The sequence below is a fragment of the Pyrgilauda ruficollis genome, unplaced genomic scaffold (genome assembly GCF_017590135.1).
Source record: "Pyrgilauda ruficollis isolate IOZ18807 unplaced genomic scaffold, ASM1759013v1 scaffold2, whole genome shotgun sequence".
NCBI classification, from domain to species: domain Eukaryota; kingdom Metazoa; phylum Chordata; class Aves; order Passeriformes; family Passeridae; genus Pyrgilauda; species Pyrgilauda ruficollis.
This window is the reverse complement of record NW_024519206.1, coordinates 6,566,363-6,638,451: the sequence shown is the minus strand read 5'-3', so window position 1 is coordinate 6,638,451 and position 72,089 is coordinate 6,566,363.

Sequence of the window (72,089 nt, the reverse complement as noted above, 5' to 3'; positions counted from 1 at the left end):
TTTCCTTTCCTTTCCTTTCCTTTCTTTTTTGCCTACACACTATTTGTTAAAAAATTGGAGATTATTATTAGCAGTAAATGAAAGAAAAAGAAAAAGAAAGGAAAGTATTTTGGAACTTAAGTGCTCTCTTCTTTGTGGACAGGTATTCAGTTAAGAGAAGTCAAGTATTCCACTGGCTTCAATGCAGTTATTATTTTACATTAGCTGAGGAAAAAACCCCGTAAAAGAGCACTATCTACAATAAGCCAGATTGGATTGTTAGCAGGAAATTATTATACATTAGAAAGGTTTCCTGGATCACTATTTTACCTGAGTATTGCTGTTTTGCTCCTATGTGAAAGCTCAGCCATTTCCAATTTTTTATCCATCTCATATGCTTGGTATTGCCAGTGTTCCTGACTTATGATGTGTGAGGCACCCCTTCTCTGGTCTGCAGAAAAGGTCACACCTGTGGCAAGATATGTGCCTAAGAAGGGTGTTGAGGTTTACTTTATCTGATGGGTAAGGCAAGCCCCATCAGAGAGGAAAAGATCTAAAGCACTGCAAGAAGCAGAGGGTAAGATGAAGGATCTTGCCTGGCTCTGCACTTCACTAGGAAGCACGCCTGGTTTTGTAAAACTCCACGTGCTCCTTTCTACTTCATGGGCAAGGGGTCAGCTCTGCTCTCTCTGCTGGTGTGGTCACTACTAGAACCTGGCACCTGGGACTGCCCTGAAATGTGTGAGGTGTAGGAACGACAGAAGCAGAAGGATTCTCTTAGAGGTCCAGCTCATAATGCCTGAGTCTTGGCAGGATGTACAAGTGAAATAATCTTCCTTTAAAGAAGTCAGTGTCCATGTTTCACACCCTTTATTTTTTTAGAGTAGGATTCTGAGGATGATTCTCCACTAATATAGGACTGAATTTTGTATGTTTATAATAGGATTAAACCTTCCTCAGTGAGCATATAATTATTCTAGATATTCCTATTGGAAGGGATAAGGGGCAGAAGATTTGCTGATTTTTCTCTCTGATGTCTAGCATGCTATTTCATTAAGGTATCATCTTTTAAATCAAACTCCTGAATTACTTGAAGAAGAGGAGTTCAGTGATTGCTTTTGACAAGTGGACATGAAATACTTGTTAAGAACTGTGTGTTGTTACCAAATGAGTATTGTGCTGTTTTCACTGAGATTTCCAGGGTCTCTTAGAAAGCCATAACTAATGCTTAAATAAAACATCGAATCATATGACTTCAGCAGAAGTCAGCTACTAATAACATAATTCTTACTGATCTGCTAACAACCTGGAGATCACTTCAATTGTTAGGAATTCTAGCAGTACCAAAATTATCACTGTGTTGAATTATTAATGGTTTGTATCAAAGAATGAGCTTAAATTGCTTTGGTCTTGTGTAAAAATTCCTCTGATCTTTGGCAATCATTATTTATTTACAGCTCCCATACGTTCTCCCTCTTTCACAAAGAAATAGGGTTTCTTAAGTACAGCCAGGAGGCACTGAATTTTCATATGTAGTACTGTCTCTCAGTTAGAAAGACAGGGAAGAACTGCTGGCTTGAAGGTTCAGCAGGCAGCTTTTCCGTGTGAAAGGCAGGTTATCTAAACATCTTTTTCCCCTGAGAGAGATATTCATAATATTTATTCTAAAATACAAATATTAGGGCTCTTTGCTACATGTGAATTATCCTTAGGTATAGTAAATACAGTTCAGGTTAAAACAATATCAGGGCATAGCAACAGCTAGTGTTTACATTTATAAAAAGTACATGTGGAGATTATTGAGGGAAGTGTTCCTGAATTTATTTAAAAGCCCCCTTTTTAGTTAGATAAAGAACATTTTAACATTTAGACTTGAACCCAATTTGGCTGTAACTGTAAATGTGGTTTCTATAGAGTATCTCCCTGTTTAATGTGGACATCTTCCCCTAAGTTGGTTCATTTTGCAGAAGGCAGATTAATACCAAATGTCCTGATTTATAAATTACACAGGACTGGATATTTAATTTTTTTTCTTTAAATTCAGCTTCGATCTATCAACTAACGTCTTGACAATCCTTTAGAGTCAAAGAGAGATAGGATCACCCATTTGTCACTATTACTTGTCTGTGTCAGACATATAATTACTTGAAGCATCTGGTCAGATACAATGAAAATGGAACAGAGAAATAAAGGACATATTTGAGATACCATTGCAGTTTGTATTTAAAACTTAAAACTGCAATACAATTTCAAATGGTGCATGACACTGCTTTAAAGAGAAAGTTATACAGAATAAATCCCTAAACTTTTGTTTATGAAAATAATTGATTGCCATTTGTTGCTTTGAACTGATGTTGTTGATAATCTGTTAACTTTCACAACATATACATAGAATTTATTTTCTTCAGAAACAGGATATAGCAAATGTTCTAAACAAAATGCCTTTCAAGTTTTCATACAGCAGTTTTCAATTCTATTAGCTTTTATTTAAAACTGCTTCTACATGAGCAAATTAAAGGAATATGGTTTTTAATTACTATTCCTTTTACTCTCTAGAAATGAAACTAGCTGTGAGTGGACCACAAATCCTCAAGTAGTTTTATAAGGTTTAACTGAAGATGCACTCAGATTGTTAACAAGGTTTGATAGGTCCAGCACCATGGAAGGGAGAAGCATTAGGAGACTCATCAGCTACTAAGTGTATACTACTATCAGAGCAGAGCAATATAAAACAGCACCAGACTCTAAAATGCTTATTCCTATATTAAAGTTCTACTTTCCCTCTATGGTAGATATTCCTACTGAATTCCACACTCATACAGGAGGGCTGCTCCTAATTACAACCTCTATAGCAATGTCCCTGGCCTGCTAATTCTTACTCTATAGAACTCTTTGGGAATAGACATCAAATATAAACAACTGTTTGCTCTCTCTCTGAAGCAATCTTGCCCATGATAAGTCAGCCCTGAAAGGGTTCACCTGCTTCTTGGAGCAGAAATCCACTTCTCCAAATATATGTTCCACTGAATCACCAAATCCTGGCACAGACATACAGGAAAGGCACATCATTAACAGCAAAAGGCACTGCCTACTGAAAAATCCAGATAACCCATAGCATGCATCTCTATAACCTACTCTAACAGTGAAGTTCTTTCCAAAATGCTCAGTGCTAACCCAGTGTTTTTACAACAGAAACAGCAGCAATTAAATTTCCATTGCAAAGAAAATATGAACAAAGCTGAACACTCTTGTAAAAAAACACACCGTTCAGATGGGGAAAACAGCTTTGAATAGCTGAGAACTCTGTGAAATCAACATCAGTTCTCATCAGACCACTCCAAGGTACTTCTCTTTGCAATAACATAATGCATTCCAATTTCTGTCACTATCAGTTTTCCATGCTTAGACAAACAATGCTACATGATTACTTTATATCTCTAAAGACTGACTTTTTTTTCCCTCAAACTGTCCCAAATAAAATCTAGCTACGCTAGATGTATACACTAAATGAACATAATAGCAAACACTAAATGTATATAATAGCAAAATTAAAACAAAATATTAAACAGAAAGTAAACAGCAAGGATGTAGGGAGATTACATCTAAAAACATCTCTAAGTTAAAGACTTCAGAATGTTAAGAGTGAAAAGTCAAGGTTAGAATGGAAGCACTTTTGAAATATTATCTGCAATGGTTATTGCACTGGTTCTACCATTCCCAATTACAAACTCTCTTATACAATTCCCTATATTCAAGTTGGCATATATATATATTTAAATTCTTTTATTCATATATGCAATAAGTAAAAAGGTGGGTTTTTTTTTTAATCTTTACAGGACTATAACCTTCATAAAGGCAGCTTCCTCAGATGCTGAAAGAAAATAGAACACCTCTATTTATTAAAATATGCAGATACGTTCAGAGATTTTTTCCTTTGTTCCCAAGAAATACAATTTTTAATATATGCTGTTATATGATTCCATGCAAAGAAGCATATTTTATTTTACAATATGCAAATATGCTGCATTTATCAAAAGCAATCCTCATCAAGTTTTCTTTCTTTTGGGAAAATTAAAACATATTTTGCAGCTAACTGTGCAATATTATTGCATCTAATATGATTTTAGCTAAGGGAAAATAATGAATCCAAGTTTAGGTGAAACACTTTGAAAAATGGCTCTTCTCATATTTAGTACAACACTTTGTTCAACAATCAAGGAAAATACTCCTTTTAACTGAGAATAAAATCAAATTTTCTCTGTCCCTTTGATTAGGATAACCCTGCTCACAGTTTTTATTAGAACAGCCCATACATTTGAGTTATTGGATCAATTTCATACATGATAAAATATTAGATGTCTGGAAATCACTAAAACACACAAAACCCGCTCTAACTGGCATTATGGGAAAAGTAATCGTGATGCAACTCTCCACGCACCCAAAAAAAAGTTATAATTTTTACAGTTTCTCAGACATCACTTGTACAATCTCTTGTAGGAAGTCTTGCACTTGGATGGTGGTGAATTGTAATGGACTGTCATTTCTAGCTGAAGTAAAAATTGTTATTATTTCTGAAACTCAGAGATAATTTGTTGTTGTTTTAGGTGCGTACACCAATATTTGACTATAAAATAACATATTCACATTGGCATACAAGAGACCATGTGAACTTAGTCAAGTATTCATGATGGCAAAGGAACTGGCATGCAGATTATGGTGAGGAAATACTTTTAATCTTAAATCTCAGTTCTGTGAGCCAGTCATCTTAATTTCTGCCAATCTGAGAACAAATATTTCAAAACTGGTTCATAATATGTGCTTTAGTCTGACCTCAATTATGACCAATTTATACCAGGCTAATTGTGGGAAAACTTTGCACTACATCTTTTTTAACCTTACCTTCTGAGGATATCCTTTAAGGTTATCTTTGCATCATGGTGCATTTGCCATCCCTATATTACTGTCATCCCATTTTGCTGAAACCAGATTAGTTATCTGACGAGGTATCAATAAGTACAGTCTTGTATTCATAGATTTTTCTCTGGAGTGTAGGAACTGAGAGTGGTTTTATTCTTTTTCCTTAAACTGGCCCAGGTAGAGTACAATCAGCATTAAAATCTTATCACTTAGGAAAATTAGCAAACAAAATTTGCAACTTTTTTATGAATTGATTAACAACACAGCAAGCAGAGTCCTGGAAACTCACCAAACACAAAGTCTAATTATACCCCCAAATGCTTTTCTCCAGTGCACAGGAGTGCACTTGGATGCCATCAAATACAGATTCAGTAGTCACTGGTTATTTCTGATATGTAATAATCTCAATACAGAATGAGAGTGTCAAATGGCTTCTGCATTAGAAGACTCACAACTGTCAGAATTTATCAAAGACCTGTTACAGGAATGGATGTTGTCAAAGTCTGCTGCACATGGTCTTACAAACTTTTCCTGCTATTGTAATTTCTGTGGAAAAGTTTTATTCATCCATTAAATTAAATAAGCAGGAAGGAAGTTCAAAAAACCAGTCTATAACAGGACTTGCAAAATTAATAAGAAATTCCAGGAACCAAAACAAAATGATAAAAACAACATAAGTAAAAAAAAAAAAAATTATCCAAGCTTTTGATCATTCTTCAGCCGTCCCTCTTGGGACTTGGTGTTACCAACACATCTCTCCAGAAGTTATACTGCAAGGCAATATAGAATTACATTTATGATGACAAAGTAAATTATTCAATAAAGAAATTCAGGTTCCAGTAATGCCTTTTTTCCTCCTAAATTTATGTAGCAGCATATATTTGCACATTGCTATTTATCAGTCTAGTGAGGGTTTTTTTTTTCAGTATATGAGTGCCTCCTAATGAATAAATAACCAAAATCACACTAAGATGATGGTATATATTTCCTTCTACTTAACAGTTGATTTTAACCTTCTCTTCCCTCATTCTGCATCTACCCAACAATTCTTTTTTCCACTCTCTTTCTAAATAAATTCACTTCTGCATTCTTCTTATCCCCTTATTCTTAATCTTAGTTACTTTCCAGAGAACTGTAAAAAAGAAACCAGAAATAGCATTTTTCTTTCATTTTAAAAACAATCATTTTCATGACGGTAAAAATTTCATATACCAATAGGTTTCTTGGACTGTTGCTTCCCTTCTCACAAGGTAGACTTTGCATTTTACTGAAATAGATGAATATTCAGCTGTTCCAATGGAAACCAGAATCTAGTGATCACAGCACCCAAAAATGGAGAAGAATCAGTCTAAAACTAATGACTTGTCTCTTTTTTTGGCAAGGTTTAAAACAATAATGCAAATATCTGTAAATTTAATTGAGAAAAATAACAATATGTATTTTTTAAAATTTTGTTATTTTTTTATTTCAAAAAAAACCAATTCTTTCTTTTACCTCTCCTTAGATTCCAAGATTCTGGTCCTTTTTTCTAATTTAACCTCCCAGGAGAAAGGGAGTGATGGAATCTCCTTTTTCTTGCCTGTTTCTCATTAGTAAATAGAGATACCTAAAACAAAAAACTGTAAAGGAAATAAAATTTCTTTTAATTGGAAATGTCTTACTTAAAATATGGCATAAATTTTATTTGGAAATCAAACAATGACTAATCTTATTTCTTGTGATTTATTTTTAATAAAAGTTCCGCTTTTTTTCCCAGTTTATCTACTGAATAAAGAAACATTACATTGCGGGAAAGTTTCTTAAAAGTCTTCTGGGTTCAGAAATGGCTTATTGCTAAGACTTATAGTGTAAGATAATAAATTTTTTTTTTTATATTTCAGCTTTTACCAGGTGGTAAAGCAGACAGATATATTCATATTGAGACTAAACTAAAAACATATTGGTTTCTTGACTCAGTATATAAGCTGAAGTCACAAAAACATTATTTTAAAAATCACTTCTTGTTTTTCAGTGGTGGTGTCATTGGAGATAGAATGGTGGTAATCCAGGTTGAAGTTCATCCCCCAAAAAAGTGATTAGTTGAAGTAATGAGTCCAAAAGTTATGTAATTTCATTTGCTATAATTACCATGCAGAATTGTAACTCACCCTTGTTTTTTGCAGAAGACATGAAAGAATGTTTTGCCTTTTTGGGTGTCAAGGGATATAAGTAATCTATACATTCAATTACTCAGTTTTTTTTCTAATCATCCCTTGTTTCCCAAGATCAGATGTTACTTTTATGACCTTAAGATCTTGAGGAAATATTCATAAGAAAGCAACTCCTTTCTTTCTCTTGTTTTTCTGTTTCAATATTTTAGAGAAAAAATCAAAACACAGTCATGCTGTTACTGTTAAGTAATTTCTTAGCCTGCAAAGAGACAAGAGATCCACTGTCTGAAAATAGTCAGAGATTCTACAAAAAACAGCTGGAACCATTAGAAGACACAACCACTTGAGAAGCTCAGGCAGCAGAACTTGCAAGAAAATCTTTGTATATTAATTATTTGTTCTGTATTATATATTATCTTTAAAAAATTAATTCCATCTATCACATTATTTTAAACAATGAAATCAAAAGGTTTACAGCCCAATAAACACACCTTTATTTCTGAAACTTCTATTGTTTTCATTTTCCATTTTGCATGAATTCACATCCCAAAATGCATTATTGTCTTAAAAGGAATACTCACAATGTTAAATGGCAGATAAGACAAAAATGAATGCGAGAGTGTGGAGAGATGGGAGATATTTATTTGTGTTTGTAGTGCTATGTGTAAATGCTCAGTTCTGTCTTGCTTCCACTCAAAAAGCAAAAGGAACATTTACAGTGTGAAAAACATTAATGACAATAGCACTAAATAATCATACATGTGCTTTTGGATACTTTTTACACCAGCACCATACTACATTCTTATCAGGGAATTAATTAATTTTTTTAAATTTCCTGAGACTTATTTTTCTAGCCTTAATTTTATTCTGATATGAGCTTTTGAACATCACCTTAGTTTAAAATTCAAGTATATGCTGTTAAGTGACAAAGAAATAAGACATAAATGCATAAGTCCCAGTGCAAAATAGTTTTTCAGCTTATCCAAAAGACTTCCTCACTGACATGTTCCCTGCACTGTGGGGAAGCAGATACCTGACAGAATTTGGGCTTTTTAAACATTTTATTATGATGTTGCCATTAATTTAGACACTTTCCTTATTGATTGGCAGCATTGCTTGTGATGGAGAGTGTAATTCCTGCACTGTTAGATTCTGGGAAACTTCCATTTACCTCAGCAGAGCAGTCCGGAACATTGATGCAGCTACATGGTACCTGGCAGAGTTCATCTAGGAGGTCTGGAGGAAAATCACCACTTGGAATCATATTTTCTTATCTACCAATATGTAGCAAAAGACCAGCATTTCAAACATATGCTCGTGACATAGTTTAGGTAGATAAAAACAGGAAAACATTTTAGGTATGTTGTTTACTCAGAAAAGGTAATTTGCTTACAAAAATTAACTTTGCAAGTAAGAATTCAAGAGTTTCATTTTTTAATATAAATATTTGGCTAATAGATAGAAAAGGTATTTATTTTCTCTTCAGTTGGCTTTCTTTCCTAGGATTAGTATAGCATGACAGATGGCTGATGTCATCTTTACTTGGAAGAACTCAGCTGGCAATAATAGCATGGTACATTTCTGGGGATTTGCGGTACTGTATGTCATGAAGTCGTTTTCAACCAAAAAAGAGTCCAAAAGGGAATTCCCAGAAGTAAATATCTGCCTATGATATCCTACTGTGTCTTGTTGATGCATCACAAGCAGAAGGAATCATAGAGTCTTTATAAAACTCCATAAATATTTACAATATTGTTGAAAATACATTGGAAATGCCACAGATTGCAAATGGTATGGGCCCCCTTGGCACTGTAACTTTGATTTTGCTGTTGAGTGCGAATAACAAAAACTGGTGATTTATATATATCAAAATCTGTTATGTATATATTTGAAGTTCAGTGATTTTTGTCACATTTGACATTCATGTGTAATAGAGTGAAAGCATTCATATTAGTAGAATGTAGATACGCTGGTTGATTGTTTTTCATTTTGTTAATGATTGCTGTGATGAGTAGAATAATGTCAGGGTCGGAGGGTTAAAGTTAATGAGAGCTTTCCATTGCACCATTGATTAATGGTGGAAACCATAGAGAGAGATTTTCAGATTCCTTCCACATAAAAACAATAAAGGTAAAAATTATGCCAATTTAAACACTTTGATCACCTACCAAAATGTTTCTAAACCTATCAAAGTGACAGCTAGGCCTGACAAAAACTGTGAGAAAGTATATAAAAATATTTAAACTGTATCAGATGCTTGTAATTATATAAATCAAAGCTTGCTTTTTAAATCCACACTTTCTCTATCTGCACTAGGTTAAATCAGAAGAGATTTTAAATTCCTCTCCTAAATGCATGTTGAAGAATACACTTTCTAAACGCAGAATAATAAAATATATTGTAGCATAATATATGTTTTGATATTATAATATGATTCTTTCAATAGCTGACTTAATAATTAGAATTTAAATACGTTGAATCCAGTTGCTGTCTGTTCCCTCCTAATCCAAGAAAAGACTTTACTGAGTGGATTTTAAAGACAGAGGGCTACTTCCATAAAACTCCAACTCTTCTTGCAGAACAGAGATACAAATGAAAGACAGCAGATCAATGTCCATAAGAAATGGAGAAAATATTTTTGACAATTATTTTCCACTTCAATTATTTTTACTACTCTGTGTCACAATGAGAAAGAAAAGAGAGACTGCAAGGCAATGAAAAAAAGCATCTTAAAAACCAAAAAGACCAACCTACCCTCAGCCCCAAAATTTAACCTTACTTTCAAAAGTGTCATCTTGTCAAACAAAATACTTTTTTTTTAAATTCTGCTAAGAGTTTTCCAAAACATATACTTTTTTAGCAAAGAATATCAGAGGTAGTGTATGAGAGAATTTAATGACTTAAGACAAATGTCTCTGCTTGTCATATTAACCTATCCTTATATACTTAAGAAATGCACAAATAAAATATGACCATGACATTTATATGAGATTTTTTATTCCTTTCCCATTTTTTATTAGGAAATAAAATTAAATGGCTGCATGTACCACGGTTAAGAGAAGTTAAATCTTGATCCATCACCTGAACATTATGGACAATGAATGCTAATTGACCTATGGTACCTATTAGTACCAATGTAAGCTTACCCATTATAAGAACAAATTTTAAAAAGGCTGTAATAAAGCAGTATAAAGCTGTTATGTTCCACTGTAGCTATGCTGATGGTGCACTGAAGAGACCATCATATGCTGCAACACGGAAAATAGTAGGCTGGTAGGATTTTTAATGCTTTTCTTTTGTAGTACAGTGTACTTCTTTCCTAAGTATGATTAAATAATCATAAGAACTCCTCTAAGGGCTAATCTGCGTTATTTCCCAGATTTTCACCTTGGGGACATATTGTCCCTTGTCACTGAAACCTCGGGGACAGAAGGGTACGCTACAGGGTGGCACAGCAGGAAGCTGAGATACTGATGAAACAGTGTTCAGTTAATGAAGGCATGGCCCATGGCTTCTGCTGGTATGCCATATGTTTGAAGAAATGCTAATGACTACAATTCAAATACCTTTTTCATCTTAACTATATGTAAATGTGTTTATAAATGCTCTCTTATAAATATACTATCACATTTTTAAAAGCTAAGTGCTAATGTTGCTTTCAACATCTATAATACACAATAATTAAAACTTTAGCAATTCTGCTTAATTATACCTTATGGGAAACTGTACAGTAATTTATAGAAATTAAGCAGAAAAACAAAGATCAACAGAAATAAAACAGCAGTCTAAGAACTGAATTATAAATCATTTAGATCATTATTTTGCAAAAAAAAAGATCATTGTGAATACACAACTTAGGGCCCAGTTCTCAAACAGCTGAAATTTGCAAGGGAAAGATCAGTTTATAAACTCATGACATTCTATCAAAAAAACTCCTTCAGCAAGTTGAACCAATTGTGACTTTTTTGTGCAGTCAGATCATTTAACAAAACTCAAAAACTAGAACTACCGATTTAAGATCAAAAACCGGGGAGATCTTAATTGGGCCGTGGCTTTTTTCTCTTTGCTTTACCTTTGTGAAAACCCTGTAACACTGCGGGTGATCATTAGCCACAAATGGCATTTTGCAGTGAATCATCTTCTCCCCAAGTGGCCAAAACAACATCTCCATTGCAACAGCAGAAGTGGCATTCAGGAAGAGCAGTTGGTGACCAGGTTAGCCTACATGGGACACTACTATTTTTGCTGCAAGACAGGACACCCTGTTGCAGTCATAACTGTTCCAAAGAAACTCCCTCAAGATCCAGGTTAAAGCATGGTAGTATTGCTAAGATGGGAATGCAGTACTCACTTTTATTTTTTCCCCTCTTAACGTAAGTGACTCACTCATACACAAATTTTTCCTAATATCTACTACAGAATTTAATCAACTTAAGATGAAGAAGGGCTAAATATTTTTAAATCTCAGAGAAAGTCTACTGAAATTGCATCTCACACAGGCAAAGCCATGAAACAACCATCAGTTAATTCCATTTTCATTCAAAAATCCAGTCCAACCAAGAAGGAAACTAAAATATAAAATGTGACAGCTGCCTAAGCATATTTTAGGACACTATGAGTATTAAGGTAAAACACCTGTACCAAGCTGCTTTTACTGATTCATTTCTTTCATTTGATCCTTAGGAATTAGGACAGAAGAAATTATATGAATGAGCTTTACTTGTCCAGTTTCAGACAGAATTGTCCAACACAAGTGCTACACTTTCAGTGGAAGACTTTTTCTGTTTCACTTTCACCAAAAAGGGTCACAACTCTGACCTGAAGGAATGAAGAGGAGAGCTGAAAAACTGTTCTATTTTGTGATCTTCTTACTTAAAAATTAGGCAATTTTTTGAGAAAAACAATTTCTGACTAACCATATATTGTGGAGCACTCTGTGGGAGCCCAAACCAGGCTTGTGTGTGTAGTTTACATGATGAAACTTTGGAATCTATTTTATAGTCAGGGCAATCAATGTTTTAAATTCTATTAGAGAGAATGTGAAAGTATGCTGCACAGAGGAGGATACCTTGAAGGTAAAAAAAAAAAAAAAAAAGAAAAAAGAAAATCACAGCTCCTCAATATCTTAATGGAAGGTCCTCCAGGCTGGGTAGAAAACCTCTTTATCAACTCTGCCATCTCTTCAAGCAGAATTCATCTTTGCCTGCCTCAGCCAAAAGCAGCCTTCTGCCCTGTGTGCCCTCTTCAGACAGGCAAGGCTGACAGTCAGGGTCAAGAATTTTGCCCTACGTATTTGACACATAGGCTCTGAATGTCTCATTTTTTAACCATTAACACTGACTGGTCTGTTGAGGTGTCACTCTCTTCTGGAAAGCTGGTGAGGCATGGGCCTTTTGTTGGCCTTTCATACAGAAGAAAATTTCACACTCTGACTGTACATTATTTTTTATTGACAAAAATGTAAAATATGGAGGACTATGGAGGTAATGGGTAATGGACTAGAACGTGTGTCCTTCAGTTTAGCAAGTCAGTTCCAGCTTGGAAAGTAGAGAATTATTTTTGCACTTAGCACTTGCTTACTGACCTCTGTGAAGAATATGAGTAAAATGATTTTAGGTACCTTCAATTACAGCAGTTAACAAACTTCAGCTAAAAACACTGAAAGGGTGTCATTCCTATTTTACACATAAGGACATAAGGTGAAAAAAGTGAATTTGCATTTCTAAGAAGTAGAGGTGATCAGCCCAGTGATTTTGACAAGAATCAGGAAACTTTCAATAGCTGATACTCTCAGGTTCAGACCCAGTAGATGTTTAAATATCAAAAATGGGATTTATGTAGGGTTGTTCTGGTTGGGTTTTTTTATCAAATGAATATCTAATTTATCTAGGCTACAGAAATGCAGAAAGGGAATGGCAGTGACAGACAAAGACTTGTGGAATGCAGTTCTCATTAATGGTATTATCTCTCTCCTACAAAACATAGCAACTATTTTGAGGGAAAAGTCTTGACACCAGGTCTCTCACTTTATAAGCTGATATTCAGCTACAGAGTTAAAACTCATCTTTGTCTATTTCTTTCATGCTCAGACAATCTTCAATTGTTTTCTGCAAAACATTTGAGCTTTAATGAGTAATATTTGAGTAATATTTGAAAGTGCTCTGAAGAAGATCCTGGTTAAGAATACCAACCAAGGACCTGGGTAAGGTGAACTTGGAAGTCTCAGGCAGATCTTCTGTTCACAATCTAATTAACTCTTCACTTGAGAAGTACACATACATGGGGAAATGCTGCTCTTCCCTCTGGTTGTGTTTTTACAGGCATAAGTGAGCACATATCAGTTACCTTAAAATATGCTTTATATTATCAATATGAGGGAATTTGAAGCCTCAGAAGAAGTCATGAAGCTCTGTAGACTTTGGTGATTTGTCCTGTCTATTCATTAATTCCTCAGCTGCAGGCAGCCTCACACACCCTACACCCTATTTAAGTTTCTGGGGTGTCTCACCCCTGCTGTACCCTGTGGAAGGAATCTGACTTACCAACCAAGGATTCTTCCATGGGCATGCAGATTTGGCTTTGCACTTGCTTTATAGTTATTTATAGAGGGGTGGAAATTTTGAAAAGCTGTATTCCTTGCTACAACAGAGTGATCCTTGGAATGCCTGTAGGATCCTCAGTCAAGCATCTGGATATTAAATAATTCCTTTCTGTTTACTTGCTTTGGAAAAGTAGGTTATTCACCAGATTATGTCTCTCCAGGTAAGAAATTGGTTACATGTCCCTTCCGTCCTTCACTTACAGTCCATATTTTCAGTTCCTCTGATGGTATATCTCGAATTTTCAGTGCTTTTTGGACCTGTCTATATGTCTTCATTTTTTTGCTCACTAGACCTTCAGAAAGCTAACAAAGCTCCTTTTGAGCAATGGTGGCCAATAAAGCTAAAGATTGAATCAGATGGGCAATACAATCCCTGGAAAAGATAACTGCATAAAAATCCACCAGACTGGTGGGAGCGTCTCAATTTGATCAATATGGTTAAAGATATGTGCAGGCTTACAGCTTTGCACAATCAGTGTAGCTAGACCAACTGCTTATATTTCAGAAAAAGTATGAAGAGAATTTATTAAATCTAAAATTTCATTTAAAAATTGCCTTTCAGAAAAACATTTCACTACATAGAATCAAAGTAAAATTTGAAGGTTCTTACAAAACTTTTTTTGTGGGGGGAATGCATTCAAATTTCAATAGAAATAAGGTCAAAATGTTTAAAAAATACTTCAGTTCTTGAGTATAAATTACATCATAGTTACAAAATGAAAAATAATTTTGAAACAAACAGCAACGTTATATTCCAATAAATGTAGAGAAAGCTGTTAGCCTATTGAAATGTTTTGTTTCAAATTAGAAAACACCTTTCAAGCAAATTTAATCAAAATTGATACTTTCCTTTAACAAGTTCAATTTTGTCAAAATCCTGTTTCCTGACAGCTGCAGTTATGACTTATATTTAGAAGCTTCCAAAACATTTTAATTTTGAGGTTATTATACAGATACTTCCAGTGCTAAAAGAGAATATTGTAAACACTGAAGGCTTAGAATAGCCTTTTCAAAGCAGGATCAAAAGCTTTAAAATGTTGCACATGGATATGGCTGGGGAATTATTTCAAGAGACAAAAAACATTTGGAGAATGTTTGGAAAACATCGCTTTCCATAAATCTATACAAAGAATTGAAGTCTCAAGCTTTTGCTAAGGAAAAATATCATATCACATCCTCCTGATTATTCAATTGTGCTGTATTTTGTCTGTTTACTCACACCTAGCATATGAGACATGAACTCTGGGACAGAGGTGAGCAGGTTTCAGTAAGGCAGGTTGGTGCCTGCTGAACACCCTTTATTTACACCAGAAGAGCTGCCAGAAAAGGAAAGAACGTAAAAGATAGGGAGCAAAAGCAATCCTGATAGCTAGAAATGAATAAATTAGGAGTTATTTATCTCACTCTTTCATTTTACTTTATTTTTTAATGCAGAAGACACAACTTATTTTTTAAAGCATGTTGATGCCACCCTTCCTTGGAGTAGTAGAACACATAGTACCCACCATTGCTAAGGCAGAGTTCATTTCACTGAAGGTATCCAGAAAGCTAATTATCTCCTGAGAACTTGCTAGAGTTTTAAGGTTATGCAAAAGATGTTAACTAATCACACAGCTCCCAGATATTTGCAACATGCAGTGTGACTGTGAGGTTGCATTTAAATGAGAGACAGGCATGACTACTGATGTGTTGTTTGTTAGTGCTGCACAGCAAGCAAAATGCTACATTACACAGTGCCAAATTCACAATACTTCATCGGTTATGCTTCAGAGATAACAGAAAGCATACAACACTTAATCAGTGTTCAGTGTTCCACAGGCTATATTAAATAATGATAATAATAATAAACTGAGAAGTACTCCAGGAAAAAATAGACTACAAAATTAATTACAAATTGCAAATATGGTGCAATGCAAATTAATGCAAACAAGAAAAGCAAAATGTTCAATTTTTTACCAAACACTGCCCCAATTTGGAGAACTTGGGTTTCCTGATAAATTAAAAGTCACAGGTCAGGCCTTATATTACCTGTATTGGCTGCAAATTTGAGGATGTTCAAATATGAAGCATAGAACTCACAACATATTCTCAATTTATAAATATTACTTTTTAATATATACTGAAACCAAAACTGCTGCAGAAAAGTATCAGACATTCTTCATATTTTCAGAAGTGGGTGGACAAAAGAAAATAGAAGTTATGGAATCTGAAAACAATAGTGTTGACTTCTTTGGAAACAATGCTATTGAGTGGGTTTTCCCCCTTTGAATAGCTGTAAATGCAATCAGCTAGTTATTTTATAACAAAACTTCACTTTCAAAAGTTGTAATTTAGTACAATTAATCAATAGAAATCATGAAACTATATGTAATATGTATGTTTATGACTATTTTATATATGTGTACATTTATATCTATAACACATATAAAGACAAAAGAATATAATTAGAAAATAATATTATACCTCTCCTGCAAGAGTTAATATTTATGCCTTGCCATTGACAATTTGAACAAAATTATGGCAGATAAGAATGATGTATAACTGTTATCTCTAAACATCTGACATGTGAATTATTTAATTAATTGTTCCCACTTTATGCTACAACACTAAGCATATTGAAGTAGGCCCATACATATTTCAATAGGTGCATGTTTTAAATTTAGGGCTATGTCTTCATCAGACAAAAGAAGAGACTAGATAATTAATATTTAACTTCTATTAAAGCATCTTAAAATGTATTGTCTTAACCACCACTTTTCATTGAAGACAGCCACATGAATATCTATTTGTAAATTTCCTCTTAATTTTCAACCAAACGAAACACAAATACAACTTCAGAGGGTGCATAAATGGCAAAAATCAAAATAATCTAGGGTTTAGCAACACAGAGAAAGCATGTTGCAGAATTTATATCCTTCTGATCAGAGAGCTGAGGGGAAAAAGAGGAAACCTCAGATGAACCTCAGGAAAAAATCTACAGAGGTTTATATACAGGGCATATCTAAAAACTGATGTGGATTTCCAGTTTAAGCTTAGTGGAAAAAAAGGGGGAAAAAACAAAAGCAAAAACGTCCCTTGAAACTGTGGTATTTGCCATAGAAATTCAATCTTCCTTTGAAGCTAGAAGCAGCTGTTACTGAGAAATATGGAAATAATTTACCATAAGAGACAAAGATAGAAAATAGATTCTAATCTGGTTCATAATATTATTGAATTATTATTTTAAAAGTCAAAAAAACTAAATGAGCAAAACTGCAAGCTATCAGAGATAAATGCTGACACTATGGGAAATAAACATTAGAAGATGACTCAGTTAACTAGAAGGCCAGAGTGCAGAGTCTCAGGTGTTCAATGAAACCTGCCTTCCAGCTCAGAGGGAGTCTCTTTTAAAGCAGAGAAAAGAAAGCCACAGACATGAAGAATGAAAAAGTTGTTTACACTCAAATAATAAAACTACAGATCAGAAATGCTGAAGAGCCTAAAAAGTCTGGAACCAAAACCAGAATCCCATCATTAGCTATTCCTATTCAGGAATTGTGACTATTTAAGCCAGATTTCTAATCTGTCTTTGAAAAGTGAACTGGAGAAGCTCAGGTAGTCAAAATAAAAAGGATGAGCTTACGGCTTTTATTTCATTATGGACAAGAAGTGTATCCCATCCCAGGAAAAGGACGTTAACTTCCAATGTCTTAGACACTAGACCAAAAAAAAAAAAATATCCACAGAAATAAAGCCTTACTCAATGGCAATATTTTTTGCCAGCACTAGTACTCAGTTGGAAAAAGTCATTTGGGGGAATAATTAACTTTAAACCCGCCTCTCCCCAAAACAGAGATTTTCAGTATGTTATTTAAAGTCTACAGGCCAAATTGTCTATCAATTAACTCTGACTTCAGAGAATCAGCAAAAATGCAGCTGCAAACAGTAGAGCTTTGCTAGGATGAAAATGTCTTTCCAGCTATGTAGTTTTGAAAAAGCCTAGCCTTGCAAGGTCCCATTCTTGAGAAAAAGCAACAATTAACTGTATTTCCACCACTAACCTGTCTACTACTTTGATCCTTAAGTAATTGCTAAAACTAACCTACATCACTGAGATTTAACTACAGTTAAATAATTGCATGAATAAGGACCTATATATGTATACAATATATTTTTACACATTTTTATTCTAATGTCTTCATAATCCAGTTTCTTTTACATATGAGCATTCTTTCAGTTCAAGAGAAAAAAATACTAAACAAACCAAAAGAGCAATACTTGTTTAATATTGCTGTTTCTAAGTAACCCAGTAATTTTTTCACACAACTTTTTCCTGACCATTTTCAGAAATTTAATCTAGGTCATGACATCATAACTGAGCCTTCCTGAATCATACACAATTTGCCTGGAAACCTTTGGTTTATGACGTCTTCAGTTCCAGATTACATCCTTTTATTTCTGTGTTCTTATTGATATTTCATCTCAGCTCACTGTATGTATTAAAATCACAGCCAATGCACATATGAATTTGAATGCCATACTAAAGTGAGGATAGAAGATATAGCAAAACAGAGATTAAAAATGTATGTGCAAGAGATGAGACTGGAAAGGTTCAGTGGAACAGTTCAGTGCATGAAAGATGTTCAGAATTTTGGACGATTACCTAAATTTTATTCTGAAAACATTTAGATCTCATTTTCAGAAAGAGCTGAAGCTCAGCAAGACCCCTAATTGTATTATCACTTCCTAATTCCCTCAAAAAATTTAGAGCTGTGTTAAAATTAAACTGTGGGTGACTGTGAACTGTGGGTTCAAATACATAATTTTCATTTGGGATGTCTACAGAAATTTAATTAGATGATCACACTAGTGATCACTCAAAGGCTTAACTGGTATCTTATGAAGTAAAGCTCATGCCCACTAAGAAACTCTGTTATCGTAGTGTTGGGAGAGGAAATTTAAAATGGCAAAAAAACAGAGCAACTGACTGACAAAGGGTATCCACATTTGTTAGATTCCTGAAAAGACTAATAAGGAACATCAAGAAAAAAAATATGACAAGGTTGAGTGACATTCCACATTTGGGTGGCTAAAGAACAAAGCTGTAAGGAAAACAAAGTGATTGCCTGGAGTGCAAAGATCCTGTCAACACAAAAACAAGTTAAACAAACAATTTTATTCTTTTAATTCATATTGAAGACTGTGTCACTGTGATGTAACTGAACTCTTTAAAATCAAATCAATCAATCTCTGTAGCACTTTGTGGAAGAGCAAGAAGCAGAAAATAGAAACTTGACAGCCCAATGTACCTTTGCCCTGATATTAACTTGTCAACACTTATAACCCCAGAAGGAGAAATCAGACAACAGACAATATATAAAATATTCTTAACAGCAGTGACAGCTGCTGTCCTTTTCCTCTCAATACATGCAAAACTCACTGGCTTTGTTTCATTATTATTATTTGTTATTGCTACTATTATTATTATTATTATTACTACCACTACTATATCTACTTTTTTTCCGATTTTAACCTTTGAGAGATGGATAAAACTGCTGTAAATCCAAAACAAAAACAACTACTGTTTTGAATCTTGCATTCCACCACCAGCAGGTAAACAAAAATCTTTTCATTAGAAAAAATGGCTGGGAATGGAAGAAAAATCCCACTCTGCTGGGTCTCAGATCTTCTCAGAACTGTGATTACAGCTGCATAGAAATGATATCCAGTGCACTGAAATTACACCCCGAGCCTTCTGGACGATGGAACCTTCAGAAGAACCCCAAAAACAAAGACAAACCACTCTGTTATTCAAGGCAGGAGCAATGCTGCTTACAGCTCTGCTTCAGAAGTGATGTTCTTCCCAGGCACTGCTCATTGGAAGAGACATGAAACAAATCAAACTGTTCTTTGTTCCCTTTTGAGAACTCATCAAATACTGAACAACAAATGTAAAAAGTTCCCTCATTTTGATAAAACAAAATCTTTCTCTAACCCTTGTTGAATTCTGCTGTGTTGAGAAGCCAGGAGTTAACCAGAAAAGCGCACAAACACTGCTTGGCCCGCTGGAATATGAATGAAGGATGGAGCTGAGAGTCTTACTGTCCCACAGGTCTTCCAGCATTGTTGGATTAGTAGGCTGAAGCCTGAAAAGCAAGAAAGTTGAGCAATTCCAAAAGAGACTAGGGCCTTCCAAATCTTCCAGGACCTTACAAATTCTCTGGGAGCTCAGTAAAACCTGAAACATTTGCTTAATTTCTCTCCCTAAAAGATTGCAATCGTGGGTGTGAAGGTTTAGGGTACTTCACACTGCCTTGTGGATTTGTTTTCATTTTGGTGAGTGGCTGCTGTGAGCAAGAGATTTACAGTTTGGCCTATGGTATATGTAAAGGGATCTTTTTTTGAACATCAGAAAAAACATTATGAATTAGACCATTATAGCTTTATAGGTGAAAAGAGCTAAAGCAATTGAAGGAGAGGGAATCTAGGCACGTTAAAGAGCAGTATCACTTGGAAGCAGGACCAGCATTTACAATGTCTAAACAATTTGTTGAGGAGGTTGGTAAATACTGTGAAAAGAGACAAATTTGGAAAGATAATTAGAGAGGATCAAGATGAAATACTAGCTGTCAGGAAGCAGAAAGTATTTTAAACTAGTGCTAGCAGATGCCTCAAGTATTACTCTGCACAAACAAAAGGAAAATGTGTGTGGAGATAACCCCAATTTATGAGACTAAGAAAGGAATAGAGAGATAGGGAATATAAAATACACTTATTATTGATGCAGTTCTTTTCTTCTCTCTTTGCAGAAGACAGAAATGAAAGCTGTATTAGTCTTTGCAGGTAAAAGGTTATGTAATTATCCAAACATACCTGAATTCCTGGTCTAGGAAACGCACTGAATGTCTAATCTAGGAATTGTCATCTGGTGTTCAGTAGGAGGACAATGTATTTCCTTAGTGGTAGTTAGTTTCTTAGTGACTGTTTCCCCTTCTGCACCCTGTACCTTTCAATTAAATCCCAGGCAGTGTTAAGTAAATGGAGGTAAAATGAAACAGGAGTCATTCAATGGCTAGAAATAGTATGCTTGCCTTTATCGACACACACTGAATGGGCAAAAATATACGATAAAGGCTCTTGCATCCACATAGGCATCACATTGTTCTCATAGCATGGGGCAAACAGAAGGCAGCACAACCTATTGCACAGCAGAGATGGGCCAAACAAGGTGGATCTGAGGTCACACACAGCAGACAGCTTTGCTGTCTGGAGCTGCCACTATTTCAGTTTCCTACTCCAACTCACCATTTTCTGTGATGCACATGTAATGCTTCTGTCTCTTTCATTCTTTCAGAGGTAAGAGGTTATCTGAAAGATTATTTGGGGGAAAATAGCAAACATGAACATCTGCATTCCAAATGGTCACAATATTCTGAAGGGAAATATTGGTGAATTCCTTTTATTGCTTGCTTTCAAACAACAGGAAGCAGTCCAGTAGGAAATATTTGACAGAACAATGAAGAAAACAAATACACAAATATTCTTGATATAGGACAAGGCAAATGAAAATATGCAAATGCATGTGATTCATTTTCCAGGGCAAAACATTTCTGTATGATGTCTGATATAATTAAGACTGTGAAAACTTGAAGATCTTTCATATACTTTATACACTTTACCCATTTACAGCTGTTTCTTTATTGGCTATTTTATGTGAGTGCTGAATAGCAGTCCCTTTTTGTAGCTTTTTTCCCCTACAGCAACTACTGAAGTCTTCATTTACACTGCACAAATTATCCTTAGCAGCAGGTAGGAAGCAATCAGCAAGGTGTAGCTGGCAATAGGTCTATTTTCATTACAAGATGGAGAGAGCCAGGGGACATGACATTTGTCCAACATAGTCAGGGAGGACTCTATTAGGAAAATCAGCTCTGGAGAATTGTAGTCTTGCTGAGGAGAAATTGAAAGGGAGAATGTGGGAGTGTGGTTGTTTTGTTTGGTTTTTTCTTACTTTTTCTCATTAAGGTAAGAAATAGGCAGAAGTAAGAAATCATTGAAATCCTTTAAAAACTTCCTACAGTGCCATAAAATGCATATAATTCTCCTGCTCTTGAGTACACTGAGCATTTCAGAGTACGTCTGTGAAATGATTTCACAGTGACTCATTAGTGGGACTGTTAGCAACAAATTTGGAGGAGGAGAGCATGAGGATTTTGGAGATAAAAGAGAGTCACAGCTAATGCTGTTATATCACACTGGATAAATTTTTCAAACAATAGTAAAATAAAACAGAGTTGGGACAGAAATGGGCAAAATCATAATGGCTTAACTTTACATATCTAATTGAGATGGCCAAATTGAGAAACTGAATGTCCCAGAGTGTCCCTTGAAGGTGATTTCAGTCCCCCAAAGTTCTTAATTATCTTTTGAAGGTGACTATTTTCTCTTGAACTACAGTGGCAGAAATTTTCCCCATTATATGTTATTATTTCTGGTCTCAGTTCTCCTTTGAGTAATCACTCTGTTGCCTCCCTTCAGTAAGCAGGAATGTTGTATGCTTTAAAGTATTTACTGGATGTTTTACAAGGAAATATTTTTTCTAGAACTGTAAATACAAAGAACTCCTCTAAGCAAATGAATGCCCAGCAGGCTGTATTTTCTTTCCTTTTTAAATAATACATTTGCTTGCTACTGGCCTTGGAACTGAACTTCCTCATTTACCATAACATAGGAATAAATGTATCTTGCTAAGTTCCAGGGTAATATTTTTTTTCATACATAGTCCTAATATAGTGAAAACTGTAAACTCAGACTTGAATAAAGGCTACAGTCTTTAGTTAAAATTATTAAATATAGAGGCATCTTGATAAATTCTTAATAAGTATAGCTTAAATGTAATCTTCTTAAGAACAGTAATATTTGCATTCATTTACCTGACCAAAATCCCTAGAATACAGATGAAATGATGTCTTTGTCAGAGATGGTGAAATGAAATATCACACTGCTTGCTCCAGAAGTCTGTAACACAGCAGGACATTGAACCCTTCTCTTGTGAGTCCTAGGTTAGCACTTGAACCACAGGAGAAACCCACCTCCATCTTCAGGGGATTAGACCTGTAAATGAAAATGAAAATGAAAACATACTAGTCCTCATCTCTTCACTCATCTTTCACCTCTCAGAACCTGAGGAAAAGGACACTGTCAAACTTTCTCAAGGAAATTGTCTCTTGTGATTTTTTGGTGGGGTTTAGAATCCCAGGTCTTTCCCAAGTACCTAACAGTTAACTCAGGCATATGAAGCAAATGAACATAGGATGGGCAAGTTAAGTTGTAGCAAAAGAATTTTTCTAAGGATTTTAATCTAATTTTAAATTCTAAAGGTGAGGAAATGTAATGGCTAGATCTTAAACAAATGCATGAAATATTAGCATCCCTTCAGAAAACTCAAATGGAGTACTTCCCCCACAGAAGACACAGTATACCTACATTCTCTATGGTGTAAAGCTGGGTGGGGGCATAGGGAAGAAAACAGAGAATAGAGCCAATGGAATCCATGCTCTATTCCTCTTCTATTTTCATGGAAAATCTCCAAGTTGCCCGGCAGTTTTGGCCTGAAATGACGGTTCCCCCCTGATTTTAGAAAACTATTCTCAGATCAACATTTTTTGTTGTTTGGTATCAGGTAGCACACCTTGTAGAAAGTGAATACTCTTTAAGTTCTTTCAAATGCCCTCTAACACCAACTGCACATTGCAGAAATTCATGTTCTTCAGTACTGGACAATTAAAACAAAAAATGAAACAGGCCTTAGTCTCACTGTCTCCATGTGAATTCTGAACAACTGAAAGAACTCAAGTTCTAGTTTCACTTTTTTTTTTAGTTGCTTATTGACCCATATATTTTCCTTTAATTTTCCTGCATCACAATTAATCTCACTGCCTAAGAATTTGCATGGTATTCTTAAGAACAACCAAGTATCACTCACCTCACTTTTCAAAGTAGATTAAACAAGGATGGTGCACTACTTGATCCTTTCTCTGCTGTATCTCCAGACTACAGTCTCTATGGCTCTATAAAGACACTTCCTCAGTACAAAATTGTTACAGAATAAAGCTCCTTGCTATAAATGTACACCAAAACATTCCTTCACACGTTCCCTTAAAAAAAAGTTGGTATTTCACAGGCTAATCTAGAAATCTTAAACAAAATCCTTGAAAATAAAGATACAAGCACGGTTGTTTTGAAATTAGGTGTCTTTTAATATTGCTGCAGTCACAAACAAAGATTATGGTAGGAAACTTCAGCAGCTTCATCCACTGAAGAATGTTTGCTCTGATCCTGAATCTCCAGCCCAACCTCAAATACTCATTAATACGGGGTATGTGTTCTCTTCTGTGCTCTCTTTGTCACAAAAAACAAGGAGCATGTAAGAACAAAACAAGGAACATGTAAGAAAAGTGTGAAGAAAAAAACATATTGAGCTGAACATTGACCTTTCCAGTTAATAATTTTCTTGTAGCACTGTATTAACTTCATTCTATGAAATAAACTAATTGCAGAAAACATAGCTACAGCTAAACCTCTTGACTTGAATTTCTATTTAATTTCGAGGAGAAAAGACTTTTGTTCTCACTCCTTGTCAACTGACTTAGGTTAAAAGCTTCTTTATATACTTGAGTTGGTGCAGCAAATTCAACTATTTGCTTTCATATTTGTTGTGAGGTACATCTCTGCTGCACTGCAATATGCCCTTTGTTGTGCCAGTTTAAGTACATTTTCATCCATACATGAAAGACAGTGAAATTCTATCAGTGAGTTTTTTCTGAAAGCAAGCAGTGTTGGAACAAAATCAAAGCAGCAAACAAACCCATCCTGCTCCTCTCCAGCTTTCTAAAACTTTCTCAAGTTGTGGGGTATGGGAGAGAGATGCAATTAAAACAATTCTCTAAGTGCTTTACTTGCCACCTGCCATTCATTGAATACCTGCTGATAAAAGTGAGTTTTTTTACTTGCAGATTTGTCCTGATAGACTGGAATTATGAAAGTTCACGAGTGCTCCAGGAGCCACATGAAGATAAATATAGATTCAATCAAATCAAATAAAATTTGGCAATAAAGATGTAAAAGGTGAATTACTTTCAGCTTGCCCCAAGTTGTTTAACAGAACCAGGACAGTTTAGGAAGGCAGTTTTTTATTTAAAAAATGTATAAAACCTTGTACTGTTCAATTCTTCTGTTACTCTGTTACCTATACGATTCCCAAGCTGTTACAATTTTCAAAAGGCATTTTATCCAAAACCTATCATATGTTCAGAGGTGCTTACGCAATGTTATTTTAATTAAACCTTTTAACTGTTGCTTTTTGTGCTATAATATATTTGTGACATAACTGTAAATTAACTATTCCTATCCTTCTACCAACATACTCACTGGTCAATTTCAGTGAAGGTGTGTTTCTATATTAGTGTTTTGTGTTAGATCTTCCCTGCACTTCGGAGGTGAATGTCCCAGCTGTTCCACTTTTCACTGCTGTGAGATCCGCTTGTGAAGAATCAGTTGGGGCAACAGTGAGGTGATATGAATGTGCAAACCCAAGGTAGATGTGAATGCAAGATTTGAACCCTGAGTCCATCTCTAATTGTTAGTACCAATAATTAAATTTTGTATCAATATTTTCTTTTTTTTCATATATCTTTTTCCTCTTTGCTGTTTGCCTCTTAATGTAACTGTAGAGAAAAAAAAAAAGTACTCAAAATGTGAGTATTTGTCTTTAAATTAGAGAGCTTTTATAACTAATTTTCACACTGTTTACTAAAATGCACCTCATCCTACTGATTAAAGATGTTGGAAGAGCTGTTATCTACAGCATCTCTCTATGTCATAAATCCATATGATCAGATGGGGTAGACCAGCAATGCTCCGGTAATGCTGAAGTTCGTGTATAACTGACAGAGACTATTCATCTGACCTTATATATTAGATCATGGAATTGATTCAAATTCAGCAGTCAAATACATAGTGTAAGTTTGAGAATGTAATGTAGTCACAGCCTCAAAGCTTCATCGTATCAAAAAAAGGCAATTCCATTTCAGTAGTCAATTTTCATTGCTATTGGAACTGGCTTCTTGCAGATTTGTGAGAGAAAAACTAAAACTACAGACATTTTCTGTACTACAGTTAGGGTGCATGAGCGGAAGGTTTGTGTGCACACTTATGAAACCATAGGGTCCTCTTGGTACACACAGGCCTTCACTGTCTTTTGAGGATATTAAACACAAGCATCATGTGTAGACAGTCATACTGACTTTGATTTTATTTTGAAGTTCACCTGAATACGTGCCAATTTTAAGACAATGAAGACCTGAGGCAGAAAATAGTGACAACCAGTTGGTAGCACCATTGACAAACTGGGATATTTTGCAAAAAGTCAGATTTTTTTCATTTCAAGTGAAGTTTATAAAGGGACTTATTTCATATTAGTGTCCTTATAAACCAATTTACACAGATTATAATATCAGAATGAACAACACCAATAAAAATAGGGCTTTATACTACAACAATGGGCAGTTTCATTTTAGTAAATCAAGGAGGTGTGACACTTTCTTTTTAGCAAGTTATTCTCAAACCAAGGTCACTATAAAATCATTCTGTGAACAGACACAAGGGAGGGAGATCTAAAATGACCCTTTAAGGATTTTGACTGGCATGTGATAAAAACATAGTTAGGTTCTCAAGTACAATAATTTTGAGTGAAACTGAAAAGTAGTAATTTTTCCAGTTAAATGCTTTAGGTCTGTGATTTGCTAAGTTTTATAATCTTTCATAATGGATGCAAAACAAAAACTAAAATAAAGACAGAATTATTTTTAGTCCACTAATATGATACTAATTGCTTTTACACGGACCATGCCAATGATATTAAATTTAAAAAGAAAATAAAATAAGAAAGCAAAATAATTAATGCTAAAAGTTTATTTTAAACTAAAAAACCCCACCAAACCTATGGAAAAAGTTGGTGTTTTTTCCCTCTAATGAAATGAGCTCTTTACATATAAATTATATTGTAATAACAGAGCTCCCTGGTGGAAAAGAGTTCCTTCTCCTGCTGGCAAAAATTAAGATAATCACAGATGGCTAATGATCAAAAATACTGACTGACAGCTCTGAAGTACAAGGCATAGATAATATTCTCAGAGCTACAGTTTATTTATACTCAAAACTGGCTTTAGGCACCCACAAAATGTGCATTTGTGATGTCCTATTATAATGGAGATTTTTTAGCCACCAGTTCCTGTTGCCAAGGTTTTTCTTTAAGACTAAACTGATCACCATGATTTTTTCACCAAAATACTTGTGTTTCAGCATACCAGTTATTTAAAACAATCTGTAACTAGCTAAATTTTCTTAAACATGTAGACAATTATTTTTAGCAGCATTATAATTAAAATATGTATTTTGAGTTCTTATAAACTCTATTATATACTTCAGGGTGTATATACTGCAGAAGTCAGTGAGGGCAAAGAAATGGTACTGAAACTCCTTAGTTTCTTGTACTAAATGATGGTGTACAAAATGTCTGGCTTCTTTGGCAGTATTCAAAAACCTATAAGGAGTTTGGTCTTGCTCCCACTTATGTTAGATGAAACGTTTACCTGATTCAGCCAGGAGGTGGATGACCTTACACGTAATTCTACTTTTCTCAAATGTTTCTTTATTTTCACTTGATGGCTCCTTTAAAAATTTGCTAAACATTTTGTGGAGTAGAAACCTATCTTTAATTTCAAAGCATTGACTGTATTTTAGGCTTGTGATTGCTAAACCCTTCAGTATACAGCCAACATGCAACATCAAATGTTTTCTAATAGAATGTCTGCCCCATTGAAATATAATTTCTAGGTCCTGTAATGTAGATGAAAACCTCGAAAGATATTCCAGACCTATTTAAAAGGTTTGCTAATAAGAATGCCAATTTTAAGTACACCCAAAATATTACCAGTAGTGTATTAGCAACATTTCCCATGAAATATTATGTAGTGATGGATATCTGAAAAAGTTTCTCCTCCTTTATCCCTTTAACTTTCAGGTATACATTGAGAAGACAGCATAAACAAGGGCAAAGTTCATTGAACTTTGCTATGGATTTTTTTTAACTTCAGCAACCAGGAGAGAAAGAGAGGGAGAGAGAAAGGTGCTACTTATGGAAAAGCTACACAAAATTACACGTCACTGGACATCAATGAATGGGGAAGGAAATTTTCAGAATCCAAAACTGTAGGAAAACCTCCAGTCAGAATTTGCACTTGCTTAGACTTTCACAAGCAGCATAAACAAGGCTTCAGTAGTCACAGAGCTCCCAGAAATACTTGCTTAATAAACCTTTTGATTTTCAGCTAAGTGTGATTTTTGGACAAAGGCTAAGGATTCTTGTGCTGACAGCAATAACCTTGCTGATACTGCATGATCTCAGACTTTAATACAGGTTCACATTCTTTTCATTGAAGTGTCTGACTGGACCCCTGCTACCTTAGCTGGAAGCTCTGGGTGTAAGGAGCACCCATATATCAATGCAGCTCCTGTTATATGCTAGAATAGTGTAAATTTTACAATGGCAGCCATGTAGCTGGAGTAATGAGTAATACAAACTTTCCCCATGCAGACTGTATTTTTGTAGCTATTCTGAGCTTCATCCCAACTGAAATGATTTCAGCAAGTTATTTCATCTAAACACATGTGTAATTTATGAGTAAGCCTGTGACTTACTAGCATTCTAGCAGCAACAAACGTATCACAAATAACTTCTTAGGGTAAAACCTGGTGTACAGTGTTACATTAACAACTCAGAAGTCAGTAATAAAAAAAGAGAGGGAAAGAGAGTGAGAGATTTTTTTTTTTTTTTTTTAATAAAAGATGTGTTAGGAGCTACAGGGGCTTCACAAACCAGCACTTTTTAAGAGCATGCATTCATTCTACCTCTTGTGAAACCCAGTTACAGCTAAGTGAACTATAACAACTAAACTATTTCACTGAACGGAACAACAATAAACCAAAACGAGTAGTACTAAAAGCATGCCTGAGGCAACAGAAACTTTTGTGCTAATTTCCATCTCTTTCAAGTGCGTTTGATGAATGATGTGACAAAAGAATCCTAATTAAAGTTGAAATCCTGAATACTAAATAAATTAGAAGTGCCACTACATTCATCTTCTACAATGATAATACTGCTACTTCTACTCCTTCTCTGTGCCCCTTTGCTTACATCTGTGGCAGTAACTCGGCAAAGGGCACTGCCAGCACAGATGGGGAAATGGATACTCTTCCCCAAATAGAGAGATAATTGGACAGGCTGCTTTGTTTCCCTTCACTGCCTTCAATTTACACAAAGAAAGCCTACCAGGAGCATTCAAAGTATTTTTAGGTATATATTTTTCTTCTCAAATGATTTAAAACTTGACACTACACTATCTGGTTTTTAGTAGCCCCAGAAAAGTTGCTGTGTTTATGGCCATTAAATTTTTATTTCTTTTATTACTGGAGAATCATTAAGTATATATATACTTGGAGTAATATATAATCCTAATGGGTTGGAAAGCAACACTGAAGGGATGAAATTCTATGGCTTGTGTCACACAAGCCAGGCAAGACAATCATAAATGACCTTAAAATCTATGAATCTTTCAAGGAGCTGCCCCATTCAATAAGCAGACTGGAACATGAATTATGACTCCCGAGAGACATACTTTCCCTGCTCCCCTTTTGTTCCAGGGAGCAACTCTGAAATACTTCAGGAGAAGTTTATATCCCCAGTGTGCCCAAGCAGTAGGCTTGTCTTTTTCCGTTCTCTTTCCACTCCTCAGAGAAAGAGGGCTGTCAAGGGAGGAGGCCATACTATTCCCACCACAGCTATACTCAAAATTTGCCAATGCAAACAAAAGTGGATCTGCAGTGCCTCCAAATCCCATTTGTACTGTCTAAGGCCTGTGACAAGAGAAGACCTAAGAGGCTGGAGTCAATCAGGAGCTCCAAGGGAGCCATGTAGTCCACTCTCTCAACTGTGTCAGCGACTAATACTGCCTACCTGACAGAAAAAAACATAAAAACAAAATAAACATGTAATGATTCATCTCCAAATTTTTCTCCCATCCCATAGTAATTTATAGCAAATTCTGATTCAGACTTCATGCATTTGTATTTGCTGTCTCATGTTGTACTGCACATGCACAGAACACACATGACTGACATGCTTAAACATTTCAACACTTCAACTGTATAGGTCATACAACACCAAGTGTCTTTAATTTTCTTGCAGTGATATCACACTTCTTGGCTCCTTTTAAACTATGTAGTTTTCTTTGTATTTTCTGAATTACAAAAAAAAAAAAAAACACTTTAATTTGAGGGTTTACACAAGTTTTCAGATTTGTTATTTGGAATTCTTTGTTTTCAGAGGAAATGAAAGGGAGAATTATCTTAATGAAATAGATAAATTGCTTGCTTGTATCTGATAGATTTTAAGACCTGATTTTACACCTAATCTAGCTCATAACATTATAATGGACTACATTTTTTTTGAAGTATTGTAAATGAAAATGCAGCTTGTATATAGACATTCCAGAATTCTTGTCAGTATGTGAATTTTGCAGCCCTAATTTTCACCAATGAATTTTGGACTGATATTCTAGAAAGGATATTTTTTTATCTTAACTGTAATAGTGATCATTTCAGTGATCAGAGTGGATTTTTGAGCTAATTATCCTATATAAGTAATTATATATAAGTTTAATAAATTGCCTAAATAGGAGAGACATGCTGAGATACATATTATGTGATATTATTTATGGAAGTGCCTATCTTGAACATGAACAATTGAATATTTGCAGCACCAGCTCTTGAATTTTAACTTTGCATTCTGCTACAAACAGTCAAATATCTTGTTTCCAATGCAACTCAAGGTAAAGACAAATTTCAACCCATCTTTAATAATGCATAGGATGACTAATTATCTTTCTAATTCTCTCACACAAACACCCTGTGATACAGATATGCAACTTAGATTTTCCTCTATGCTTAGAAATCCCAGTTTGACAGGTATTTCAGACTTCCATTTTTTTCCTGGGTTTTTGAATTACTTCATATGTAAGTCTTAGGGTGCTGGTCAAGGATAAAGAAGATAAGCAAGAGATATTTGAAAAATAAATGGTTGGAACTTAAGAGCTTAGTAATTGACATGTCTGCTTTGCAACAAAAATGTGAACTGAAGTAGTATGAACTTCCCTAAACTAAGGCAAGAAATTAACTTGGAAATTTATCTTGTCTTTTATCAGGTGCATTGCTACAGAGTTTAACAAAGTCACTGCAAGGTTTCCTTTCTTAGGGATAGACTAGACTGTATTTGGCCTTCACCACCACTTTGACTTCATTATCACTGACCTTGATCCCTTCTGCCACTGTCTGCTGTGATCCCTGGGGATTAACTGCTCAAAGGTTATTGACTTACATACGTGTATATGAGTTGGCATCCCTGGATTCTTAATAATTGATTGTCAAAGCACTTTTGCACCACGCACCTTGCTTTTTTTGGCAGAACAAGTGCGCTTTCTTAGCTCAATGTTCATCTACTCTTCTTTGGGGTATGTGAGTGCCAACTGACGTGATAAAGCATGAAAACACAAGCTTGTCAGTAATGACCCAGCTGGTAGCTGTCAGAACACTTGGCTAAAAACTCAGAGAAAGCTTTACAAATTCTTGTGCTGTTTTTATGTGGTGTTTTTTGGATTTTTTTTTTCCTCTGGGACTACTGAAAAATGCAGCAGAAATCATTTTTATTAAGAGAAGTCTAGATTTAACTGAGGTATTCATAGGAAAGTATCCCTCTCAAGAACTAGAGAAGAAAAAGTTATTCTGTTCAATATTTCCAAACATGCAAATGATCTGAAATGAGCTGTAAAACTACAAATGAGCAAAAAGAAAAGATCATTGACAAATAAAAATTTATGTCTGGTCAAGTTTTATATATGGTATGAACATACAAGTTACAGTGATTTTTTTTTTTTAAGTTTGTGTATTAAAAAATTTTGTTAATTTTGAAGTTTAGAAAGTTTTGTCAAGCTGGCAGGTCTGAGAAAGACTCAGCCAAAATTATGGTTAGGTTTGTTGGCTGGGTTTGGGAAGTTTGTTTAACTTTTTCTTTTTTAATTTTTAAACTGTCCTACCTTCAGTGGTTTTATTGAAGGATTATTCATGCTAGTGAAGACCAGATTACATAAAACCAGTGGCCTTGTGTGCTGATTAAGCTTAGAAAACAAGGTTAACTGAACACAATAATTTGTTATATTTTTTGCACTCACCAAAATGTAAGAACTGGTTTCTTAAGTGGTTTTTTTTTCAAGGGGCTCTGAGACATAGAACACCTTTTTGTTACCGGACAATGTTTTCTGGAGCTGTAGTGTGCTATTGTCACCGTAAGATAAATCTGTAAGGTATTGAACAGAGTAAATTGTTCCTGTTGTGTAATGCTTCCCTATCTCTCTTAAGGCTTAGAACATCTTTTATCACAACAGGGGGAAATTTGGATCTTTTATCAACTAGTTCAAAAAAGGCATTCCATTTAAGTAATGTATCTGGAACTATAGTCTATGGAGATAATCAGTAGCTTATTAACCTTAATCATAACAACACATTATCACTATTTGGTTTCATGTTGACTAATTTGCAGAACAATGCAGAAGAGCACACTCAGCACATAAGACTGTTCCCAGTTCTTGGCACTGCATAAATACAGTGACCCTCACTTGAAATGTCAGAGACTTAAGAAAAAGCTGTATCATATGATGAAGGAAGAGAGTTGGAGAAAAGAGGATCATGTAATCAGAGAGTTAGTTAAAAAGTAAACACTTGTTAAACCTCTGGACAAAGTGAGACCATCATCAAACAGATACCAAGAGCACAGAATAAAGGTCAGTTACCTTTTATCATGTTTGTGTAGCTTCAGTTAAACTAACAAGCTTCAGCATGTGCTTAGGGTCATAGTTAAACACTTTTGCCTTGATAAATGAGCTGTGTATTAGGTGCTTCCCTTTCAAGAGCATGGACATATTGGAACTCTGATCTACAAAAAAAAAGACATCAGAAAAGGAAGCAATTTACCTGTGGGCAGAAATCAGTCATTTCAGTTGGTAGAAGGAAATAAGGAAATAGTAACATGTCAAATAATAAAATAATAAGTCAAAACAACTAAAATGAACCAGAGAAACCCAAAAATAAAACTGATTACTTCAATTTTGGGGAGTGAAATTGCAGATTTTTTTGTTTCTGGATTTCGTAAAATCACCAAAAATGCTTTGTCTTGAACTATTTCAGTGTTAAAGGTACATTTCCTCACAACTGCACTACATTTCCTCATAACTGCACACTTCTTGTGAAAATTCTAGTTCTTGATCCTGATGATTTTAGTATTTCATATGAACCACATATAAACCTACTGCTGAGGAAGAAATATAGCCATAAGCCTTACAAGAGATTTAGATATCTCCATCCTCAGAGGAGAAACACCTTCTAAGATCATGCTATAAAGTATGGTGCATAGACCACGGCATATAATAGTTTCACTGAGTTCATTCAAAAAAGGAATTTTTAGGGGTAGTAATTTCTGAGATGATGTAGCACTACATTTTCAGTAGTAGCACTACATACATCAGGAAAAATGCTAGAACTGCAATGTACATCTTAATAGCATTACAACAAAATAAGTTCAAGAAGTTTTAGGTTCTGTATTATGAAAATAACTTCCCTAAAATTTTTTACAAAAAAAAAAGTTAGGTGACAACACTCCAAAATTCATTAGAACCAGTTCTACTACATGAAACCAGTAGAAACAAGAAAACCTTCTGCCTCATTACTGAATTATGCTATGCCACTGTACCTCTTTAAATGTATACTGCAGCTTAATAATCACTGTGTCACAACATAGCAAGTGTCCTTTCATGATTTGCACTTCACGGGAAAATGTGAATGTGCAAACTTCAATTGGCCAGAGCATTTACACAAAGTACAATTCTACTACAGGCTAAATTTTTAATGGTCATAGAATCATAAGAGTGGCTCAGGTTGGAATGGACCTTAAAGATCATGAATTCCAACCTTCCTGCCATGGGCAGCAACATATTTCACTAGACCAGGTTGCTCAAAATCCCATGTAGCCCTGCCTTGAACTCTTCCAGGGGTGGCCATCCACCACTTCTCTGGGCAACCTGGTACTTCACCATCCTCATAGTGAAGAATCTGTTCCTCATGTCTAGTCTAAAGCTGCCCTCCTTCACTTTAAAGCCATTACCCCTTGTCCTGTAAGTACATGTAATAAATACCTCTCCAGCTTTCTCATAGACCCACTCTAGGCACTGGAAGGTGCCATGCTGTTCTCTTCACCAGACTGAACACTCCAACTCTCTCAGTCTGTCTTCATAGGAGAAGGGCTTCAGTCCTCTCACCATCCTCACAGCCCTCCTCTGGACTCACTTCATCAGATCCTCATCCTTCTTATGTGGGACATTGTCTACATCCTGGACAATGCTTGGTTGTACCTGTTTCCATGATAGAGAGAATGGTACAAATATGTTTATGCTTTGGTAAGAGTTCAAAAACTGTTTGCTGTAAATCACAGTAGGATATCACTATCACAGTGGCAGTGGTGCTGCAGCCATGAATGTTAAAGGGTCATAGAACTTTTTTTTAGTAGATCAATTTGTAAAGTTGAAAAATAATATAGACCAACTCTTCTTCAGGTGTCATATGTCATATAGAAACAGCAAGTCATAATATATTAAATAGTTATTAAAACAACAAGAAGCACTTCCTTCAGAACAAATTTGTTTTAGTTTCCTTCTCTATCCTTATGTTCAATCAGAATAGCAAAACACATGAACATTTCTCAAAATACCAAATCAGTTTGAAAATCTGTAGTCCAGGTTCTGATATTAGAAGAGTTGACTCTACAATTAAGAGTATTTAATCAAGAATTTGTTTGGCACAGTGCATAATAATTTTCTAATGGATTTTTTAACAAAGAAGGAAGTAAAATAGGATGAGAGAGGTAAGCATAAAGCAAAACTAAGTACAATGACTAGGGCTGATGAAGAAGGTGGAATATGAGAATGCTTTCAACTATACAGTTGAAATGAAGCTTCAGACAGTCAGTCTTGACCAAAATCATAATAATGAGGTTTGGGAGAGACTGAGAATTAATTCAGCAAGACTTCATTATTTCAGTGATACAGACTCACAATACTGTAAATGAAATTATTGCCTTTTTGTCTCATTAATGTTAATAAATTAACATTAATAATAGTTAATAAAGGCTCTAAACCCAAACTTCTCCACATTTTCCTACTAGCTGCACAGCTCTCTGACTAACAGGATAACTGCTTTTTTCCAACATGCCCTAGACCTCAGTTTTGTGGTAAAGTATCTGATAAAGTTCTGCAGTGATTTGGGTTCTAAATCTGCTAGCCACTAGACAGTAAGAAACCCCAGTAATTCACTTAGGCCATGGGATAGGATTGAGAGAGAAATGTCTCACATGTACTATACATGAAAGGACAGTGATTCTACAAAAAAAATTGAGCTTATCCCATATAAACAAACTTGCAGATTCTGGATGCTGGAAGCAAATATCTGTGTACATATACACATTTTTATACTCAAAATTTTTATATATTGAATTTATATTGCTTATAAACAATCAAAGAGTGGCATCTAAGACTATGTCTTATTTTCACAGCAGTGATTAAATTTATAAATTATTTTGTAAAACTGGGGCTTACAAATTCTAGAATCGTACTTTTACTGAAAAGAAGTGTGCTGAGAGGAGATTTCATTGCTAATATAAGTATGCTGAACTGCTCTGAAATAATACAGAAGATGTATCTGATTTTTGTATTATTCTAAGTAAATATTGCCTATAAAATTCAATGACTATTGATACTTCACCTTAGTGGCAAACAGTAAATATAAAAACTTGAATTAACTTTCTGTGTGTTATTTGGTATCATATGATAAACTATGAAAACACTTCAGTGTAAAAATAAAAGCTGATCTCTTATCCTGCTGACTCCTAGTCCTTTATCACCCATTTTTCTTATGTAGCTGAACAATATCAGTTCACAACATAAGATGCAACTTGTCTTCATTAAAAATATTTTTATTCAGCATTTATGTTGATATTTTAAGAATCATTCACATTGCTAAGTAGCCACAAAATCAAATACACTTTGGCTTAGTTTCCATATAAAAATTAGAAGGTGTTAATTTTATTACCTCTCTGGAAATATATTTGAATTCATATTAATGAGTATTAATGTCATATGCTTAGCCAAAAGAATTCCTGAAGTAAGAGAGATATTTTATCTACTTTAAAGCTTTAGTAATAAGGAGTAAAATATGTTTTTGATAAGTATTTTATATCTTGTTAGCCAATAGTTGGATACAATTGAAAAATATCCTACTGTGTACACAGAAATTATGCTGTATTTTGGAAAAACAGTAATGATGTTGATGAAAAAAGTGACTGAATTGCAATAGAATCTATCAAAAAGATCCAGACAAACACAGAAATATTATGCAGCTGAAGAATTTTCCAGTTGTCAAGATCAACATTCTAGAGTTTTATTTGAGAGTTTATTTTAAGAAATTCCAAAGAGTTTGGATAATTATTACATGGAAATCACTATGAAACTATTTAGGTTTCCTTTAACAAAATATTTCACGTTTTTTCCTTGCAATTTTTTCAGTCCCCTGAAACTGAATTCATCAAGGAATTAGATGAGAGATGGAAGTTTCTGTTTTAGAAAACAGAATGGCAGCTAGACAACAGAAAACAGATGCCAATTATTTGCCAGTGTCTGCGGTAGAACAAAACATTTCATGACATTTACTTTGCCTTTGCAAAGCTGCCATTGATGTCAGTCAGCAGGTTCAGAAAAGAGAGTCCATATGATCTAGGATTGAACAAAAATTCGTACACTTTGGTAAAGATGACAAGATGAAAAATATGTGGTACTTTTTATAGAGTCAGCTATAATAGCACAATCTGGAATAATACTCTCTTGCACTGTAAGATCAGAGTTGCTTAATAAATTAACTGAAAACAGAATTTGCACTTCTTGGACTTAAAAGGATCCACAAAACAGGATTTCTTTTGTCACATATTGAACAGGAAAGAGTTCAAGCTGTGCAATAGAAAATTAAATTTTTGTCAGCACTTTAGCTATTTTTATTTGCCCTGAGCATGCATTTGTAAGGTGGGCTAGTCTCCATTATAAGCCATCCAAGGAATACAGGAATTATTGCCATGGTGCTTACCTGCAACACACAAAATCATCATTGTATATATTAATGATAACAAGTCAGGCCAGCAGTAAATAATTCTGTTGAGCTAAGATGACAGCCAAAATTTTCAGTCTGGATCTGTAACATTTTTTATGTAGCAAACACCTTAATTAGATGGTTACACTGACAAAACATTGTATACTATTTGTGGTTTACCTTTTATAGTAACATGAACTGTAAGATAAAATGCTCTGGAGATAGAAATTGTACTCTTATGAGGAATCTATGTCCACATCTTTCTTCCAGCCAGATCTTTCTTGCACCAGCTAAGTTCTTAGATTGAAGGCCAAGAATGTCCATCCAAATGAGTGCCTTGAATAACTATGCTGGCAATGGAAGATAATGCACCTGGATGATTACTTTTTGTGCAGGGCTATATATACAACACAAAAATGCATGCGAATCCACAAGGGGGGAAAATGCCGCATTTGTTTACATCTGGTCTTTAAAATAATTACAGAACATAATACCACCATTCCATATGGGAACATCTGCTACCTGTAATATCTGTAATATCTCATGTTCTTCCCTAACTGAAGGGCTCAATGTAACAGTGCAACCAGTGGAGGTCCAAGCATGTTTAGTGATGGGGAAGGAGTTAGATATGACCTATCAAACAGCATCCTTCCCATCAGTCCTCCTGGCCTGACTCAAGAAAGAAATGTCTGTAAAGGCCTTCTTAACCACACTGTCTATGTGTTCAGTTCAGCTTGTACTTTTGGACTCTTTCTTTACTGTGGGCCTACCACCACTCTGTCAGTCACAGCCTCGCTCCATTTGCATTGTCTTTACATTCCTCCCCCTGAAATACCGATAACTTTAAAGTTTAATGACATCAACCACCTCTCTAAGAGAGTATTAGATGATAAGAATAAATCACCAAGTCTCATTCAAAAAACTGTTAGCACAAAATTCTGGCACTCACATAAATACAAAACATAAATACTTATTGGTTTGGTGGCTGTGTTTCTGAGAGACTGAGTGGAGATAAGTGCCTGTGAGATTTTAGCAAGGTTTTCTCAGGGTCAATACATACTATGAAATGAGTCACAACTCAGAGAACAAAATAGATGAACAATGCAGCTCCAGGATGATGTCACTGCAGCACAGGGCCCAAATTATGTTTGCAGCTATTTCACACAGTCAACATTTTCTGCAGTTTTAATTCACTATTTAATTTTTTTACATGGTTACTGAAGTCTGCAAAATATACTTACTTTCTGGAGTTTTTTTCTCTGAAAGTACCTGCTTTCCAATACTACTACTACTACTACTACTAATAATAATAATAATAATAATAATAATCTTCACAGGCATTCTCATTAATATTTTCTGGAAATGGAATTTATAAACTCAATAATATTGACTTTTCTGGCAAAAAAAAATCACCTCAGCATGTGAAGAATGTTGAGCTATATCTGTACTTAGAACCAAACTTTTTGTTAGAAAAATAAAGGTAGCTTTTCTATTAGTCAAGAATTCCCACTGTAAAGAATCAAACTTCACTTAGCACATTTCTCTCAAAATAAGCAAGGGCTAACTCATCCTCCCCAGATGATGAGCCAGCATGCTGAGGAAGTGGGGATGAGAGGTGCTGAAGGACTTTAATGATGTCATGGGGAACACAGGGCTGTGGCCCAACAGCGCATCTTTTACTGCTGTGACTAGTTCCACTGATTTCAGGTGGGTAGTCCTGCAGGATTAAGGCACCGATTCATAAATGTTTCAAAACAAGGCTGAAGCCATGGTCATATTTTAAGTCTCAAAGACAGGGTAGTTTCTATCTAACTAATAGATCAGAACCTCCACTTGCTCATTAGCTGAGGACCTCTGCCCTCCTTATTAGGCCCAATTTTCTCAGATGAACTGTCAGATGGAATCTGCTGCAAGTGTACACAGGACAAATTCCATGTCATTAATGGAACAGGTGTTTAATGATTTTGGATGCAACAAGTTTACCCAGCTTCTTAAAAGATCTCTTCTCATGTATAATCGTGGCTGCAACAACAGGGATCATTTTCTGAAAAGGTTGGCACTTCCCAGTCTATCAAACTGTCAGCTTTACGTGCTTGCCTGGTGAATTTATATTAAATAATAGATTTTAAAATCCTAAAGTTGAAGAACTAAACAGTGTTTAGGATTCCTATTGCTAGCACTTCTGAGGCGGTACTTCATCTTGCACTGAAATCAGCAGGATCTTTAACAATGTAAGGCCACAAAGAACTTAGGATTCAGTAACTGTAATATGAAAATTTCACACAAGAAAGGTTATATTTACTTTAGGAGTTTTATTTTAAATAAAAGTTCATAAGTCCAAAATGCTTTAAATTGTGGATATCTACAACTAACATTTTTTTGTCTGTAGAAGTATGAACAGGTGCAAAATCAAGCTTTTATCACAGTGAAAACCATGCATTTGACTGAAGTTACTTAAGACAGACTGGACAGTGGACTTTAGCACAGTTTATTCCCTGATTTTATCCCAGCCATAGTGGAATAAAAGTGAAAGAGTTTAACAGAATGAGTATGTCAAGTTATATGGCACCCTCCCAGAAAGGAACAGGAAGATGAATGAAAGGTTCCTACACGAGGATGGGAAAGACTTATTTTGAAAAAGACTTCTGCATGAAAACCTAGGTAAAGAGAATAAGCAATTTTCTATGCAAAATTAGGTCAACTGCATTTTAAACACTAAATCTCACTCAAGAATGAAGAGTTGTCATGTTTCTGTTACAGCTACTAATCTCTAATTTTATTCAGGTTTTTGTATTAGTATGAAGGATCTTTGCTGTCAAGAGCAAGTGGATCCATATTAAGAATCCCAGCAAACTTAGACCAAAAGAAAAGCTTTCTCTTTTTGATGGAGACTTTTTGTACTCTAATATTCTGTCAAGTTCAAATTACAATTACAGTTCATTCAGAATAATATTAAACAGATGCTCTCTGTGCAAGGAAAATTTTGACTGAGTTGAGAAATAATCTTTTTAACAGGACACCATCCAGGTACAGACAGAAGTCCTGAAGGAAGCTAACAAGGTTGCATTCTAATGAAGAGCAATGCACACCCATCTCCCAACAGCTTCTTGAAAGCCTTGCTTCTGAACACAAGCTGCTAATGGTCTATTAGCCAAGTGACTTTGGCCATGAGTAACTGAGGTGTCCCAGCTGTTTTCTGATGTACCAGATTGCCTATGGGGGCAGCCAGAGATGGCAAGTATTTAATGAAATCTTTGATATTTGCTTGCAATGAATCAGTCAATCCAAGAAAGCACTTTACTGCATTTCTAATAGGGGTTAGCCTCCACTAAATAAGGAGGCTAAATAATAACCCTTTAGACAATCTAGGACTTTTGATACTTGCCCACTATAATGGCAAGTTCTAACATGAGAGAAAAATAAAATGGCACTGTAAACCTATGTTTAAGTATCTTAAATCTCTATTTCTGCACCAGGCCAGATGACAGAGTAGGTGGGAATCTAGTGGGCTCGGTGGTAAATATATTCTCAGGCATCAAGTTATATCAATGACACATCTTCTCAGACCTCACAATGAAAGAATCGTTTTAGTAGTAAGACAGCAATCACTCTTGCTCATAATGCACCTTTTTGTTTAATAAACTTACCATGACTATATGGCCCCACTATGTAGGACTTGACAGCCTTCTCCTCTCAAAAATGTTTAGTCTGGATATTTGACTTCTGCCTTTGATTTTCTGGTCTGTATAAAGAACTCTTTCAGATAGTTGGAGTTTGTAGGTGAAATAGTTGATATAGGATAGTATACTGTACTATCATTCCTTTTCTTTGAGCTTCCCAATCACCAGTGGTGAAGGAATTGGGAATATCTGAGTAAATTAATTTGGAGTCAGTATTATAAATACTGTGTGTAACCCTTTGCCACCCACAAGCAGTTCTGCATAGCTGCCACCTCCTGCTGCAATTCTAACTCATCAGGATTGGGAATCCCTTGCAGCAAAAGAAATGCATCTGCAAGAGGCAGCTACACTGTGTGGATTCTGAACCTTAGTCGGCATGAGAAGGTCATGATTAATAACCTTCACATTTAGAAGATCCAGCAAAATGGTGGCAACTGGATCCCACATATTCCCACACATCATCTCCTCTGACATTCTAATTTGATATAAACTGTGAGACTGTATATCTAAATGTTCAGTGTGGAAAAATATTGCCCTAGGTTGACCCCATCTGAGTTTGGCAAGGTCTGGGCACAGCAAGACACTTTTGTGGGAGGCAGCCCCAAAGCTGAGCTGACAATGAAGCCGAAGCTATCAGTTCCCATAAGGATTTAGGGTGCTATTTCTCTCCTCAAAGGTAACATACTGCCTCAAAGAAGATCCCACAAAGTTCTGAATGCAGATACTGGTCTTTTTACAAAGCCTAGACCCTTGCTACACTGTCATATCGAATTGTCTGACAGCAGGAGTTGTTTCTTCCCTGCAAATCAAGAACTAGCCTGCGTGAAAGGCAGTAGTTTCCAGCCTTCCTCACCCTACCATGAAGGCAGCACTGAAGTCAAGGGCAACCTGTGACAGGCAGAAGACCACCTTCTGTATGAACTCAGTGGAATCTCAGAGATCTTTCCTGTTTAAAAATGGTATTCAGCTTGCCTTCTCACAGAGCAAAGGACTGCTTTGAAACCATTCTCTTACACTGTCATTACTGTTGGAGTTTTTTTCCCTTGCTTATAGAGAAACAGCAGACAGGTTTCTTGTGCTGATACTAATTACATCAGTGTGAAAAAGATTCCTACTCACAGCAGAGTACTTTTGAATATGGCAAAAATAAAATATATTTTTGTCAAATACAGACGGTCAGCTCATGTCATCCTTTTTCACCCTGACCTTTTCCATTCTCAAAGAAGAATATTCTTAGCCCATTTTTCATACAGATCATAGCCATCCTCACTGATATTTGCCTTTAGAGAACTAAGGATTCTGTTCTTTATTATTTTTCCAGATCTCAAAACTAAACCTTGTTTCACCAAATGTATTGGGCTGCAGTTTGGCGGCTGCAATATTTTTGATTTCAGGACTCTCAGTAAATTTTAAAAAGTTTCTATTTCATATTTACCTTTCTAGATCAAATTTTCTCCTTCCTTTCTTAGACAAGAACACATTTGCCCTGAATTGTCCTTTGTCAAAAGAAATATCAGTGATTATAATTGTAGGCCAAACACAAGTTTTCATGAACTCTCTTGTGAATTAGGGGAGAAAAGCAACACCTCATATGTTTGTCATGGAGCTTGATTCTGGTTGAAATATGAAACCTTTTCCAAAATACCTCTTAACAAGAGGTCAGCATCATCTCTCTGGCATCTTTCATGAGAGTAAGTTCTATGTGAAGGAGGAGAAAAAAGAAGCCTCAACTGAAAGGAATAACTCTGAAGAATCCCATCTGTAATTTTCCCAGCACTACTACTAGTGTTTGCCAGTCTGGGGACTGGAGGGCATACAGCAGTTGCTTCCTCATCCCTTCTAGTATGGCACTGAACAAACTTTTTTTTTAACTGTGGCACTGATATTAAGAAACAAGATGAGAGATCCCTTTTGTCTTATTCCCTAGATGCCAGTGTTTTATTTATAGTTGTCTTCTATGCCAGTGTTTTATTTATGGTATTAAATATATAAAGAGATTATAATGCAGCAAAAAAGGTTGTTATGGAAAAACAGATGCTGTTTTGTCCGAGAGCCATGCTTATGCACAAGGCCACCTGGCTTTACACGCACTGACTTTGAACCACATACAGAACAGAGACCTTTTCTTTTTCATTATTCAATCAGCAATTTCATCTGTGTCCTACAACGGTGCATAAAATACAGGACATTTCTTTCTAAGAATTAGCATGAATCAAATCTTATCTTTTAGGAGAGAACAGTGTCCTGAGTTGTTTTCATATCAGGCCTGTGAATATTTTTGCTGCCTAGAAGTACATTAGTATCAAACAAAGCATTTATCCCACAAGTTATTATGTAACCATTGTAAATAATATATAAATACTTCAACTTTATCTTAGCTTAGCACTACTTTTAGTACTGAACTCATTTTATTAGCGGTTTTTATTGGAATTGTTAAATCAATCCCTACCTTCTCTTCAAGGCAGTCAGCCCCTCCTAGTGGCTGCTCCCGACCTGCGGCAAAGCACTCCAGGTTTTCCTGCCATTTGTCCTTGGTCTTCGCTGAGCAGAGCAATGAAGGTGGAGCTGTGAATTACTTTTCCTTCTTAAAATATAGAAGAGAACAGGGAAATCTTTTGTCATTTAAAGTTATTGATGGGAAAAATAAACTAACACAAATGTTTGCATTATTCCTTGCATTAAATCTTGTCCTACTTTTCATAGCCTGAATACTATGAGTCATACAAATGTGAGCTGTAAGAGTCTATATTGCTCGATTACTCATATTCCTCCCTCTGCTACATCAATACTTTTTGAAGCGTTTTGTAAAGCTGAGCAGTAAAAGCCAAACTATTCCATAGACCAAAGGCTGAAAGCCTAAAAAAATGCTTGTGGTTAATATCCTTCCTTTTTAAATCTTTCCTTCCCTTACTTTCAGCAATGCTGCTCACACAAGTGGTTATGCACATGTTTGTATGCTTGTTGGAAAGGGTCTCTGTCAGTCAGCCAGGAACACATTTCTGACAATCTGCCTGGTTTTCCTTCCTCAGTTGTACTGCCTGACTGGTTATTTCTGCCATGATGTTTCACCTGTTGAAACTGCCCAGGGATGCTTTTGAACAGCACCCCATGATGTCACTGGAGTTGTGACTTCCCCTTTCTTACATATGAACATTATCAAAAAATGCAGAAAAATAAGCAAAGTGTTTCTCACTCTCTTTCTTTCTCTCTCCACTTTTGTCTTCATTACAGACATGGGGAATGTAAAAAAAGGTTTATCTGCTGCCTGTAAGTTATTAGTGCAATAGAAAAACAGCTCACATAGTGATACCTATGTATTGAATTTATTACATAGGACCCTGTGCAAAACTTAGCTATCCCTTGATATGTGAATTTTTCTGAAAAAAAAGTTTAAAACCATTTGAGGAAAAGAACATAGGAAGTTTCAGTAAAATCCATTGGAAGCAAGCTATCAGCTGCATGTCAGGGTGTTATCCACCCAGTTTTCAGCAAAGGGCAGAATATCTACTGCCTTTGCTCAAGTTACTGCACGTCATCAGCAATTTCCAGATTTTAGATCTTTAAGTTAAGGCAATACTCCCAGTGAACCAGTAAAGCAGTGCTTCTGGTGGCCATCTAAAAGTAGCAGCAAAAGTCCAAACTTTCAGAAGTAGGTATGTATTGCTTTGTGAGAGTAAGGCACCATGCCAGGCACCTACAGAGAGAGCCAACCCAAATCAATAGCTGGGATCTTAGCAGGAGGTTAAGAACCCATGCACAGCACAGCAAGCAGACAAGACAAGCTTCACTTCTGATATAAATACACAATCCACCGAAGAAAGCCTACAGGCATTGAATCTTTTAGGATCAGTACAATTAGCTTACTCAACTACTTTGATACTGAAAGATACAGCCTTATGTGCCAAAGCACATAGGCAACAACTAGCAAGAAAATTTCTGTCTCTAGCCCCTGGGAGGGAGAAAATTTTAGGTACTGTGTTTAATATCAATAACAGAACATGTAAAGGCTTTTTGAGCAACCTACTTATGATTTTAGGGTAAAAATGGGGGGATGTCTTGCGGCCTGAAGCAGGTTGCTGTAGTTCTTAAGTCCACATAGATTCATGGTTTCCTCCACAACAATCTAGAGGTTTACATGGACTGGGGTTTTATTGTTAGACAAATTTCCAAGACTGGGATTTTGTGTTGTACATATGAAAGTCATCTGACCAATAAATCTTTCTGCAGTTGACTGCTGAAGATGGCTTCAAGCCAGTGCTGAAGAATGTTCACCTGAAAGTAACACGTTCATGTTTCTGTAACAGCTTACTTTTACTTTAATTATTATTAGTTATTATATTGGTGCTTTAATCTAAACTGAGATCAGGAACTTGCTACACTAGATGTTACCTATAAAAACTCTAAGGAACAGTCATTACAAATATTAGTAACTCATGTAGGCAACATAGATTCAAATAAAATACCTCCCACTTCCTATCAGAAACTGAGGTTCAGAAAACAAGCTGAATGAAAATCTTTACTTTTCTTTACCAAAATATTTTCCACCTATTACAGATTATTGATTCTATTTCTAGACATACAAGGACAACTTGCACTATTCAATGTTTTAAGATTATAAAATATGAAAGAAGATTATTCCGTGTTTTAGAAAGCATGTCCCATATTTGAATGAAAATATGAAATTTTTAGTTTCCCAGAACATGGACAACCTGCCTGAATTTTGACTTGGGATTATAAAATTGAGCAACTCTAGTGTCATTGAGGAAAAATAACTGAACAAACATATTTGTGCTTTAAGAAAATACAGCATATATTAAGACTGTACATATGGATAATTCTAGAAATTGGATGCATAGACTTTTAGCTTCTTAAGCTACTGAAAATTATTTTTAATTCCAGTGTTGGCTCTGGAGCCAGATTTTGGTTCTATCCTGCCTGGATTGTTCAGCTTTTATTTGCTGGGATATTAACTAAACTAAACTAAAATAATTTTTAAAAAAACCACCTAGTAAAGACCAACCTAAGAAAAATCAATTACGTAGCTGTCAGGAAAGCCTATAATATATTCTACTCTATCCTGGAATCTGAACAATTTCTAAAACAGCAAAACTACAACTGACTCAGAACCTAAAGCTACCCAAATTCAATAGAAATTCTTTCAGTGAGTCTAATGGGCTTTGGGTCATGGCCTCATGCATTAAACTAATTTATACAGAAAAAAAATCTATTTCCTTTTACTTTCAATTAATCAGAGAACTGGATATGACCTATTGGTGGAATAGTAAATAATAGAGAGAACAGGTCAGTTGTACAGGGTGACTTGGACCGCTTGCAGAGGTCAGTTCAGATCTAAACATAGGTTTTATTGCAGCCAAGTGCAAGGACTTCTATCTAGAAACAAGGACTATTTGTAAGATGAGAAAAGCTATTGTAGAGAGCAATGATTCTGTCTCCAGATTGATAATAAATGATTATCATGGTAGATGAGCAGTTGAACCTGATTTCCTTCAGTGAGCTAACATGATCCTTAATTGATCTGCAAGCAAGGAAACCTGATAAAAGTGGTAAGGAAGCATTAATGGCACCATTACTGGAATTCTGTGTCCAGAATTAATATGTGTAATTCTAAAAGTATTCCAAGGAATTTGAAAGGGTTCTGGAAAGATGTAATGATGCAATCTTCAAAATATACTTCACTGTGTGAAAGACAGAAAAAACACAGCCTATTAGGTTGATTTGACAAATGACCTGGAGACAACAATCTCATTATATGTAAAATAATATTTCTGATAATTAGTAGAAGTTTCATCTGACAGGAAAAGCTATAACAACATCAAAAGTGAATCCAAACAAAATTTGACTAGAAAAAAGGGAGGATTTGAAACACCGAGGAGAACTAAGTTTTGCAAAAAATGATATTACAATTACAAATTATACAATTGTATCATTCGCATGAAATTATTTTTGCTGCCCTCTTTTACTGCAAAAGAATTGTGGTTGATTTAATAAATTAATAGATGACATTCTTTGATTTGTAGTATATTGACCTTGATATGTGAGCAAAAGATACAAAGGAGCAAGTTGTGCTACAAGTTGAGAGGGAATTAATGGTTTTGGAGCTAGTGCATATGGGGTCTTATATGGAGTGGTGATTTCCACTGAGGAGTACAACTCATAGATAACCTGGTACAGATAATCTACACTGGTAGTAGGTATGTCTAGAAATGAGATGCTGATTTGACCCCAGTCTGTTTAGCACATGTGTTTGAGTACTGCCATGTTTGGCAGAGATTGTTATGTATTTTATTTCATTGGAGTGGAGAGTACAGGTATTGGGTTATTCTGTTGGTCTTTAAACTATCAAACCTCAGAAAGTAGGCTGTGGTTAAAAAGAGCATGTCCATCTACATGTCAATGGATATTGTACATGTTTTGAGTGTATTACCTGGGGTAATGTAATGGGGATATGTTAAGGCTAAAGATGATTATAGATGTCTATAATGTCTTTTCACTTAAAAGTCTCTGACTTTACAACATGAGAAAAATGAATACATGACAGTTTGCTGAACCACATGCAGGATCTTTTCCAGGTTGAGTTTTGTAGATGGCTTATCTGCCTGAGATCATATTGTTAATTATGTCATTAATTAACAATATGGAATTCACCACGGATATTACAATCTCTTATGTGGGGAGCTTTGTATATGCAATGTCACTAATGAATGCCAGACCTTATTCTCCAATTGCAGATGCATCCCACCCTAAGTCCTTCCAGCTTGAGCAGGTGGTAAGACACTAATAGAGATGCAGCAGATGCAGAGGACTGAACAACCTCAAGGATTTGTGTGAACAAAGTTGCTCTGCTTTCACAGGAAGCCAAAGGTTTATTAGATGTGAATTAAAATGACAGAATTAATGATTCACTTGGGCACGAAGCAGATTAGGATCCTAGGAAGAGCTTGTGTCTTGATGAACCTCACAAGGTCTGTCCCCTGGGACAGCAACTAACACAGTACAGAGACAAACTCACCCCAGGGGACCACTGGATAGGTGTTCACCTGTCCACAGTAACTGTGCATCAAAAAACTACATTAAATCCTGCCCTGAGCACTCAGTGCAGCAAGTGTGCTGTGTCCTGTCTGGCAGATGGTGGAGAAGACCATTCCCCACCAGAAAACTTACCACAGTGCAGGGATAGTTGCTGGTATTTGCCACTGACCCTAGAACTTTTGCCATTAGGACGATGTAGGGGGACCAGCAGCATTTTCATATACCTAAGATATAGCCACTGTTTGCTGCCAAGTGCACATACCAAATATCTCAACAGGGGAAGGGCAACTACAAGCAGTCACTACTGGACCAGTTATACATTTATTTTTACTAGTAGGGATATCAACCCAGCTAAGAAATTAGAGTTGTAGTTATTACAACCATCGTCAGACATTTTTGTTCTGCTTTACTGATCTTTTTCATAGTAATCATGATGAATCAGACTGTGATGAGCAAATAAAAAGCTAAAACCACTAAAAACACAAGGAACTCTAAAGGGCACTTAATAAAACTCCTTGATTTGCTATTTCAACTTTTGATACACTCTATCGTAATTAATTTTGATGATCTTAAGCTAAATTAAAAGCAACGGGTAGCACTGCATGGAAGGAAAAGTATAAGGGCACCTTAATGGAGCCACCCAATATAGTGCCCTGTAGGCAACCATAACTTAATTTAAAAGCACACTTGATATGCAGAAATACACCCAAGTAAAATGGCAGGTGATCCTCCAAACAGAATAAGAAGTAGCTGTTGTATCTACCCTAAGCCACAGTAAATTTGTATGAACATGGTGCTTCTCATTAAGCAATCAATAATATATTTTATTAGTTCCAGAACACTGGATACAACCCACTAGAAGCAATCTCACTCCACAGTTTTGAGTGCGAATACCACAATTAAATCAAGAAAAGATAAATTAGTTTTTCTGAAATCTGGAGGTTTTTGAGTTGTAAAAGTCCAATTACAAATTAGCAAGCTGTGAATAATCAGGTTAAAAAAAATAACAAAAAAAAAAAACCAGTTTCAAAGCTGCATGAGGTTTACTTGCAAAATCCTCAAAGATTTATGAAGTTAAATAATTGGTGACAAATGAGACCACTGATGATAGCTAATTGGAAACATGGTTTTTCACCTGTAGTTTTGGATGTAATACCAGGCCTTTTGAGAGCATCACAATCTTTCTGCAAAGCAGAGGTTTGAAATATACACAAATTAAAGAGGTTTGTGCTATTCCAGGGTTCTAGCAAATACACCTACATTTAAAAACATCTGATCTCCCATTCTCCTTCCAGTATGTAGTGAACTAGATTTTCAAATGAGTTTATCCACCTGCCCCCATTAAGGGGAAGGATGTCAACTCTTAAAAATACTAAGTCATTATAGCACTAGACAGGAGATAACCATGTCTTGAAAATCATCAAGACTTATTAGATGCGAGGATTTCTGGAAATCTTCTTTGCTTCTTGTTGGCATACTAGTATTAACTAGCACATACATGCTTCATTTGGATGAGATGCATCTCATCATCGTGTCTGTAATTCAATCTTGACATGGTAATTTTTAAGTTCAAAGAAGATAATTTAGTACTTCACTCTGCTTTTAGCATGTGAGAATGCAAAAATCAAATACAGTGAATTTTTCATTCAGTTGAAAACTCTCAGTAAAGTGAATGACCCTTTAAAAAAATGTTAGGAAGCCAGGACACTCAGAATATCAGAAGCACATTTCAATCTGGTTGCATCGGAAATACTCAAGAGCAAGAGTGAATAGTGAGGAATGTATTTTCAGGCTTAGAGAGCACCTGTATTTTCGGGGATGAGCTGAAATTGTTAGAAAATCTACCCAATAAATTGAAAGCATAAAAATAAGAAAAAAAATGTGTCCCAAGGACTTCACAGGCTCTTCATTGAATCCTGTTTAATGCTGTTCAGACAAAACCCTACACCCGCATTGACTAAGATATGGTTATTCAGAGACTTGATTAATTTGAAAAGTAAATGACAGAAGATTTAGAACTATAAAAACATAGAAAAGCTCCTGTATGGAGCAATCATTAGCAAAAGAAAGAATGGCCCACAGATAGGATATTTTTCAAAGATTTAGAAGACTCAGGTTTAAAGCCTTATTCATTCATAAGCTCAACAAATTACTTAAGGTACAGAACCTTCTGGTTAAGAACATAATACAGCTAAACTCTTTTCTCTTCCACACCTATTATACAAGCTGTTTACTAGATCGTCTTCAGTCCAGCTATCTCCCAAACCATTCTTGACAATGGTCTGGGAAAGTATTAGATGATCTAATTGAATACTGTGCCAAGGAGAATGCTAATAGTTAAACTTTCTGAGTATTGCCTAAGCCTGTATCCCATCTCTATTTAATACACTGCTCTACTTAAATCCACTGTAAGTCTGTAAAAATGCAAGAGTAGTCTCCATTGTGCAATACGCTAGTGTTATGGGACAGAATGTTCTGTGAAAACAGTAAATCCTTTCTGTAAAATAGTGAAAATAATGATGTTGCTATGCACCCCTGAAGTACAAGAACTTCTTTTAGATTCCACTTTTCCATTCAGAAATTCTACCTTTAAATCATTCAGCAAATTTATATGACATTGTCAGTAAAGATGGGCAGATGTGAACCTGATGTTGATACACGTGCACTGTACTCCAAAGCATGGAAGTCTGCTTTTCTATAGTGCATAGTCATTCCCAGGCTGGTGGAGTTTGTGCTGCTCAACAAAAACACTGTTCAGACAAGTACAAGGTCACACTAGATCAGCCAATGCCTTCATAAGCTTGTCTTCAAGCTAGGGCTTGTTTCAAGAATCACAAAGCAGATCTCATTCACTAGGACTGAGAGGAGTTCAATCTCTCAGGAAGTTTACCAGAGAAAGATTTTTGTAATAGCATTTTAGGACCAACTTCCTGAATGGGATTCTTCTGTCATAATTTTTAGCAGAAATTAAAAAGCAGCAAGCCACCACAAACGTTTCTGAAAAAAGCATGTCGGTCACTTGATTTAGGAATTTAACATATAAAATTAACATATAAGAGCTATTAGGACTTACACTGGCATAACTTTTAAGAAAATTGTCACACCTCTAATCCATACAGTTCTACCAGTACAGAATAAAGATATGTTTGTGTGAAATTGTTTGAACATTGCTGTTTTTACCACAAGTTTTCTCTGCAAACTTAGCTGATATTGCAGACAGAATCCATGCAGTGCAAATTATTCTCCATTTCAAAGATACTAGCTTCAAAATGAAGTTCATTTTCTTGCATAAATAGGATGCAATATAAACAGAGGTTCTCAGACAACTCAACATCGAGACTGAAAAATACTTTCAATCTGTGCTAGTTAGCAGCAAACAACATTATGTTTCCCCGAATGGCTATACTAAACATTTAACAAAAAAAAAAAGTCTACATTTAGAAGCCGTAATTTGACTGGTTTCAGTTGCAAAGCCTTCTGATTACTACTATTAAAACTTACCATGATTCATGCCCATTTCTGAAGAAAAAAGTTTTCTGGGAACAAAAAACCCACAACAATATCTTGTATATTTTTCATTAAATTATGGGTTTTTTCTATGTTTTGAAGGATTTTAAATGCTTCTAAAATAGATAGTATTTTTAATTTCAATTTCATTCCCACTGTGCAGGCTATTAATTTTATTTAACCAGCAAAACGGAGGGAAGAGCAGAAAATTAAAATCAGGGTTAAAGCATGAAGAAAAAAAGGATGGATATTGAAGGACCTTTATTAAACAAATATATTTTAGGTCTATTTTCAATAAGAAAATAATTTTAAATGTATGATTCTGCAATTATAATGAAAATTAATTGGAAAAAAAACCTGTAATTGTGTAAAATTTTGCAAGAAACCTACTTTCTTGCTAATTTCTGCAGGAAAAGAAAAAAAAAGAAGAAAAAATTAATCAAATATTTACAAATACCTCCTTTTCTTCCCCTACTCCTATCCTAAAGTGAAACAAAACAAAAAGGCAACTCTGCATTGCATCTCCAGATATCAAAATTTATTGCTTCTTTTTTACTTACATACAAGAAAAAAGCTTTGGGCTGGGGGAGTATGTCTAATAGGCGAGCACAAAAGGTTCCAAGACAACAGCTTGGAAAGGAACCATCTCAATCTCACTGTTTACACAGTACATCTACCTGTCTGAAGCTCATAAATTATATGATCTTCATCTGCCTTTTTCAAATTAGGTCTTATATATATAATTGCATATTTAAATATATATTAGTCAAGAGCTGATTTATTTTCTGTGGACCTGTTAGAGAGACAATGTTGCAATCTCCAAATTTTGGTTGCTCCATAAATAGAGATATGAGAAGAAAGCAATTAATTATATGACAACGTTAGACTTAATCAGTGTTATATTTTTGTGTTTCTGGGATTATCATTCTATGTATATACATATATGTATGTATATATACATATTACATATACATATATGTAATGTTCATCCCAGTTCAACAACTGCTTAACAAAAGATTCATGATCAGAAGTACTGTAGGTGTCACTTCTCAGGTAGTTAAGAGGGTATTAATATAAAATTTAATATACCTATCATCAAATTATCAGCCCTTACAAAAAAGAAAATAAGGTATGGATTATATTCCCTGGCAATATGAAGAGTTCAGGAAATGAAAAGTGTTTTGATCATACAGAATATATGGTATTGTTAGTGCAGAAGCCCTGTATCAACTTCAGTGACCCATTTACTGGTTATTCTTTCATTGTTTTAAAGGTATTATGAATTAGAGCTCTGCAGTTTCAATAGCATCAAACACATGAAATAGAACCCGTGTGCCTCAGTTAACCTTAAACAAGTATCTGAAAGCACAAGAGACAGATTTAATGGATGTGATGTCATTACACTATATCATATGTGCCAGAAAGAAAGAACAGAATATAATAGAATATCAGGGCAACATGGGAAAGCCATTTTTTAGCTATTTAAAGCTTCAGAAAAATGAGCCAAACCTGTGAGGAAGAGGCTGAAGTGCATGTAGTAATACATCCTAAAATATCAAGACACTTAAGTTTTTCCATCCTCTCAGCACTCCGTATTCAAAATCTGATGCTGTGCCAACAATCTCCAGAAAAAGTACTTTTAATTCTTGCTGCAACGTGATACTGTTGTAAAGTTCAAAAAGAAATCTCCATTTATTTCACTACATTGTTCTGCTCCCTTTTCTAAATGGTTTCAATAGAAATAGGCCTTCACTCACACCAATCTTTGCAATTTTTTTTTTCAATTGTCAACAGTTTCATCCTCCCCTTTTGGAAATTACTATGACCCTAGTTTTAACTCAAACTGCAAATACAGAAATGACTATGTGATTCATATGGACTCTGTACAAGTTCCATGAAGCCAGAGGAAGACTCATTGATTTCAATGGGAGGTTACTAGATACAGCTGGAGGTGCATGAACTTTTGACTGGACACTTTTAAATCCAGTAGTTATTTTTCACTTTTTTGATCTCATTCTTAAGCATACAGATTCAAAATCATTAAGTGTTGGAGTCCACCATATGGCATCAGGGACATGCTCTTTGGTAGAGAAATCTACATGTTATCAAGTTTTATTTACCTTCTTCATGAAAATAAGACAAATTGATAATGTCTGAGCAGATAAAATAATCAAGTCTAACATCTGAAAAGTTCAGTCAATGTTTAAGAAGAGCACCCAGGAAAAGGCTGTCTTTTGAACAGGAGCAGAAAGTTTGAAAGCAGAAACTGAGGACTCTGCTGAGGCCACTGAAAACAATGCTTTCGTTTTGCCAGATGAGTCCACCTTTGCTTTCATTGTCATTTCCATTATCGAATGATCTCCTTTCTGAAAAGGGATAACTAGTTATTGATTCAAATGTCAGCAGCTTAAATGCTATTAGCCAGGAGCAGCACCAAAAAGGAAGGCCACTGCATCAACAATATTGTACACTCTGATTCTGCAGGACTGCATCTCCTATACTGTCTAGGCAGGCTTATGGCTCAGCATAACTGTGGCTCTTATAATCATTCATATATTTGTCCTCACAAAATCCCTGCTATTCCTCTTACACTTATTTTAGAAGCAGGCAGTACGTGTCTAGGGCGCAGACTGCACTGGAGCATAGAATTCCCTGAGCTAGCTCTTTCTATCACATTAGGACCATGAGCAGCAGTGTAGCCACAGCATTATGGAGGTTGGTGCAGGTCAATACTCCAAAAGATATTTCAAGTGCTTGCATTAACCCTTGCAAAGCTAATTCAAGTGTATCCTAAGCTGCCTGACAAAATCACAATGGATCTAAAAATTAACTGAAGTCTCCAAGTCAAATGATTTGTCAGTTATTTAATGCTGAGACTAGCTTGAGATATCCACACTGAGATTGTTATGGATTATTTCTTTGTATTCCAGGGCTAGCTGATAGTGTGAAGCCTGAACACAAAAGTAGGCACCAAGGAAGCAGTGAGAACATCACAGGCTCCCCTCTAAACAGCTAAGAGAGCAATACCACAAAGCAATATACAAGTTTAATAAATGAGCAGGTTGATTAGGAGAAAAAATAGTAACAAATATCCTTTGCGTATAATGTTCTGAGGATTGCTGAGAGCTAGCCCTCTCTTTTTTGGCCTCTAGAAGATTTCTAAATCTCTAAATAGCAATCTGAATTCCTTAGACATCCATACACACGATCCAGAGCCTGAGCTCTCCGCAAATCTCCTGTTTCATTTCTAATTGAAAAGATCACTTCCTGGAAGCTCTGAAGGAAAAACAGTGAAGCATTTCTTTCCTTTCCTCTTTGAACCACCTCCTGTGCATTGCACCAGTGAAAGGCCTAGTTAGTCTAGACCTAATTTCCTGGGGAAGAAAGTATATTCTTTACTAGAAAGAACTGATCTACAATTTCTTGCAGAATTTAGCCCTAACAAAAAGAGCCAATAAGAACTAGCAGATTTATGCTTAGAGTATTTCTATTAGAACAAAATTGTTTTTCTCATATAACAATGAGAAGGGTTAAAGGTAAAAATTTCTCGTCTCTTTTTTGTCACTTATTCCATCTCCTGAATAAGGGCTTCTTTTGAGCTCCTGAGCACAAAAGTGCATCTGGAAAATGTCAACTAATGTATTTCAAAGTTATTATGTGAAAATAAAACCACTGAACATATTTTTTTATGAACCCTTCCAAGAAAATTCACTTCCGAGACCTGGCTTGAGAATGAGCAGGAGATATTTTTCAGCCCAAAATAATTTTATGAGAAAGGTTTAAATGTTTGGAAAATATGTTGGAACTGTAATTTATTCCTTAACCAACAGCCTCAGTGATGGATTACATGACCAATAGAATGAATCTGTGTGTATACACACGTGCACACATCATTTCTTTTGTTTACCTTTGGACCAAAAATAGAATGTTACAACATTTGTTTTACCATTTTCGATCCCCCTGAGGCATTGTGACATTTGGTACATTTATTTTTCCTGTTAAGAGATGATTCCTTAATTGTTTGAAGCAGGTGGAGGAAATATTTAGCAGAATGTTTACACTGTGACAACTATATATCGGGGAGGGAAAGGGGGAGTGTGTTTGAACATGCACAGAAAGCCAGGAGTTGATTACATTTCTTTCTTCTGCACAGTCCAATATACAAGCTGAAAAAAACCCCTTCCACAGTGGAGCTAATAACAATATATAGATTTAAAAGGGGCCTCTTGTCATTAGCTTTGTTTAGCACCTAAGTCAGGTGTGAGTACTTGCAAATATGGGCAGCCTTCTTACTGCCCAGCTCGGAACACTAGGCTTGATGTTCTTCCTCATAGTTTTCCATAGAAAAAAAGTAAATTCTGCCAAAATTTATTTTGGGGGACCATTAGTGAATTCTCTCCCTGCATCCTCCCTCCCTACTTCCTCTCACACCTTACTTGTGTAAGTCAGGAAAATTAAAATAAAGGTCCTTGTGCATGAAAGGCAGGATATGCTAACTGAAGTTCAGCAAGGAAAACATGGGAATATCAACTTTTGTTCTGTTAGTGAGGTTAAACGGATGTGGTAGAATACTTAAACTCACGAGTCTCAGCCACACAGCTATGGCTGAATCCAGACCTATTCTCTTTAATTCTGTAATGAAAGTTTATGACCACTTTTCCTGCATTTTTAGTGGACAGAACCTCTCTATAATTGCATAACTTAAACTCCTAGGGAATATATTGGGACAGTGGGAAGAGACTTATTTCTGTCTTGCTTCTCCAAGACAGCCCTCATCTACTAACAGTTTTCATCAGACCCCAGTTTCTTGGGGAAACTCCAAATTTAAATCCACTTAGTGGAAGACAGAGCTGCAAATGCCCCACCAGGAGTTTTCCTGAGCTATTCTAATTCACAGGGCAATGAAAGGACAACAGCTCTCCTGAGGCTCAGATCAGTATTCTGGCCACTGGATATTAAATACATATATTTTATACGAGGAACAAAGAGTACTTAAGTACCTGTTTGGGAACTTTAACACCATTCATACGCGAGAACACCATATTAAATGGGTGAATACAGCACAGCACAGAGGATACTTCTCTCAGAAAAAAAAAGAATTTGGGTTTCAAGCTTCTGGGAAAATTAGTTTAATCTCCCTGGACTGTTAAGTAAAAGGGCAACATTATTTCCACCAGTAATTCATCATATCTGTAACTATGTTTTTCTCTTTGGTTATCCTAATACAAATACCATGGTTAGCACAACATGAAATAATTTAGTTTCTGGTTTGAATGAGCAAAAACAGAGACGCCTTTATTTGATCTGAACCAATTAGGATTTTTTGTTGGTTTATTCAGACACAAAATAGTTTGAATATTCAGTCTATTTGTTACTTACACAAACTCATTGTTTGAATAATCATTAGGAACAGGAAGTTTGTCCAGCAAGGGCAGCATGTAAATGGTTAACTGGGTGGTGCTGTTTTTGGAGCATACACATATACAAGGATGTCAAGAGATATTGCTTAGGCACCCACATGAAGCCAGTTCACGTTATCCATAATGAATGATGAAATTTGCTACTCTTCAAATTCCATTCAAAGTTTTTTTGCCACTACTATTACCAGGCTCATATTTTTTTCTATAGTACTTTGCTTGTGTTTACCACTGAGATGATTTGCAACAGAAGTTACTGTTAAATGGGAGTAAAGCTGATGCAATCTATCCCAGAATAGTTTATATCTTTCTAAATCAAAGTATATTAATAGCAATATATTAATACTATTAATAATTTTGTCTATTCAATTATATGGGGTTTTTTGTGACAAAGATTTTTGAAATATAGATAGAAATATACAAGAGATAATTTTAACTAAAATTCAGAGAGCTTCACTTCACCTGTTATAAAAGTAATAATTTTCAAGCTGTCTAGTTCTTAACAGGATCCGCCAGAACCCCACAGAACTCCCTGTTTCACAAAACCTCTATATTGTATCAGATATTAAAATACTCCATGCTGTGTTTAGAAATTTTATTTAACAAAATGACACTGTAAAATCATAGTGTCATGGACGCTGGGAACAAGAAGGATACAAGGCCATGTAGTACAAGGGGGAATGGCTTCAAACTGAGAGAGCAGCTTAGATTTGATAATAGTAAGAAACTCATCACTAAGAGGGTGGCGAGGCACTGAAATAGGTTGCTCAGAGAAGTTGTGAATGCCCCATCTCTGGAACTGTTCCAGGCCAGGAAGGATGGGGCTTTGAGCAACATGGTCTAGTGAAACTTGACCCTGCTCACAGCAGGGGGGTGGGGAACTAGATGATATTTAGGGTCACTTCCAATCCAAACCACTCTATGATTACATAAAGAAGACAAGACCACAGCTCAGAAACCTGGATCCTGTCCTTAGCTTTGTCCCTTGCCAGCTCTGCGATTTTGGAACACTCTGCTTTGTTCTTTGGAACAAATAATGCTTACTTTTATCTGCTTAAACACAAACTCCATTGGGAAGGTACAGTCTTCTGCTGGAGATGAGAGCAGAGTGTTTAGCACAGTGGGGCTCTGATCTCATCTGATTCTTTTAGACAAGATAGTACTACAAATAAATCATCGTAATAATATTCTTATTTGCAGTTGAGATTAAACCTAAAGTTACCTTATTGGAGTGTCATCCTGGTTCCTGTGATATTTGTCTGAAACTTTCTTCTTACAGTATAACAAATGTGCTTTAACTCCATTGGTCAGCTTCTTCCTCTAATGCAGACAGCTTAATGGATTTTTCTTAAGCCCAGTACAGCTTGTTTCTGAGTATTAATTTCAACTTCAGGTTATTGTGCAAATTATGTCCTAGCTGGAAATTGAACCACGTTGACCACTGAAAAAGAAGAGCCTAATATATGACCTGTATTAGACAAATTTGCCCAGCCAGCAAAGTAAAGTTGGATTGATTTTCACTCTGTCATAATGAGATATTTTGTTAGACAAGTTCTCCACCCAGTGGCTGCAAATGTTCTTGGGAGCAAGGATATAATCTCCAGTATGACACGATAGAAATGCTGAAGATCTAAATCCTGCATATGTAGCTCAGTTGATTCAAAGGAAGACAAGCAAAAGGGTGTTTCTTTCATTTGTACCCAAGAAATCTACATAACACAGTATTTAAGTCATGTAAGACAAGAAAAAAATAGGCTAAAGAAATACAGTGGATGTAACATTTTACCCCTCCCTTCCAAAACCTGAAAACTTACAGTTACGTTCTCTAAATTCTCCACATTTTGGAATAATTTATCAATATGGGTTCAGAACTGTGGGGAGTATTTTGTTTGCTCATTTAGTTTCAGCACAGAAATGCAAGTCAAGAATTCCATTTCCAATCTGCCTTGAACGATATGAAGTTTTCCTGAAAGTTATACACAACGGAATTTAGCACTTGAGAAAAATTTCTTTACACTTATAAAATGTACAGACTCCAATGCAATCAAGTGGTCATCTGTAAGATATATGAGTGTCTGTTCACCATAACACACAACTGTCACTCAGATTTAAGATCATTTCACTTAGTTATGCCCAGATAAATTTGGGAAGCAGCATTAGATGGAAAGGTTGGTTTTGAGAAGAGATGCCTGACACATGGAAAGGCTGTGGTATTTTGCCTGATCTTTTATCCAAATCTTATCTCAAATATAAAAATCACTTTGGTTGAATTTCATTCAGGGCTAGGCAGCTTTCCATATAACAAAGTCTGACAGCCCTTACAGCTGTCTCCCACAGCAGTAAGACCAGAAACCGTCTGCTGCATTTCTTCTTTAAGCTAACAGCAGCAGCAGTGAAAAGTATTTCTGCCTCTGTGTTTTTGATAGAAAACAACTTCAAAAATTAAAAAGATAAATTGAAAAATAAAATCAACACTGTGTACTTATGTAATATGAGCTTGACCACAGTTCATTTCCTTCTTACTAGAGATCACAGAATCACAGAATCATTTAGGTTGGAAAAGACCTCCAACAGCATCAAGTCCAACTTTTGACCAATAACCACCTTGTCAACCAGACCGCAACACAGTGCTTTTCCCAGCTCATGTTTTCCCTTTCTCTCTCAATAGTTTACATGTTTTGAATTTGGTTTTGCCTCTTTGCCAAGAAAGTTGGTTCTTTTCAGTCAATTTTATATCTAGTCAGAGAGTATATTATTTAATTAATTTGAAAATTACTGTGTTTTAAATAAATAAAAATCTCTGAAAAATCCCTGTTCATTGATGATGATTTTTTTGGACAATTAGAAACTCCAAAACCCAACAATGTGGGGTTTTTTTTTTCTTTTTGATTCACTTTTTACATCTATAAAACACAAGCTGAGCAAGTAAACAAAAGCATCCAGAACAGATTCACACACCTCTTCCCCCGATTCTCACAGCACTTTGTACATTAGATGCCACTCTGCTGTTCTCTGACAGAGAATTGCAGTTTCACTTTGAAAACAAGTTGTAGCTTTTTCACTTGAGATGGGAAAAGGCACTACACATATATATAATGGTATGAATTAAGTAAGACAGGAGAGGAAATTCAAGTTTGCAATTAGGATTTTGTCCTGTGAGTTTGACAAATAACTACAGCAAACTATAACTTAGTAGGAATTATTTAAAAACAATGTATTCTCAAAATACAGATGTTTTGCTTTATTGTTGTTTTTCTTGCAAGGTTCTTATGTTTTATAAGATTAATCCCTTAGGCAGGAAAAAAAAAATCATCATTTTATGTTTTGTGCCACTGTTTGCCCATTCATACAAATATTTCTGCTATTAGCAGAACACATTTCTGGCTATTAGCCAACACATTTGTGACATTCCAGCTCACTTGAAAAAACAAACTTCAATTTTCAAAATTTTTCCTATTAAACCATGTTATGTTTTTCCAAATTTTTTCTAAGTATAGTTAAATATCTAAGTGCAGATACTCATTATAGTTATAATTTTAAATGAAAATTAATATTTGTTTCATTAAGTATATGAGATCATTATTGGGAATGCGAAATGGAAATGTAGTGTCTAAATGTCTTTTTGATAAACGAAAGAGTGAGGGTGGATGGAGGGAGTGAAGATGAAGGGAATAATTGAAGGTTTGGTTGTTTATAAAAATTGTGGAGATCAGACATTTTGGATAAGGCAGCTATCAGGTTTTTGTGTAGAATCATCCCACTCTTCTGCTTGTTTATTGGTAACTTTTTTAATGAGAGAAAATGTGGAGAGGAATCATAAGGTAGAAATTTTAAATGTAAGAGAGATTTCACTGGAAGAGAAAAGTAATCTTACTTCAAATCTCCTTTTCTCTTTTTTTTTTTTTTCTTTTTTTTTTTTTGCTAGAATGTAAATTAACTTCATGCACGGAGTTTAAAATCTCACAACTCATCGGGAAAAAGGGCAGCACTAACTTGAAGCTGGAGTAACTTTGTGCAGCTTAAGCCCACTCAAGCAGCAGGTTCACACTGGGTTTAGACTTTTGGGAGAACCAGCCCCACGCCTGCAGAATCCCTTCCCCGGACATGGATCCTGTAACTCCCCACGCAGGAAAAGGCACAGATTTTTCCAAACTGTTATCCGACCTCCCCACCTAGTGGCAATGCAGTGGAAGAGTTCAGGCTAGCGCTTGGAATTCAATTCCTGAGTTAAATTGTTATGAAGCACAAATGCTCCGAAATAAGGCTGTGGTTTAACAACTGCACAGGCTGCACTTCAGCGCAGGTAACCCCTCCAAAAACGTACCACATTTCAGTGAAATCAGAGTTTGTATATTGTCTGGCCCTTCTCTATCTTTCGTGTCTTTGGCAGGTACTAATAGTTCATATTTATTCCCTACAGAAACCAAAAAAGCTACTTGACATTCACTTGTATTCCCTCATTTAACTGCAGGTGACAGAGCCATTTCAACTTACCTGTCCAAAAGAAGGGGTCATAATGCCTAAAAATGCTTTGCAGTGAGCAACACCAAAGAAAATATAATATTTTTACGAAACAGTATTCAAAGACACAAGTCACTATAGAGAAAGTACTTTAAGCCCTGTCCCACACATTAATCAACCCAAAGTCACATTTGGTGCATCACACCAATTTTTGGCCTTATCACTAGGTCTGGCAACCTCTATCTACCAAGAACAAGCTGTAATACTAATACATTTTTTTTTATTTATCTTGCTAATTTGGTTAGTTGAGATAAAGCTTCATGACCTGAAATTCTTATTTTCATCTTCCCTGCTGCTTAAGCACTAAGAATCACTGCCCAGATTATCACTGATCATGACACAGATTGACTTGATATTAAAGAAAATATCATAGCCTAACACTTATGATTCTAAACAAAGAAATCCAGGATAATTTCCTGATATTTTGGTTGTGTTCAAGCCTAAATTTAAGAGGAAGTGCAAATTTTCCCCTAGTTCCAAAGGTTTCTATCCATCTCACAAATGTGCACATTTCATTTTCTATTCTCGTTTTCCTCATTGATTGTTGCTGCCTCAGTCTTCGAGGGATCCTAAGACTTGTCTAGTTGCCTCGCTACAAATGCCATGTATTTTATACGGGGATAGTTCTTTCTGACTTTGGACAGTGTGCATCACAGAGGCATGTGCTCTGTAATCTTATTTTCCAAAACTGGTTTGTAGTGATACAGAACTCAAATTTCATAATAGTTTCAAACTGATCTCTCCTTCTTTTGCAAGAGAGAGCAGCTGAAACAGTGACTCAATAGATGTGCTAAAAGTTAGCCAGGTGCAGCGCATCTTAATAAATAGGAGAAAGAAAAACACTGGAAGTGAGGAGAATCACCTATCTGTAATATTTTATTATTTGGAATTTCAGCTATGCACCTTTCCTCTGTTTAATGGATCCTCAAATTTATTCCTGCAAAGATTTTTCTGCCAATACCTTTGCACTTCATTATGACTATCAAAGGAAAGTCCTCATTCTCAGGATTGTGTGGTATCAAGGGTTAGCTGAAAAGCCTGAAATCCTCAAGAACAATAGGATATACACCCTGAAAATAGAACATCAAAAAAAAAAAAAAATCTGCAATGAAAGTGTACATTTTGGGGTGGGGGGAGGGTTTATGTCCATTTTTGTTTACTGATTGAACTTTAAAAAAGCTTTTCTGGGACGTTTTAACACTTCTGTATTCATCCACCTTTGACCAGTAATGCTGATAACCTCCTGGTGTCAGTATGGCTCTACTGCAATTCCACTCCTTTGCAAAGCCCTGAATAGAGATAAAAAACTCCATGTTTGAATATGACAGCTAAAAACACTGGTTAGAGGCTGGGATGTCAGTATGCTAGAGGAGCTACTTAGCAGCATAAAGCAGATTTCTTCCTTACATGCAGATCCTTTGCAAAAATTCTTATTCTAGCTATACTACACTAATGCCATAGTAATGCTGATGAAGGCGATACCTTGATAACATTGTCTGCACAATATAAGCAGTAGTAGGCATGTAATTATTCTAGAAAAAAAACATGTTATTTGCTACTCTATTTATTTCACTTACATGTTATTTGCTACTCTATTTATTTAACTTACAGTACAAAAATGAGAAATATGGTAAAACCAATGTTTGCACCCACCCCAAGCCAGCTATGACTGCTCATTCTCCTTCACCCCAGAGCTCTTTAGTCAAAAGCAGCAGCAGCTGAATCAAGTTGTCCTGAGGTAATGCTTTTCTTTCACTCAAACAGAAGCAACATCCATTAAATTGAGTCTCACTCATCAGTCACTTCCTAAACTGTGATCATGTATGCCCAAACATCAATTCCAGCAGTACAGAGAAGACAGGAGGGCATGGCAGCTTTTGCTTATGTGTACAAAAGCTGACTTTAATTCTACAATCTGCCACATAACCAGACTTCTAATTAACCTGTTAGCAAGAGAATGTGCCAGTGTTCTCTCTTCAGTTTTTTTTAACTAGTCCCCTCTCTAATAAAATGATATACAGCGTTTCTCTCTTCTTTACAGCAAATTAGGAAGCAAATGAAAGAGAATTGGCAGTTTGTTCTTGCACATTAATTGGAAGAGGTGACAACAAATATTGCAATGTGAAAAAGAAGATAGATTTAAGGAAAATAAAGAGGAATAATGAATTCTGAGAAGAAATTATTCTAATAACTGAGGGAAAGATTAAAAGTTCTCTTTCTTGAAACCCTGAAGCCACCCTCAATCCAGAGCTCCCACTAGCTTTCCCAGGCCTGTTTTATCTTCTTCCTCCACAACACCAGATTTACCAACAGTACTGAGACACGTTACATAAGTTTTGGGACAACTAATTGGAATGGGAACATTTTGTGCTTATGATTCATTGACACAAATTAATTTTAAGATAAAAATTATTCTTACAAGTGCTGTACTGGTTTCAGCTGGAGTAGGGTTAAATTCTCAGACATTCCATACAATGGATCAAACTGTAAAAAACTTTAAGTTCCTTTTAAGATAGGAGCATAGCAGAGGAGGCTTAGTCAAACTTTTGTGGCAATGAGTCTACTACTTCTGGATATTAACAAGTTCCTCTTTCTCATACTGCAGCATGAATGTGCCAACACTGGTACTTTCTGAGGTGTTTCTACACTGCCCTCGATGAAACAATGATTTAAAATCCTCTTTGCATAACTCTCAGGATCTACGTATCGAAATTCCATAGAAATAAAGTTTTCATCCTGAATAGCAACTCCTAGGCTCATGTGTCCTGTTTCATGAGGAGGAACAGTGGATAGCACTGGGAAAAAATAAGATGTCTTGGCTTTAAAGCAAGCATAGGACCACTTTAAATAAAGCAAATGGATAATGTTTTTGCTCTCAGGAGCACTGTGTACAAATAATTTTTGTTCTAATTTTAGTTGTACCTCAATATTTTTAACCATCATACCTGTAAAATGATTTAAATTGATTCCTAAGCATGTTACAGAGAACAGTAAGGAGAACAGTTCTGCATTGGTTTCTTAGTTTTATTACCTAGAAAACAGGTGGCATTTTGACATTTAACAAGCCAGCCAGGAACTTCTGCTGGTATAACCCATTTATGACTATATCACAGGGATCATGATATACTGAGATGAACTTCTGCAACAAAATTCTGTTTCCGATAGATCAATTTTCCAAAGAGGCTTTAATAATAGGTTTGGCAATACTGCTGTACAGCAGGAGGTTGTTAGTCTATCAGAAGATCCAGAGTTTGGAGTTATTTTTTTTGCCCTCCTTTGAAGGAAAATGACAATAGATGGTTCACTGAAGCATTAACACTGTCTTAGAAGCTACACAGAAATCTTGACTAAAACTGTAGAATAGTTGGTACTTCCAAGAGGAAGATGATGAAAGTGTAGTCACAGTTGAGTGTGTTCATTTGGACTTCAAAACAAGTCAAATCTGTTCATCTCAAGTAATCCTACATGATTATATGGAATTTATATTCCTACATAACTCAGTTAATCTGCTGGGATTTCTGTCAAAACTGCTGAAGTTGATGTTACATAAAACATACCTTATATAGTAAAGTTCATGCTCACAAGTATAAGGAAGCTGAAGGAAAACACTGCATTGCTTATGGTTAAGTGACAAGCAGCTGGTGTGAGAGAAGTGATTTAAAGTGATAGAAATCGGTAAAAGTATTGCTAAGAACAGTGGGAGAGGCATAATTGAGGTTAGAAAGAATATAGGCCTCTCTTGGTTTTACACTGAAATTATAGAAACTCAGCTCTTCTGAAATTTTTGTAATATGAATTATATTTTCTTCTCATATTCACTGTGTACCTATGCTTGTAGTTCTGGAAGGTCGTCCACAATTCCAGGACTGTTTTTAGTTTACCTAAGGTACCCCATTATCATTCAATATAAAGAGAGATTCAAACGTGATCAAAGTGAAATTTATTTTTCAATTTCCAACATAAAAAAATGATTCAATCTAATAGTCTAGGCACAATTCAGCTGGAACATCCAAATTTTTATTGTCAAGGATCATGCTGATTTTTGAAATGAGTAGTTTAAGAAATCTGAACCTATCTGGTACAACCACCCTCTCCATCAGCTTCTAAATTCTTGTAAATGAAATAGAGATTGTCAGAGATTCTGGCACAACCATTCAAGCAGCAGAGTCACCTTTAGAATATTGTGTTGCCACCTCACATTTGTCACCTCAATCTTTCCAACTGTGAACATCTGCTTTATGATACCCTTTGAGTTCATCAGTAGAAACACCAGTCTCAGTAGATAGAGTCTTTAGTATGGTCTCACTCCAATCATCTCTTGCTCTTAGCTCTCAGAAAAGCCAATTTGCTTACATGGAGTCCATTGATAGGGATAAAATCTATAGATGTTTGGGAATCAAAAGTGTTTTGCCACTTTAATGTAATAGCTTATGTTAACAAAATGGTTCACTTGTCAATCAAGGGTTCAATGGCCCTACTAGATCCCTGGACCTGAAATCTGATCTTCTCATGTGTGTGAGCCTGGGTAGAATAAATAGATCCAAAGAATACAGAGAGAAAATGCATTTATATTAACAGAGGTTCTGTCTACAGAGATTTTTTAAAAATCAATTTCCTGTTAAACTTTTTTTATCTTTCTTTTTGTTTTAGTAATTTAATGTTTAGATTTGTAGGGATCTTCTAAGAAAGAAGTCCCACGTGAGACTTTAAACAGTTACTACCATTTCAGAGAGTTTGGGATAAACTAGCATACTTGTTGTAAAGTCATTTATTTCCTTTCAGGAAAATAAGAAAAAATATAAGAAAATTTGCTAAATAGAAAAGAAGATTCAAACATTATGAAGGTATTCTCTAGTGTCAGTGACCTGGTGTGGCATGTGGCCTCTGGCTTCTGGTGTGAACTCACTGTTGGAGGGCCAGAACAGCACAGCCATGTTCATAAATAACAAATATGCACTAATGTGAAGGTTGCTTTGACCCTCACTTGGCACTGCTCCCTGTCACAAGATATTGTTTTGATTGGTTAGCCTACACTCTATGGTTAAAGAGAGAAACCACGCACCCTCCCATCATTAAAAAAAAAAAAAAAATCAAGAAACAGTGTGAGAATAAAGCCTATGGTTAAAGAGAGAAACCATGCACCCTCCCATCATTGAAAAAAAAAAAAAATCAAGAAACAGTGTGAGAATAAAGACACCATCATGTCAAGCATGGCATAGCTCTCATATATCAGCTGTTCTTCAAATTTTTTCTTCTTTAACTGGAAAGGTTTATCACCTGGTTGTAATTCCAGCTTGATGGTAATCATTCACAGCTGAGGGGGATAAAAGGCCAAGGAGCTGTATGGTCCAAGAGATTGCAGAGGAATTAACCTTTCCAAACCAAAAATAAAATTGTGGCAGAAGAGAATTTAAAATATGGGAAAATGGAGTGGTTTGTTCTGATACTTCTTTAAATGTTATTTCCAGCATGCTACTTTTTTGTCAGTTCAGTTTAAGTTCCGTGCTCCCTTTAGCTAATTGAAGCAGTTCCATCCATGGACTACACTAATAAAGTAGTACATTAGTTTGAACAAGCTCTCTTTTTTTTCTTGAACTTTTGCTGAGTTGCATAAACTTCTTAGAAAACAAGCTAAGCTGGACTACCCCTGGATTGGATATTAGGAGCACAGACCCAAGCCATAAAGACGAGAAGCCTCCATGTGAATCTACAGACCTACCAGTCCTGTTTATAAGTACACTTGGGTCTGATGCAATTCCCAACAACTTCACCAGATTGGGGATGATTTATGGATCCTCAAGAAGGCCATTTTTCTCTGAAGTATGTTTCAGAAAGCCTAGACATTTTTATTTTCAGGTATTCTGTTCAAAGTAAAAATGTCTCCAATAGTTTTTAAAAGGGGTATTTCCAGGTTTCAAAGTTTAGGGCTATGAAGACAATAGCTAAGTGCATTTTTATTCTTCCTATGATGTTCATCTATTTTAAACATCAAAGCTGTAATGTAGCTGAAGGAAAAGTACATGCTACAGTAAAAATATTGGCTCTCAAAATGTGCAGTAGCTCTTCCCTCTCCTCTATAGACAGGATTGCTATAAATAAAACATCTTTTGCCACTGCAGCATTTCTTCCAGTGTAAAGAACATTCACATGAAATTTTTACTGCATCTTGGATAGTGTAAAGCTCTGGTATAGTGTTCCAAATGAGTAATTTCATTATAATTAATCCACGAGGGATGTGCTTACTCCAGAACTGCTGGCCTTTTGATCTCAAAGAATGTAACACCGTTGTATTATGGATGCCTCAAAGGCTACAGTGTTTAAATAATACAGACCTTATGTCTACTGCCTCTTTAAAATCTAAGGATCTGAAAGGTCAGGATTGCAAAGTATTGTAATATATAAAAATAACTTAAGTACTATCTAATAGTAAAGGGAATTTTATAATTGTGCACTAAAAATACACACATGTGGGAATATATGAACTGATTTAAGGTTTTATTATTTAAATAAAAACATATTAGATATTTTGTAAAAATATGCACCTCCTTTTTGCAATCATTAAAAAGTATTTTATTTGAAGAAGCTACACAGAAAACTGCAGTTATTGATTTGACATTAATGTATGTATGTATGTAATCTTATAAGTGTGGCTAATAGATCCTTTAGAAATCTGAACATAAAGCATATTACAGCAAATAGAATCATTGTTTCTAAGGCAGATGGCTCTGAAGTTCAAGACTAGTGGATGGAAAAATGTCCAGGCTGAGTTAGCTGTTTAAAATTACTAAAATATTTTAGAATTCTAACAGGCTACATAACCCATCCCCCCCCAACAAAAACAAACAAACAAACAAAAAAAAAACCCAAATAAACACAAAACAACAATTAAAAAAAAAAAACACAGCAAAGCAAAAAAAAACTCTATAGCCTCCTGTGCCTGTGTTAATGCTGGGGGCTTTGTTTGCATTTTGTCTTTCTGGAGAAAAGATAAGCAAGTAAAGTCCAAAGTCAGTACTTCCAATAAAATGAGAGAAACTAAGTATCAGAGTGCTTAAAAGTCTCCTAGCCTCCAAGTTTTTCAGAAGTGCATGCATGGATTCATCTTTTGAATCTGTTATGTTCTTTGGGGGACATCTGGATTTTATTATTATATTTATTTATTTTGATGGTTGTTAATGAATATGTTGAAGGGAACAAATGCTACTAGTCTCTGGCATACTGTACACTCTTACATAGACTCTTAAGATAAATAAACTGCACTAAACTGATACTATTTTAGTAAACAGGAATACCAGAAGGTAATAATATTTCTAATTTTTAAAAAATTGTGTTGTACCCCTTTTATTGAGAGTCAGAAGTAACTACTACCAAAACTTTTGATTTTTGAGAGAAAAAAGATTTTTTGGCCTCCACTTGGAGGAAAACATGGAAAATGTTTTATCTGGCAAATGAACAGTGCCACGTGATTGTTTGCCTTCCCCTTTAGCCTTGAAACACTGGGCAGTTTCTGAAATGGGTTGGGAGAAGCATCACTGAGGGGACACACTAAACATCTGCCCTGAGACAGGAGGTATTCTGCCTCCCTGAGCTGAGACATGGATTGCTCTATGTACCATATGTGCCTTTTTCCATACCGCCTGTATCTGCTTTCTCCTGCTTGCTCTTGCCCATATGCTAAAGACATACATCACACTCGGCACTGCAAAAGCAATTAAATGCTTGGAATTCCCTTTGCCTCAGGTCTGGTACTGTGGTGCCAAGGGTTTGACTTGCACCCCACCTCTGCTCATCTGTCTTCCAAGAGTGCTCTCAGTAGTTTAAAATTCAATCTATCTTGAATTATTCATGCTCAGTGCATCAGTGAATACTATATAATTCACCAGTCTGGTCAAACAATGTTGCTTGAGAGCAGCAGGGAAAGGAGGTCAGCCTTGCACACAGCTCCAGCTGAGCTGTACTCTGGAGCACAGGGGGAGCACACACCTCAGGACAGTACAACACAAACTGCTGTGTGCTTACAGAGAACAGGATGAGGTATCCTATTGCTCTTCTCCCAAAAGATCTCTGTGTTAGGCTGTGCAGTGTCCCAGAAAGGCCAGTCTGGAACAAATGGTATTGGACTGACAGTCTGCCATAAGAAACACCACTTCAGCAGAAAAGGGAACAAATATACTCACTTGAGAGACAGAGTACATGCAGCAGGACTGCAAATACCTCCCTTATGGCCTGCTCATTTGTCACTATGCTAGATTGTAGAAATTGTCTCCAGTATTCAAAGAATAGCTTCAACTCCCAGCACATTAATCCTCGATGAAATTAGAGAAACCATTAAAGTTTACTGCGTAATTATCTAATTAAGCAGGCATCTTTAGAGCAAAAGGGCCTTTCAGGTAGCTCAAATACAAAAATAAAATGAATACAAGCACTCTCTGATACCCCAGCCTTTCCCCCCCCCCCCCCCCCAAATGACTATATTATTGTAGGAGATTTAGAAGTCCTTCCAAAATGAGGTTTGTAGTATAACTGTGGGGATAATTTTATCAGTCTTAAAAAACTCAGTATCTACACCTTTCAGATTAATTTATTATAGAAGAACTCCTTGTAATATTGCTTACAGTAAAAGAAGCAGGATGTAAAATTCCTCCTAAAGGGCTCAATCTGTTACAATATTCAAAATAAATAGTAAAGACACGGCCTGGGAGTGGAAAAGATCCAAATTTCACTAATGAGGTCTGTTTTCTGGTTACCCTTTATTAGGGGTAACTACAAGGCTCAATAGCAGAGCAAAAACTAAGCATCCTACTAGAAATAAATAACAAACCTTTCTCCACCTTGTTAAGCTGATAGCAGACAAACCCCAGGTAATTTGCCTACATCCCTACCATATCCTACAAATTAATTTATTCTCTGATTTAAGACTTGAATTATGTAAGCCTTCTGAGTAGTTTATCTCAAAACAAGACATAGCTGAAATTTGCCTCCCAGAAGAACAAAGTTGTTATTTTGTCAGTGCCAACTGTATTCACTGGCTTAGAAAACCAAAGGCATTGTTGGCTCATGAGGTCTCAGAAAGAAAAATGTGGGGCAGCTTGTGATCTCAGCACAAGGCTGAAGAAACATGGGTCTGGACATGCTGATGTCAGCAGTTTGCTGTTAGCAACTAGGACCCTGATTGAGGTGATCCTCAGCAAACCCTCCTTGTCCTCCTCCCTGCTCCTCCCTCAGGTTTGCTGAGCATCCCCTCCCTTGTACTCAATCCTTCCATTCAGTGCTTCAGGGCACATGATTTTCCATCAGATCTCTCCATTGCATGGTGACTGATGCGACACTCCTGATGCTTCCTTCCACTTTTTACTCCCTCCTAAGGTGTTATCTTCCCTCTCAAAGGCCGACCTGTAATCTACAATTCCTGTTTCCTCCCTGTCTGCATTTTGAAAGTTTTCCTACAGAAATTGACATCAGTATGATTTCTCTAACAAAATTTGCTCTCTTTGTCCTTATGTTACCCTCTCAGCTAAAGAACTTGATTACTCTCATTTATGCTGCATCTGCAGTTTCAGTAGAAGACATATTCTCCCACCTAAACTCTCTCCCAGTAATGGTACTTTTATCTCTGCCACAAATTTCTTAAATTTCTATCAAAAATATGATCAGGTGAATGTAAGGTTCCTTTGTCATTATTCTTTCCTTCTCACAGAAAAAAAAATACTAATTTTTAAAATTTATTATCTTTTGCTTCTAATTCTATCTCTTCCAAGTTTCCTTACGCTCACAGATTGTTTCTTACATATGTCGCTGTCTTTTTGTGGTTTGTTCTAATTCTAAGAAATATAAAACCTACAGAACATCTGGGCAATAAAGGATCACTTCCTGATGTCTTTAATCTTTCACCTATGTATTCCAAAACCAAAAGAATTCAACATCTTTAGTGATGACTGAAAATAAGCCTTATATGACATAACCACCATTCACATGCACTCTTCGGCCAAGAAGGATGGGATCAGGATGTGAAAATTCCTAAGGGAGTAGCAGAGTTGGATAAAATGGGACATTTATTTATTTATTTACATGGATTTGAAGGACCTATTAATTGAATGATAGTTCCATTTTACCCACTCCTGTATGTGATTTGTATCATTTAGAGGCACATCTGTTCCATATCAGATGAACTTCTCCAGCCTAGTGGTTTTACCACTTTTATTTCCATGTTTCAATTCCATAATTACAGGATATATGTTACCAATTCTTCAGAAAAAACCTCTAGTTAACACAATGCAAAGTGATGTGGATGTGTAGCTAATAGTACATGCAGAGAAATCATACCACTGCAACCTGAAATGAAGTACCATTTGAATGGACATAGTGAATAAACTCGTGGATTTCAGCTAGAAAATGAAAAGATATACTTGAATAAAATCCCATGTCTGTCCTTTTAATATGAGTATATAACCTTTTTAGAAATCATGGGTGACACCTTTAAGAGGTTTAACTGGTGATTTCATTTCTAGGTTGACTACATTAAATCAAATAAGGCCAAGATCCAGCTCCTCAAGCTAGTTATTCCAACATTAATGTCAACAGCAGGGGTAATTAATTGAAACAAATTTTTTTTTCTTAACTAGACAGAGGTACGAAAACTATTTTCATACCATGTCTTGTGTTATCAGTCTCTAAGACCAGAAATGGAGAAGAAAAAAATAATTGTTATGAAGCTGCAATTTTGATGATGTATTACATTTTAAAGGTATTTAGAAATAGACATACTCTACACTGAGGAAAAGCAATATTTAAACTCACTTTTCAGGAAGGTGCTCCAAGACAAGGGGAGTCAAAGCTGTATATTCCAAGATTCATTTTTGTGTTTTCTTCATACATTTTCATAATAATATTTTCTCTTCCTGAAGGTAAGTTGTGGCACTAAAAAAAAAGGTTG